Source organism: Rutidosis leptorrhynchoides, chromosome 8 (assembly GCF_046630445.1).
Source record: "Rutidosis leptorrhynchoides isolate AG116_Rl617_1_P2 chromosome 8, CSIRO_AGI_Rlap_v1, whole genome shotgun sequence".
Taxonomy (NCBI): Eukaryota; Viridiplantae; Streptophyta; class Magnoliopsida; order Asterales; family Asteraceae; genus Rutidosis; species Rutidosis leptorrhynchoides.
In genome coordinates this window covers 48,997,058-49,069,146 of record NC_092340.1, presented here as the reverse complement: position 1 = coordinate 49,069,146, position 72,089 = coordinate 48,997,058, and the positions used below count along the sequence as shown (strand labels likewise).

At 34.0% G+C, this 72,089-nt stretch overlaps 5 protein-coding genes across 5 annotated transcripts; 3 read left to right on the top strand and 2 right to left on the bottom strand.

Annotated features, from left to right (window-relative positions):
* The first annotated feature begins 32,291 nt into the window (after positions 1-32,291).
* On the top strand, positions 32,292-40,619 carry LOC139863010 (uncharacterized). Its single transcript, XM_071851663.1, has 13 exons — positions 32,292-32,592; positions 33,035-33,151; positions 33,861-33,922; positions 34,746-34,845; positions 35,167-35,238; positions 35,817-35,876; positions 35,978-36,107; positions 36,191-36,378; positions 36,723-36,907; positions 37,457-37,584; positions 37,848-38,086; positions 38,726-38,969; positions 39,710-40,619. Exons 1-13 carry the CDS (start codon positions 32,323-32,325, stop codon positions 40,351-40,353), a joined length of 2,439 nt encoding a protein of 812 aa, XP_071707764.1. The 5' UTR covers positions 32,292-32,322; the 3' UTR covers positions 40,354-40,619.
* A 1,387-nt stretch (positions 40,620-42,006) lies between these two features.
* On the top strand, positions 42,007-45,516 carry LOC139863011 (diphosphomevalonate decarboxylase 1-like). The gene is made up of 10 exons (XM_071851664.1): positions 42,007-42,400; positions 42,757-42,955; positions 43,186-43,249; positions 43,592-43,655; positions 43,766-43,846; positions 44,003-44,089; positions 44,263-44,420; positions 44,505-44,553; positions 44,741-44,865; positions 45,107-45,516. Exons 1-10 carry the CDS (start codon positions 42,185-42,187, stop codon positions 45,327-45,329), a joined length of 1,266 nt encoding a protein of 421 aa, XP_071707765.1. The 5' UTR covers positions 42,007-42,184; the 3' UTR covers positions 45,330-45,516.
* Positions 45,517-45,634: 118 nt separating this feature from the next.
* Positions 45,635-48,703, bottom strand: LOC139861897 (probable sodium/metabolite cotransporter BASS4, chloroplastic). Its single transcript, XM_071850424.1, has 14 exons — positions 48,501-48,703; positions 48,328-48,412; positions 48,137-48,244; positions 47,992-48,059; positions 47,814-47,892; positions 47,676-47,734; positions 47,502-47,570; positions 47,235-47,348; positions 47,022-47,043; positions 46,835-46,902; positions 46,629-46,714; positions 46,350-46,479; positions 46,133-46,234; positions 45,635-46,054 (listed from the first exon to the last, which is right to left on the bottom strand). The coding sequence occupies exons 1-14, from the start codon at positions 48,672-48,674 to the stop codon at positions 45,980-45,982; spliced, it is 1,239 nt and encodes a 412-aa protein (XP_071706525.1). The 5' UTR covers positions 48,675-48,703; the 3' UTR covers positions 45,635-45,979.
* Positions 48,704-49,415: 712 nt separating this feature from the next.
* On the bottom strand, positions 49,416-54,543 carry LOC139861266 (uncharacterized). Its single transcript, XM_071849600.1, has 5 exons — positions 53,967-54,543; positions 51,269-51,971; positions 50,593-50,953; positions 50,068-50,462; positions 49,416-49,675 (listed from the first exon to the last, which is right to left on the bottom strand). Exons 1-4 carry the CDS (start codon positions 54,226-54,228, stop codon positions 50,412-50,414), a joined length of 1,377 nt encoding a protein of 458 aa, XP_071705701.1. The 5' UTR covers positions 54,229-54,543; the 3' UTR covers positions 49,416-49,675; positions 50,068-50,411.
* Positions 54,544-56,882: 2,339 nt separating this feature from the next.
* LOC139862949 (zinc finger A20 and AN1 domain-containing stress-associated protein 4-like) lies at positions 56,883-57,667 on the top strand. Its single transcript, XM_071851576.1, has one exon. It carries the CDS (start codon positions 57,030-57,032, stop codon positions 57,489-57,491), a length of 462 nt encoding a protein of 153 aa, XP_071707677.1. The 5' UTR covers positions 56,883-57,029; the 3' UTR covers positions 57,492-57,667.
* The last annotated feature ends 14,422 nt before the right edge of the window (positions 57,668-72,089 follow it).

The window sequence follows — 72,089 nt, the reverse complement described above, 5'->3', positions numbered from 1 at the left end:
TTCTCTATTTCTTATCTAATATCTCAAACGGAAAGAAAAATTATTTAAGCGGTTAAATTAATGGACGTTGACATTTTTCTGCTTCGTAGTAATAGTTGGATTTGTTAGTGGCTGAGTTGTGGCTTTTCCGATTTAAAGGTGCCTGGCTCCCTGCTACATCTTTTGGCTATTCGAAACGTGGACAAAAGCAGAAAAGTCTATTAATTGGACAACTTATATAAGTTTTTCTATTTTTATAACTAATAGGATAATTAGTGAACGCACCACATTGTAGCTAAAAATTTGTCCATCGCAATAAAATGGAAAATTTTGAAAACAGGGCCTTGGAAACTCTTTTTGAACTCCAAAATCAATTAAATCAATACCCTCAAACGAGTGTTGATAACAATTCATTCGGTCAATCTTGGATCGCGAACGACGAAACAATAACTGGTTGTGAAATCTGTGGAGATTATCACTCAACATGGGAATGTTACTATTACGTTCCTATGGAAAATTACGCACCCACGGAACCTGAATGGAACGATTACGAAGAACACAATTCAAATTGGGATTATTCCCAAGAATATATCCAAAGTCAACAACCAGAAGACGAGGAAAATTACGTGTCCGAAAATTCTTTAAACATTATAAAAATCAAACTCGAAGAACTCGATGCTCAAAATGAACAAATGAGAGAGTTTGTAAACCGGCAAGCTGAAACTCTATCAAATTACACACCTGTTGATCTGAGGAGACATGTTCAAAAAAATCCCATATCATCGAATTTTGATGAATTCGAGAGCTCCGAAATCACCAACTACCCCGATGATACTTTTTATTCAGTCTTACCAAATTCACAACATATCGACACATTAGCCTCTACAGACAAAATCATCGATCCATCAATGGATAAAGAAGAAGTAAGGGTGACAAATTGGTACTCTTGGGAAAACGATAACGTTGAAAATTTTACCCCCGAGACCAAAATGGTGAGACCAATAAGTACCGTTAATGAAGAAGAATCTACTCCAATCCCGAAATTCACCATTCCACAACCTTCCAACCCAATATTCTCAATAGACGAGTCATCTAGCGAAGATGAACTACGAGCTTTAATAGATAATGACACCTTGAATTTCACCCAATTGGGTAATAGAGGTGAAACCTTTGATCCCGAGAATGAACGGAAGGAAATGTTAGGAATTATCCACCCTATAGAAATATGTATGTCAATGTATATCGATCCATTTGACCAAGAACCAGAAAAGAGACATATCCATTTACTAAAAGCTACACTTAAAAAAGAATTAAGTAGTGACAATCGGGCGAGTCTAAACTTTAAACCCATTGATATATTATACACCACCCGAGATGTAAATAACTGGCTCACTACTCTAATTCGTGGAACTTATTCTACCGACTTCACATGTCGTCAGCTAAGAGTGGGGAAGTTTAACCCCACTTAACGTTAAATTAGGGGTTCGGGTTATTGCATAACTCGTTAATAAAAATGCACGATTAGGGTAAAAGACGCATTTTCATATATTAGCAAACAGTTCAGAAAAGCAACCGTTTTTGAAGAAAAAACATGTGTGATAAAACAAGAAGGAATGAACGATGAGGCGCGCCATCTATCATTCGATGAGCTTTGTAATTACAAAATGAGTATTTTTTATCACTTTTCTACACTAATCACCCTCATGAATTTATAATTATAGTCTGATTTCATGCAAATGAGGGCATTGCATGATCTCAAGTGTGGGGAAGGGTTATAAATTCTCTCGGGTTTATACTTGGCTTATTTGCCAAATTTTATGAAAATTTAAAAAAATTTTAAACTAAATGAATTTAAAATCATGTTTATATATATTTATGAACGGTGAAAACTAGGTGTTAATACCGAAATTATCATTACCTCGGAAAGGACATAAATTGAGAAACAACCCAAAACGCTTGAATTCATTTAAAATGAAATATAAGAGAATAAAAAGGCAAAGAACATAATAAATAAAAGCCAAGTGTGGGGAGAATATACCAAGTTATTCAATAAAAAATTATCTATCACATGTTTCCGTAAAGTTATTGCAGGTGCTTTTGTTTTGGACTAAATTAACTGTTTTACCCGATGAAAGAAAAGAAAAAATGGATCTATACGATGAATCAATTCCATCATTAAGAGGAAGTAAAGTCTCCCGAAAAAGACACGCGCTTTTTGATTTAGGTCATGAAGTTGTCGTCCAGACCAGCTGTAGGTTGACGAAAAATCTAGAAAAGTCATCACTAAAATCAGCAGGAAATCCACGGACCTCAGCATCAAACAGGGTCGCCAAGTGGTCAGATTTATCCTAACCATGAGAAGGATTTATCTCGTACAATGGGGAGGCACCGTGCAAATTAGCTTGATAAGACTAATGAATCAGATCCCCAGAAAAGGATAATCTCCTTAAAGATTAAAAATCAGCTTTTAAGACTGATAATACTCAATCCTAGAGATTGACCTTAAAGATTGAGAATTCAAACTCATGGAATTCGATGATATCTAAACTCGAGCATGAACGAGAAAATATTTTGATCAAAAATACAAACCGATTTGTTTTCTGAAAAACCATTTTCAATGCGTTCATTACCATTGAACGTAAAATCCTAAGAAATTCACCTGGAATTCATTAGATCACCTGAACCAAATCGGGTGTCAACCGTAAGAACGGTGGTTGCATAGCATGGTCGGAGACAGGACCTTTTGCCAAGACCGAAAAACTATAAGGTGATCTTTACTATTGCTCCTACAAAGGATAGTATTGCATCCGACACATTAAAGACCATAATCAAAAGCATGTCACGGGACATTGCCTTAACAGTTGCTTGTTCATCGCTTTCCTTTACAACCGGACGGTAGTTTACCGAAAGGTAATATACGGGACAAGTAAACTGGACGTGTTGCTTTCCTAATACAAGGTTAGCAAGTGGGTGACACAAAACCATAAGTTTTGAGCTAAAATTTTCAAATCTGAAACGCACCAACCCACAAAAATATTTTGCAAACACCGATGAAGGGTTATTCCGGAAAACCTGTCTAGGGTAAAATCTAGCATGAATTTTTAAAAGATCAAATGTTTTCATAAAGATCCAATTTCCTTAAGGATCTACATTTTCATAGTCATGTGGGACTGTAAACCACCTTTCAAATGTGCACTTTGCTTTGGAAACCGAAAGTAAATCGGCTATTTGATTGCAAGTGTCGTTGACCTAAACCCGAGGCAACTGTGGATGACACACCCACCTTTAACCATGGTTCTATCGTTACTATCATTGTTTATACCACCATATCAAAATCACTAATGTACAAAGTGTGATGAATAAAAAAGTAATTCATGTATGTTTTTATTTCAAGTTCTGTATTGCTTGAGGACAAGCAACGTTCAAGTGTGGGGATATTTGATAGTGCTCCAAATGAACATATATTTAGTATCAATATCCCTCCGATATGTAAAGATTTCAGTTGCAATTGTTCCATTTTCATGTAGTATTCATTTATATTAAATAAGTGCGAAGACAAAAGGCGAAAACAACGAATTGAAGACGCAAAGGTCCAAAAAGCTCAAAAGTACAAGATACAATTAAAAAGGTTCAATTTATTGATAAGGAACGTCTAAAAATGACAAGAGTACAAGTTACGAAACGCAAAGTACAAAATATCTCAGCATACGCAAGGACGTTCGAAAATCCGGAACCGGTACATGAACCAACTCTCAACGCTCGACGCAACGGAAAAAAAATTACGAGTCTACTATGTATATAAATATAATATAATATATAAATAATTATAAAAATTATTTATATATTATATATATTTAAATAAAAACCGTCGGCAGCCTTGGATCTTGAACTTGTGGGCTGGTTTTGGAACCTCCGCGACTTGCGGAGCTGGAAGGCCAAAATGGCCGCAACTCGCGGAGCAGTGAATTTCAGTTCTGGCTATAAAAGCTCTCGAGTTCTGCATGTAAAATATATAATAAAATTAATAATAATACTCCGTATAATATAAATAAATATATATATATATATAGTATAGATTAGTGTTATATTAGATTAGTTTGGGTTATGTAAAAGTTATTTTTATGGGTTTTTAAAGTCGGAGCTCTGTCCGTGTAACACTACGCGATAAATACTCAATGTAAGTTATGTTCTCCTTTTTAAATTAATGTCTCGTACTTAAGTTATTATTATGCTTATTTGAGCCAAAGTAATCATGATGTTGGACTAAATATTAAAGACGGGGTAATTGAGCTTTGTACCATAATTGGGGTTTGGATAAAAGAACGACACTTGTGGAAATTAGACTATGGGCTATTAATGGGCTTTATATTTGTTTAACTAAATGATAGTTTGTTAATTTTAATATAAAGATTTACAATTGGGCGTCCCTATAAATTACCATATACACTCGATCGGACACGATGGGCGGAGTATTTATATGTACGAATAATCGTTCATTTAACCGGACACGGGAATGGATTAATAGCCACTAGAATAATTAAAACAGGGGTGAAATTACATTCAAGGGTAATTGGTGTAATTGCTAACAAAGTAGTAAAACCTTGGTTTACACGCAGTTGATAACCTGGTGTATTCATTAAACAAAGTATTAAAACCTTGTTACAATTCGAATCCCCGATTAGTTGGAATATTTGACTTCGGGTATAAGGATAATTTGACGAGGACACTCGCACTTTAAATTTATGACCGATGGACTGTTATGGACAAAAACCAGACGGACATATTAAATAATCCAGGACAAAGGACAATTAACCCATGGGCAATAAACTAAAATCAACACGTCAAACATCATGATTACGGAAGTTTAAATAAGCATAATATATTTTATTTCATATTTCCTCGTACTTTTATTTATTGTCATTTTAATTATTGTTATTTATTTTATCGTTATTTAAATATCGTCATTTACTATACGCTTCGCTTAAAATATAAAATCGACAAACCGGTCATTAAACGGTAAACCCCCCTTTTATATATTATTATATATATATATTTATATATTTTGTACAAATATAGTTGTTTAAAAATATATTGTGCAATAAGCCCGCTCCCTGTGGAACGAACCGGACTTACTAAAAACTATACTACTCTACGATTAGGTACACTGCCTATAGTGTTGTAGCAAGGTTTAGGTATATCCATTTTGTAAATAAATAATTAAAACTTGTGTAATTTGTAACGTATTTCGTAGTAAAATATAGTACTATCACGTACCCCCACGCTACATCATCAGTACTGTAACGACCCGGAAAATTTCGACTAATTTTACACCAAACTCTCGATACGATAGTGTAATTTCAACACGATAAGCAAAGTTTGTTAGGTTGAGTCTAAAAAATTTTGAACTGTTTCATATATTCAATTGACCTTCGACTATTCTCGACGATTCACGAACAACTAATGGTAAATAGATACATGTATATTTAAATATATATATATATATATATATATATATATATATATATATATATATATATATATATATATATATATATATATGTATGTAAATATTTCTTGTAAAAATATATAATTATATTAAAATATATAATATATTTATTTTAGTAATTAAAACTTGTTATTTAAAACTGTTTGCATATAGAAAGAGAATACATTAAAAATAACTGATTTCGAGCCTAATTAGTAAACGTCAGTGACACGCGGTTGACATTTTTGTTAGTTTTAATATAGATGTAATACATGTTCAAGAATGATTAAGATAAAAGTTTGACTGTAAATTAATTACGATGATTTTAGATTTGTTAAGAATATTTTTACATTTTTAAGTTTAAATATTAGTACTCCGTATAGATAAATTGGAACAGAAAATAAATAATTATCTAATCTTTTTGATCAGGTTTTAAACATTTAATGAGTGAAATAATTAAATATAGTTAATCTAAAAATATGGGATTTTTCTGAACATTTTTATCCGTCACTGATTAACAACGGAGCACGATATATTACCCAAAAGATTGTCGGCAGATGAGTGCCAAATTATGGCTGCTTTTCCTGTTACTTTTTTTTCCCATTCATTCACATGTTCTCTTATTATTATTAAATTATTATTATTAATTATTATATTATTATTAGTTATTATTAGGATTATATTATAGATATATGTATGATATATATTGTGACTTCCATCATCGAACAATCAGTTGGAAATCAAGTTTCTCTTTTGGTTCATGAAAACACTTTACCACCTTCACCACTATACAAATACTAATAAGCCTGTTTTAATAAAGTATTATAATTTATATATTACTATATCTATCTATATATATACAGAGATATGGGATTTATAAACAACCCACCTGCAACCATAACCTATCCTCTCTCCTTCGTGACTACCCAACCATCCACTGCAACCGCCGCCTCCGACCACCCTAAAATCACCATCACAACCCAATATCGCCACACTATCCATTTATTACCTTCTAACGCCACCACCACTTATTTTATGATGTTGCTGCAGCTACAACCATCGCAAACCACCACCAAATCATCACCGCAGGCTGCCGTTACTGTTATTTATATTGTTGTTTCTTTTGCTATTGTTCTCGTCAATAAAACCACCCTAACCGTCACTCTAAAACCACCATAACCCCACCAAATGTGACCTGCTATTCACTGCTGCTAAATCACTTAAGTTACAACTCTTTTTTGTACAAAATCGTCATAAACAAACCACCTCCTGTTTATATCCGAAAATAAGACACCTGCAAATATACATATTTTTTTTCTATTCGATGTTACTTGCTCGTTCCTGGTTTCAACCCATAATAAACCCAAAACGTCACCATCAAACCACCCTTCAAACTTTTTTTACGCTGCTACTGCTATATCCTATTTTGTTACTGTTACGGTGGCAAGGAGGTAAAGAAAATAATGTTGCACCGTAAATTACAAATTAGTTGATGATGTTATGAGGAAGATGTTAAACAGGATCATATATATTAAATATAATAGACGTACGTATTAAAACAGAAATGATGAGTGGTGCAGTTGGTTGGGACGTGCGTTATTAACAAACAGGTCTCGGGTTCGATTCTGACTTGCAGCTTTATTTTTTTTATTACCCAATAACATGCTAAATGGACTCTTGTACTTATTAAAAGGGCTACAGAAGTTAGTGGATTGTTGTGGCCCAACATGCTTTGTACCAGGCCATAAATTTGGGCTTCTAATTGGTATTGTTGGGCCAACCGATGTTAGCAAGATATATTTAATGGGACTTAGTATAAATCTCAAAAGATAAAGTGGAGGAATGGTTAAGGGGTAGTCTTGGGTAGCGAGAGGTCACGTGTTCAATTCTGGGCTTGGGCAATTTATTTATTTTTAAGCTTTATAAGGTTCGTGAATCCGAGGTCAACCCTACACTTGTTAAGTGACGTCATATGTATTTTTACTACAAAATACAATAGGTGAGTTTCATTTGCTCCCTTTTTAATTGCTTTTGCAGTATATATTTTTGGGCTGAGAATACATGCGCTGCTTTTATAAATGTTTACAAAATAGACACAAGTACTTAAAAATATATTCTACATTGAGTTGTACCACTGGCATATTTCCCTGTAGCTTGGTAACTACTATTTACATGGGTATTGTAAACGCGAATCCTGTTGATAGATCTATCGGGCCTGACAACCCCAACCGGACTGGACGACCAGTATTCAACGGTTGCACAATACTTCGTTTTGTTACTACACTTGGTACAGTGTAGGGAGATTTCATAATAAAGGGAATATGCGACGTTGATTAAATGTTAAGTATGGTTACCAAGTGCTCAACCACTTAGAATGCTTTACATACACTTGCGAGTGTATTATGTTTATGATTATGAAATCTTGTGGAGTATTAATATATTGAAATGATTGTTATGATAAACCTATGAACTCACCAACCTTTTGGTTGACACTTTAAAGCATGTTTATTCTCAGGTACGAATTAAGTCTTCCGCTGTGCATTTGCTCATTTTAAGGACATTACTTGGAGTCGATCATCGCAATGGGACCAAATGTTGATGACTTTGTCCTGGAGGATAAGGACGGGTTTTGACAGTTGGTATCAGAGCGTTGGTCCTAGCGAACCAGGCTTTGCATTAGTGTGTTTAACAGATAGTTGTTAGGATATATTAGCAAGTCTGGACTTCGACCTTAGCTGCATATTATAAGTATTATTTATCATTCCTAGTGGAAAATTACTTGCTTATTATTCCTAAGTCTAGAAACGACTTCCTGCACTTATAGTATAGATAGTGTATAGACAAAATTCATATCTTAGCCTATCTGCTAATTCATATCTTAGCGTATCTGTTACTGTAGACTTTATCTGACACGTTTCCTTAAATTCTCTCCGTAATCTACGAGATCTTCTGTACTATACATAGATATTCTATGTAATTAGAATATCATCCGATATTCGAAATTCATTTCATACCAAAAACTCTTTATCTAACCGAGCAAAATGGAACTCACCATTAGTTCAAGCCTCTCGGATTCTGATATGGAGTCCCACTCAAGCTCCGAAAGCAGTATGACTGGAATGGACCAACCAATTCATCTGATGGGTCCGTAGTCGACTGAATCATTGGAGGCAAGAAGAAGGTGATCCTTTCCACCAACCGAATTCACCTCTTGGCGAAGAACCTGAAGCACTTACCGGCGAACCAGTCCGAAACATCATTTTCACCCTCATTTCCTGAATATCTCATCATGATTATATTCTATCTAAAATTCTAAACCTTATTCATCCACTCGTTCTGACCGACAATCATCCCGGAATAATAGAAGAAGTCAACGAACTTCGTGCTCGAGTAATCAATTTGGAGAATATGGTGCAAAATTTACCAGCCTCAGCAACATCACCGGCACCAACAGTACCACCAGTATCAACAGCTGCACCATCAATAACACAAGCCTCAATATCTCATTTTGTACCTCTAGCATAATCATCGTTCTACGTATCGTTCTATCTACTTTATCTTCGTTCTACATATCGTTCTACATCAATTATCTCCCCTCAACATGGCGATTATGTAATTTTTAAAGTTCTAGAGATTATGTAATATTAACGATAAATCAAAAGAGTTTAATATCTTATTGACTCATTAAATCCATGATTACATCTGAAGAAAATATATATGTATGTATATTTTCATAAAGATTGTAATTAAAAATTTGTTTGTACAAACTGTTAATGGTGAAAATATTTTAACGGGTAGGTAATACCCAAGGAATATTTAGATTTCACATTAATAAGTTGCACTGTACATTCTTCGACTCTGATTTAACAGTCAGTCACTATTCTACTTATATCCATAGATATACGTATCCGTTCATCACAGAATCCATTTTCGTTCAATTTCATATTTGAATTTTGACCTATCAGAATCCAACAAGTGGCATAATGAATAAAACATCGGACAAAGTAAAATTTGTTAGAAACAAACGAACTAACTAATTGAAATATTGTTAAGAATCCACGCTAACTGTTCCTAGCTAACTGTTCCTAGCTAACTGGTTACATTTTATTTATCGCAATTTAATTATCGCAATTTACATTCTCGCAATTTACATTCTCGCAATTTTATTTATCGTCATTTAATTTCTGTATTTATTTTACGCACTTTAAATAACGGGACACGTATACAAGGTTTCGACATATCATATTGACCCATCTATATATTTATCTTGGAACAACCATAGACACTCTATATGCAAATGACGGAGTTAGCTATACAGGGTTGAGGTTGATTCCAAAATATATATATAGTTTGAGTTGTGATCAATACTGAGACAAGTACACGGGTCACGATACGTATTAATTAATTCGAATATTATATATTAAATTATATATGAATATATTGGACTATTGGACAATTGGACTATTGGACTGCTAACTTTGGACAATTAAAATGAATTAAAATATTGATTTTAACATATGAAACTAAACAATTCTTCAAGTTTGCCACTTGATTTTCATCTTAAACCTCATTCGTATCTTGACGATTACAATTTGCGTTCAAACTTTTCATGATTCATGAAAACATCTCAATCGAGAAGAAGAACCAACCGCACTTCATCTATGGAAGAAAAGATCTATGCATATAGTTACGCACCTGAAAAACTCTTGGAACCTGAGTAAAGGTTTAACACGTATTTGTGCTAGCTCCTTTGGCGATATTACTACCGAAAATCACTTTGCAATCCCTTTCCAAAGTAGCTAATTTTGTCACAGCTCCAGCAAGTCAACTCTGACTTTTCATCCGAAACAACCTTATTATAACCTTGATATATATGTGTACTCCTTATCGTTACCGGAGAACCTTTTATATTCCACCATATTACCATCAGCGTTTAATCATCTAAAAACACAATTCTCTTGAAAACACCTCGGATTGATAATCGACGATTCAGATATGGCTGCATTAAATGCAGAGGAAACAGTAAAATTGAAGGTGGCATAAATGGCCAAGAGTTTGATGATAAAAGAATGGAGTGTTGGGAACGCTCGATAGAAAATTTGGTACCGAAAAATGGATTGAGCTAACCATGAAGGAGACCAAGAACAAATACAAGGACCAAACCATATATTCAAAAAAAAAATCCAGGTAATTCTGGATCCATCAAAATCTTTAGAGAATATCTTGTTCCGAAGTCATGTTAAAATCTTGCGGAAAATCTTTCTTCATCAACCTTCGAACTTAGAAATTCCAAAATATCATCATAAATATCTTCGATATTTCTGAGGATATTTTCATAAATATTCTTATCTGAAATTATCTACCTCTTCGTGTTTTCTGTATTCAATTACATTGGAAACTTCTGTAAAATCTAAGTATGAATTATGAATGAATTGTGGAGAAGTGTTGGGAATTGAAGCATGAGTTAGTATAATATAATGACGTCAGGCCAACGTGATTATATTACAGTAAGTCATGCTAAATTTCTAAGATAACGTGATGATGATCACAAATCTTATCCTCATCATGTGCCATGTTACATAACTCTTTCATTCTACTTAATCTCTAATCATATCACGAAAATATTTCCTTGATATTTCTGTTCTTCCGTAATTCCAAAAGTTTGCTAATAAATAGTGCTATTTCATTTTCTTCTGATTAGAAGATTTCCTTAAATTCCTTGAATTCCGGGAATCCACCATGACTACGTCAAAAATTAAGACGAAACTTTTCACTCTTTTGTGATAGCTTCACTCGTACGCTTCACATGATCGAATCGTTTTATCTATATTAATCAATAATGATAAAACCCTATTTTGTCAACTCTTATTCGTCATGAAAACTTTTTTAATTGTTAACCATGACGACCTCACTCAAATTTCGGGACGAAATTTCTTTAACGGGTAGGTACTGTAACGACCCGGAAAATTTCGACAAATTTTACACCAAACTCTCGATACGATAGTGTAATTTCAACACGATAAGTAAAGTTTGTTAGGTTGAGTCTCAAAAATTTTGAACTGTTTCATATATTCAATTGACCTTCGACTGTTCTCGACGATTCACGAACAATTAATGGTAAATAGATACATGTATATTTATATATATATATATATATATATATATATATATATATATATATATATATATATATATATATATATATGTATATATATATATGTGATGACCCGAAAATTTTTGACTTATTTAAACCAATTCTCTATACGATTTATTATTTTAACACGCTAAACAAAGTCTGTTAGATTGAGTCTCAAAATTTTAGAACTGTTTCATATATACAATTACCTTTGATTACTCTCGACGATTCATGAACAATTATATGTATGTATATATATATGTACAAGTAAAAAAGACTTTCCTACAGTAAAACCCTATTTGCTACAGTAAAAATTACTTTGCTACAGTAAAACACAATTTGCTACAGTAAAACACTATTTGCTACAGTGAAACCGTATTTTGCTACATTGCTACAGTGAAAACGAGTTTGCTACAGTGATTTGCTACAGTGAAACACTATTTGCTACAGTGACACTATTTGCTACAGTTAAACACTATTTGCTACAGTAAATACTATTTGCTACAGTAAACACTATTTGCTACAGTAAACACTATTTGATGTCGACGAACTAGCAAACAAAAACAGAAAAGGCGGCCATGCGATCGCATGGCAAAAACACTGAAAACTCATGCGATCGCATGAGCTACAGTAAATCGAAAAGTACTATAAAAGGTCAGTTTTGCTCGACGAATTTTTCATAATAATTTCTTTACATAAATTTTATATTTATAATTATAATTATAATTTTAATTTTAAGTTTAATAATAACAAAGTATATTCGAGGGTATTTTTAATTCGGGTTTCAAACCGTTTTAAAATAAGGAAATTTTGGGTATTGTTCGGGGTATTGTTCTTGAATCCAAGACCAACCATACAGTCGTCTACCATCATTACGTCTACGCAATTTGCCTACAATATTGAATCGCAATATTGAACTGTGAGTTATAGTCTCCCTTTTTAAATACTTTAAATATTTTTGGGCTGAGAATACATGCAATTTATTTTAAACGCAATAAGACACAAGTACATACAAAATTCTACACTGAGTTAAACCGAAAATCCCTTAGCTTTGGTAACTAGTAGCTGCCAGTACATAGGATATGGACTGGTGGACGCGAATAATTGTATATGGATCCATAGGGCTTGACATCCCCGTCCGAGCTAGAGCGCTAGCCTTTTAACGGACGTATGTTATTTGAGTTTAAGACACGTTGGTTTACGTGTATTAAAACGAATGGGGTAATTATCACTATAGCGTTAAGTTTAGTTACCAGGGTGCTCTGTTACGTAGAATCTATTGATAAACTTTTGATGAAATCTTGTGGTCTATCTTTATACATGTTTATGACTCGAGCAATTAAACCTATAACTCACCAACATTCGTGTTGACTTTTTAGCATGTTTTATTCTCAGGTCCTTAGAATGCTTCTGCTGTGATGTGCTTGTTGCCTGCATGGAGTCTCTCATGCTTTGTACAAAGTTTATTGCATTCAAAATAAAACTGCGTTGTGTAATAAATAATTGGACTGTGATGTCAACCTGTAAATTAAAGACTTATGTATTCTGGGGTTTTGCTTATACCTAAGCACTCGCCCACATGTTTATAACTTTCTATGTTTAGAAAGTCACTTATTTTAATGAATGCAATATTTTATCAAAACGTATCATATAGAGGTCAAAACCTCACTGTGGAATCAATGATTAACGTGCCGCGTCAATAGCGATTTTGACGGGTCGTTACAGTTGGTATCCGAGCTTGAGGTCATAGGGAACCAGAAATTACATTAGTGTGTTTAACTGGTAATTGTTAGGATGCATTAGTGAGTCTGGACTATGACCATATTTGTTTTTACTGATTTTTGCTTATCATTTGGTCAAAAACATTATATGTAATATATTTATATGCTAACATAATTGTTGTTTCAATTATGTGATATATGACTTCCTCTAATCCTATCATTTTGTACGACTCGGAATCGGACACTGAATCTATTCTATCCACAACTGAAAAGGGCGTTCCAATACCTATTAAAGAAGAAATTGTGTTAGCCGGGGAATCTCAACTCCCGGTAAACCCAGAGGAGGTTCCAGCTCCACCCAGCTTTAGTTTTCCGGAACCACAGTATCGTTGGCATGGACCCAAGATCCCTGGAGTAAAAGAGGATCGTCCATTTCTAAACAAATATGGACATTGGTCCAGATATACCGCCGACGGGCGGGTTGTGCCGATTACGCCTGGCAGATTTCGGTTCATGACCACCGGTACATATTCTTGCAGTTCGTCATCATATTCTCCTGCACATGACTCAGGTAGTTCGTCATCAGACGAGATCAGTAAGGAAGAGGATTTCGCTAATGAAATAAAAGAGATCACTAAGGAGAAATTCCAACTTGCTATAGATAATAAAAACAACCACAATAATAAAATGTCCTTAATTATTAAAAAAGAACAGGACCATTCGATCCGTAACCACCCTTATTGTATTAAACCCACTGAGGCAACGGGTACCTCAAAACCCCAACTAAAAATAAAATACACTGCCAGAATGTCTGTCGGACCATGTGCACACAAACAATTGGCAGAGAGAACCAAATGGGAAGAAGTTTCTGATAGTTCTGAATAAATGACCTCGCAACCATAAATCTTCCATGCGCTATTTTATTGCTTATGTGTGCTACTCTATCTTGTTATGTAAAATAAGCATATGTAAAATATCAGTATTGTATGGTATTGTATTATTTTGGTTTATTAATAATAAATGCATGGAATGATTATTTGTATTATTACTACTTCTTATTATTATTATTACATAATAATGTAGTAACTCACTATAATTTTTCATAGTGGAATATTATTAGGATTTTAGTAGTTAATTCCTTGTACTAGCTATTATGTATGAACTTAACGTGTAGGTAATACCCTAGAAATAATTATAAAATGCTAATAAGAAGAAAAGGCTTTTATAATAATCGGTTCATATTATTAATATGCTACGATTAACTATTGACAACTCATTTTACCTATAATATTCTATATGATTAAATTATATCTGTTGTGTTTATTGAAGAAACATGTCTCAAATGTCGGATGCTGAGTTTGAGCAACTAGTCGAGAAACGTGTGAATGAAAGAATTGCTGCAGCCGAGGCAGCAAAAGCAACAGCCGAAGCAGCAGCCGTAAACACAAACTCACGAAACGGATGCTCATACAAAACTTTTCAAGGATGCAAACCACAGACGTTTAGTGGAACCGAGGGACCAGTCGGTTTAACCCGATGGTTTGAAAAGATGAAGTCCGTTTTCAAAATCAGTAATTGTGCGAACGGAGACAAGTCAAAGTATGCTTCGTGTACGTTGCAAGACGGTGCACTTACTTGGTGGAACAATTATGCTAAAGCAGAAGGAATAGATACGGCATATGATATCTCTTGGGAAGAACTGAAAAAGATGCTAATCGAGGAGTACTGTCCTCGAAACGAGATCAGAAAAATGGAATCTGAGTTACGTAATCTGAAGGTTATTGGCGCGAATCTCAATAACTATGAAAAGCGTTTCATGGAACTAGCCTTGTTGTGTCCCGAATTGGTGCCAAACGAGAAACGAAAGATAGAAATGTATATTGACGGTTTATCGATCAATATCAAAGGAAATGTTACATCGTCCAAACCAAATACGATGCAGGAAGCCATGACAATGGCACACCAACTCATGGACCAGATCACAGAGAGTTCGATTAAGGCACCAATTACCGAAGTCAAGACAACTGAAGGAAAGAGGAAATGGGAAGACTATAAGGGCAAAAGTACTCACCTGAAGAAACAAGAAACTTTTAAAGGTAAACAAGATGGGGCAACTGCAAGTCCAAACTATAAGGGACCTCATCCGTTCTACAAAAGGTGTTACACACATCATGCAGGCTATTGCCAAGTGGTCTGTGATAAGTGCAACAAGAAAGGACATGTGGCGAAAGATTGTTATGCCACCGTTTCTGAAGTAAAGACAAAATTGACCGATGTCAATAAATGTTATGGATGCGGGAAATCTGGTCACTTTATAAATCAATGCCCTGATAAGGAGAAGAACAAAGAACCCGCACGTGGGAGGGCATTTAATGTTAGTGCCAGTAAAGCACGTGAAGATCCTAATCTTGTCACGGGTACGTTTACCGTTAATAATCAACTAGCTTCTATTATGTTTGATACGGGTGCTGATAGAAGTTATATGTGTAAAGACTTTAGTTTTAAACTAAAATGTGCATCATTACCTCTAGACGATAAATATACTATTGAATTAGCTAATGGTAAACTGATAAAAGCCGATAAAATTTGCCATGGTTGCGAAATGAATCTCGCTGGTGAAACCTTCAAAATCGATTTGATACCCGTAGAACTAGGAAGTTTTGACGTAATCGTTGGCATGGACTGGATGTCCAAAACAAGAGCGGAAGTTGTTTGCGCTGAGAAAGCAATCCGCATCCCTCGTAAGGATGAAACGTCATTAATGATTTATGGGGAGAAGAGCAACTCAAAGCTGAACTTTATCAGCTGTATGAAGGCCCAGAAACTTATAAGAAAAGGTTGTTATGCTATTCTGGCACACGTAAAGAAGATCTATACTGAAGAAAGAAGCATTAATGACATGCCGGTTGTAAGAGAATATCCCGGAGTATTTCCAGAAGAATTACCGGGGCTACCTCCACACAGATGTGTAGAATTCCAGATTGATCTCATACCAGGAGCTGCACCTGTAGCCCGATCTCCATATAGACTTGCACCTTCAGAAATGCAAGAATTACAAGACCAGTTGCAAGAATTATCGGACCGTGGATTTATTCGTCCTAGTTTTTCACCTTGGGGTGCTCCTATTCTGTTCGTCAAGAAGAAGGATGGATCTATGAGAATGTGCATAGATTACCGAGAATTAAATAAATTAACGATCAAGAATCGGTACCCATTACCGAGGATTGATGATTTGTTTGATCAATTGCAAGGATCAAGTGTTTATTCTAAGATTGATCTACGCTCTGGATATCATCAGCTGAGAGTGAAGGAAGAAGATGTTCCTAAAACAGCGTTCAGAACCCGTTACGGTCACTATGAATTTTTAGTCATGCCTTTTGGATTGACTAATGCTCCAGCAGTATTCATGGATCTAATGAATCGCATCTGTAGACCGTATTTAGACAAATTTGTCATTGTTTTTATCGACGACATATTGATTTACTCGAAGAACAAGGAGGAACATGAGCAACACTTAAGACTGGTACTAGAGATACTCAAGAAAGAAGAATTGTACGCAAAATTTTCGAAGTGTGATTTCTGGTTACAAGAAGTACAATTTTTGGGCCATGTTGTCAGTAAACATGGAATTAAAGTTGACCCCGCCAAGATCGAAGCCATTAGTAAATGGGAAACACCGAAGACTCCAACACAAATCCGCCAATTCTTAGGTCTTGCTGGTTACTACCGAAGATTCATTCAAGATTTCTCTAGAATCGCCAAACCCTTAACTTCATTGACTCAAAAGGGAAAGAAGTATGATTGGTCCACGGAACAGGAATCCTCATTCCAGTTGTTAAAGAAGAAGTTAACGTCTGCACCCATTTTGTCATTACCAGAAGGAAATGATGATTTCGTGATCTATTGTGACGCTTCGCGCCAAGGTTTAGGATGTGTATTAATGCAACGCACAAAAGTTATCGCATATGCCTCACGACAACTAAAAATTCATGAAAAGAACTATACGACGCACGATTTGGAACTTGGAGCAGTAGTTTTTGCACTCAAAATATGGAGACACTATCTATATGGCACCAAGTGTACAGTATACACCGACCATAAGAGTCTTCAGCATATTTTTGATCAAAAACAACTCAATATGAGGCAACGTCGCTGGGTAGAGTTGTTAAACGATTACGATTGTGAAATCCGTTACCACCCCGGAAAAGCTAATGTTGTAGCTGATGCCCTAAGTCGAAAAGAAAGAGTAAAACCTCTTAGGGTCCGAGCTTTGAATATTACAATTCGTACTGATCTCACAAAGCAAATTCAAGCAGCACAGTTAGAAACTTTAAAAGAAGAAAACGAAAAAGGTGAAATGAGAAAAGGGTTAGAAAAACAACTTGAAGTAAAAGCCGATGGAACCCTGTATTTTACTGGTAGGATATGGGTACCAAGACATGGTAACCTAGTACTAGATGAAGCACACAAAACGAGGTACTCAATTCACCCAGGAAATGGGAAAATGTACCACGATCTCAAGAAGTTCTATTGGTGGCCTAATATGAAGACAGAAATTGCTACTTATGTAAGCAAATGTTTGACGTGTGCAAAGGTTAAAGCTGAGCACCAAAAGCCGTCAGGATTACTGCAACAACCAGAAATTCCGCAGTGGAAATGGGAAAGAATAACCATGGATTTCATTACGAAATTTCCAAGGACTGCAAGTAGTCATGATACTATTTGGGTGATAGTTGATCATCTAACTAAATCAGCTCACTTTCTACCAATAAAGGAGACAGACAGTATGGATAAATTAGCACGCCTATATTTGAAGGAAGTAGTTTCCAGGCATGGTGTACCCATCTCTATCATATCGGATCGCGACACCCGATTCACATCACGTTTCTGGCAGTCATTACAAAAAGCATTGGGAACTCGATTAGATATGAGCACCGCTTATCACCCACAGACAGATGGTCAAAGTGAAAGAACAATACAAACATTGGAAGACATGTTACGGGCATGCGTGATTGACTTTGGAACCAGTTGGGATCGACACTTACCGTTGGCAGAATTTTCATACAATAACAGCTATCATACGAGCATCAACGCAGCGCCATTTGAAGTACTTTACGGTAGAAAGTGCAGATCTCCTATCTGTTGGAGTGAAGTAGGAGAAAGACAACTTACTGGACCAGAAATTATTCATGAAACCACCGAAAAGATCATTCAAATACAACAGCGATTGAAAACGGCCATGAGTCGCCAAAAGAGTTATGCTGATGTAAGAAGAAAACCGCTAGAATTTCAAGTGGGCGATAAAGTCATGTTGAAAGTGTCACCCTGGAAAGGCGTTGTACGATTCGGTAAACGAGGAAAGCTAAGTCCTAGGTACGTAGGACCCTTTGAAATCACCGAAAGAATTGGAACAGTTGCTTATCGATTAAAGCTACCGCAAGAACTTAGTAGTGTTCACAACACATTTCACGTGTCAAATTTGAAGAAATGTTTAGCTGAAGAGGATGTCGTAATTCCTCTTGACGAAATACAAATCAATGATAAACTCCATTTTATCGAAGAACCTGTTGAAATCATGGACCGTGAGGTCAAACAATTAAAACAAAGTAAAATACCGATAGTTAGGGTTCGTTGGAACGCAAGACGAGGACCCGAGTTTACTTGGGAACGTGAAGATCAGATGAAGCAAAAGTATCCACATTTGTTCACTGATATCGCTCATGAAACAGGTACTACTCAAAATTTCGGGACGAAATTTTCTTTAAGGGGGAGGTACTGTGATGACCCGAAAATTTTTGACTTATTTAAACCAATTCTCTATACGATTTATTATTTTAACACGCTAAACAAAGTCTGTTAGATTGAGTCTCAAAATTTTAGAACTGTTTCATATATACAATTACCTTTGATTACTCTCGACGATTCATGAACAATTATATGTATGTATATATATATGTACAAGTAAAAAAGACTTTCCTACAGTAAAACCCTATTTGCTACAGTAAAAATTACTTTGCTACAGTAAAACACAATTTGCTACAGTAAAACACTATTTGCTACAGTGAAACCGTATTTTGCTACAGTGCTACAGTGAAAACGAGTTTGCTACAGTGATTTGCTACAGTGAAACACTATTTGCTACAGTAACACTATTTGCTACAGTAAACACTATTTGATGTCGACGAACTAGCAAACAAAAACAGAAAAGGCGGCCATGCGATCGCATGGCAAAAACACTGAAAACTCATGCGATCGTATGAGCTACAGTAAATCGAAAAGTACTATAAAAGGTCAGTTTTGCTCGACGAATTTTTCATAATAATTTCTTTACATAAATTTTATATTTATAATTATAATTATAATTTTAATTTTAAGTTTAATAATAACAAAGTATATTCGAGGGTATTTTTAATTCGGGTTTCAAACCGTTTTAAAATAAGGAAATTTTGGGTATTGTTCGGGGTATTGTTCTTGAATCCAAGACCAACCATACAGTCGTCTACCATCATTACGTCTACGCAATTTGCCTACAATATTGAATCGCAATATTGAACTGTGAGTTATAGTCTCCCTTTTTAAATACTTTAAATATTTTTGGGCTGAGAATACATGCAATTTATTTTAAACGCAATAAGACACAAGTACATACAAAATTCTACACTGAGTTAAACCGAAAATCCCTTAGCTTTGGTAACTAGTAGCTGCCAGTACATAGGATATGGACTGGTGGGCGCGAATAATTGTATATGGATCCATAGGGCTTGACATCCCCGTCCGAGCTAGAGCGCTAGCCTTTTAACGGACGTATGTTATTTGAGTTTAAGACACGTTGGTTTACGTGTATTAAAACGAATGGGGTAATTATCACTATAGCGTTAAGTTTAGTGACCAGGGTGCTCTGTTACGTAGAATCTATTGATAAACTTTTGATGAAATCTTGTGGTCTATCTTTATACATGTTTATGACTCGAGCAATTAAACCTATAACTCACCAACATTCGTGTTGACTTTTTAGCATGTTTTATTCTCAGGTCCTTAGAATGCTTCCGCTGTGATGTGCTTGTTGCCTGCATGGAGTCTCTCATGCTTTGTACAAAGTTTATTGCATTCAAAATAAAACTGCGTTGTGTAATAAATAATTGGACTGTGATGTCAACCTGTAAATTAAAGACTTATGTATTCTGGGGTTTTGCTTATACCTAAGCACTCGCCCACATGTTTATAACTTTCTATGTTTAGAAAGTCACTTATTTTAATGAATGCAATATTTTATCAAAACGTATCATATAGAGGTCAAAACCTCACTGTGGAATCAATGATTAACGTGCCGCGTCAATAGCGATTTTGACGGGTCGTTACAATATATATATATATATATATATATATATATATATGTATGTAAATATTTCTTGTAAAAATATATAATTATATTAAAATATATAATATATTTATTTTAGTAATTAAAACTTGCTATTTAAAACTGTTTGCATATAGAAAGAGAATACATTAAAAATAACTGATTTCGAGCCTAATTAGTAAACGTCAGTGACACGCGGTTGACATTTTTGTTAGTTTTAATATAGATGTAATACATGTTCAAGAATGATTAAGATAAAAGTTTGACTGTAAATTAATTACGATGATTTTAGATTTGTTAAGAATATTTTTACATTTTTAAGTTTAAATATTAGTACTCCGTATAGATAAATTGGAACAGAAAATAAATAATTATCTAATCTTTTTGATCAGGTTTTAAACATTTAATGAGTGAAATAATTAAATATAGTTAATCTAAAAATATGGGATTTTTCTGAACATTTTTATCCGTCACTGATTAACAACGGAGCACGATATATTACCCAAAAGATTGTCGGCAGATGAGTGCCAAATTATGGCTGCTTTTCCTGTTACTTTTTTTTCCCATTCATTCACATGTTCTCTTATTATTATTAAATTATTATTATTAATTATTATATTATTATTAGTTATTATTAGGATTATATTATAGATATATGTATGATATATATTGTGACTTCCATCATCGAACAATCAGTTGGAAATCAAGTTTCTCTTTTGGTTCATGAAAACACTTTACCACCTTCACCACTATACAAATACTAATAAGCCTGTTTTAATAAAGTATTATAATTTATATATTACTATATCTATCTATATATATACAGAGATATGGGATTTATAAACAACCCACCTGCAACCATAACCTATCCTCTCTCCTTCGTGACTACCCAACCATCCACTGCAACCGCCGCCTCCGACCACCCTAAAATCACCATCACAACCCAATATCGCCACACTATCCATTTATTACCTTCTAACGCCACCACCACTTATTTTATGATGTTGCTGCAGCTACAACCATCGCAAACCACCACCAAATCATCACCGCAGGCTGCCGTTACTGTTATTTATATTGTTGTTTCTTTTGCTATTGTTCTCGTCAATAAAACCACCCTAACCGTCACTCTAAAACCACCATAACCCCACCAAATGTGACCTGCTATTCACTGCTGCTAAATCACTTAAGTTACAACTCTTTTTTGTACAAAATCGTCATAAACAAACCACCTCCTGTTTATATCCGAAAATAAGACACCTGCAAATATACATATTTTTTTTCTATTCGATGTTACTTGCTCGTTCCTGGTTTCAACCCATAATAAACCCAAAACGTCACCATCAAACCACCCTTCAAACTTTTTTTACGCTGCTACTGCTATATCCTATTTTGTTACTGTTACGGTGGCAAGGAGGTAAAGAAAATAATGTTGCACCGTAAATTACAAATTAGTTGATGATGTTATGAGGAAGATGTTAAACAGGATCATATATATTAAATATAATAGACGTACGTATTAAAACAGAAATGATGAGTGGTGCAGTTGGTTGGGACGTGCGTTATTAACAAACAGGTCTCGGGTTCGATTCTGACTTGCAGCTTTATTTTTTTTATTACCCAATAACATGCTAAATGGACTCTTGTACTTATTAAAAGGGCTACAGAAGTTAGTGGATTGTTGTGGCCCAACATGCTTTGTACCAGGCCATAAATTTGGGCTTCTAATTGGTATTGTTGGGCCAACCGATGTTAGCAAGATATATTTAATGGGACTTAGTATAAATCTCAAAAGATAAAGTGGAGGAATGGTTAAGGGGTAGTCTTGGGTAGCGAGAGGTCACGTGTTCAATTCTGGGCTTGGGCAATTTATTTATTTTTAAGCTTTATAAGGTTCGTGAATCCGAAGCCTACCCTACACTTGTTAAGTGACGTCATATGTATTTTTACTACAAAATACATTAGGTGAGTTTCATTTGCTCCCTTTTTAATTGCTTTTGCAGTATATATTTTTGGGCTGAGAATACATGCGCTGCTTTTATAAATGTTTACAAAATCGACACAAGTACTTAAAAATATATTCTACGTTGAGTTGTACCACTGGCATATTTCCCTGTAGCTTGGTAACTACTATTTACATGGGTATTGTAAACGCGAATCCTGTTGATAGATCTATCGGGCCTGACAACCCCAACCGGACTGGACGACCAGTATTCAACGGTTGCACAGTACTTCGTTTTGTTACTACACTTGGTACAGTGTAGGGAGATTTCATAATAAAGGGAATATGCGACGTTGATTAAATGTTAAGTATGGTTACCAAGTGCTCAACCACTTAGAATGCTTTACATACACTTCCGAGTGTATTATGTTTATGATTATGAAATCTTGTGGACTATTAATATATTGAAATGATTGTTATGATAAACCTATGAACTCACCAACCTTTTGGTTGACACTTTAAAGCATGTTTATTCTCAGGTACGAATTAAGTCTTCCGCTGTGCATTTGCTCATTTTAAGGACATTACTTGGAGTCGATCATCGCAATGGGACCAAATGTTGATGACTTTGTCCAGGAGGATAAGGACGGGTTTTGACAATTATCTATTTATTTTCTTTTTCTCTTCTTCCTCTTCTGATAATTCAAGTCTAGCACATATGCGTTCTATTTAAAATTCCAAGTGATGAATCAAAATTGATTTATGTGTTGGATCTTCGGTCGAATTAAACTGGTGAAGAAGGAGGGAATATAGAACAGTTATACAACTGGTTATATATAAATATGTTTCAGATATTCCAGAAAAACAGAAACGCTTGAACGGTTTGAGGGGTTGTAGGATTTACATGAGGTCTCGGGTTCGAACCCGGTTTGTGACGTTTTATTTTTTTGAAGAGGTCTTGAGGTAGCCCTTATCTATTTATTTGTTAATACTTATTAATATTAATTATTATTATTGTTAATATTAATACGATTATTATTGTTTTGATTATTATTATTATTAGTACCATACCTACAATTATTATTATTACCATAGTTATAAGAAATATAATTATTATTATCATTAACATTAGTATTTTTAAGCATCATTAAGATTATTATAAATGTACCCTTTAAATATTATTATTATTAGGATTATGAATATTATTATTATTACTATTAAGAAAATAATAAAACTTATTAGTATTTTTGTTAATATTAATATTAGTATCATTTTAAAAATTTTAGTATTATTATTATTATTAAGTAGTATGAATATCAATTATTATTATTACTATCAATGTTATTTTTCTTATTATAATTTGTATTATAAAATTTATTATCATCACTATCAATATTATTATTAACATAATTATTAACTTTAATATTTTTGTTAGTAACATTAGGTATTATCATTATTATCATTTTTGCCATTACAAATAATATTATGACATTATTATAATTACTATATTTTAACAAATAAACGATATATATATATATATATATATATATATATATATATATATATATATATATATATATATATATATATATATATATATATATATATATATATATATATATATATATATATATATATATACTTAGCACATATAACCTAATAAAAATTAATATTTTCATATACAAAATGAATAAATGAAACATATAAATATTATCCATATAAAAAGGATATAATTAATAAATTTTTATATACATATATGTTCGATTACAACTATGTATATTAATAAATATACAAATGATATAGGTTCGTGAATCCGAGGCCAACCCTGCATTGTTCAATATAGTCATATGTATTTTTACTACAAAATACATTAGGTGAGTTCATTTGATCCCTTTTTACTCTTTATATTTTTGGAACTGAGAATACATGCGCTATTTTTACAACTGCTTTATTAAATGATTTTGAAATATATTTTGAACTGCGAATACATGAAATGCTTTTATAAATGTTTGACGAGATAGACACAAGCAAAATATTCCTCGAATGAATTATTATGCAAGCAGAAGTTCTGCGGATTATTGTTGAATTATGTGGACATGATAATTGCCACCGTTGAATTATGTGGACATGATAATTGCCACCATTAAATTATGTGGACATGATAATTGCCACCAAGTGATATGAATGTTATGTATTGAGAGAATGATTTTTTTTACACAGGTTATGTGTATATTATTTTTGTGCACGAGATATGTGTACGGTTACTAAGAATTATGAAAGATGATTTCGTACACGAGAAAGGTGTACTGTATTTAAAAGATATCGCATGTACATTACAGGTGGGTATAGGATTCGGGCCCATTTTGTAGTGACCCGAACTTTTCCATGTTTATATATATTAATTAAGATTGATATTTACATGATTAAATGTTTCCAACATGTTAAGCAATCAAACTTGTTAAGACTTGATTAATTGAAATATGTTTCATATAGACAATTGACCACCCAAGTTGACCGGTGATTCACGAACGTTAAAACTTGTAAAAACTATATGATGACACATATATGGATATATATATAGTTAACATGATACTATGATAAGTAAACATATCATTAAGTATATTAACAATGAACTACATATGTAAAAACAAGACTACTAACTTAATGATTTTTAAACGAGACATATATGTAACGATTATCGTTGTAAAGACATTTAATGTATATATATATATCATATTAAGAGATATTCATACATGATAATATCATGATAATATAATAATTTAAAATCTCATTTGATATTATAAACATTGGGTTAACAACATTTAACAAGATCGTTAACCTAAAGGTTTCAAAACAACACTTACATGTAACGACTAACGATGACTTAACGACTCAGTTAAAATGTATATACATGTATTGTTTTAATATGTATTTATAAACTTTTGAAAGACTTCAATACACTTATCAAAATACTTCTACTTAACAAAAATGCTTACAATTACATCCTCGTTCAGTTTCATCAACAATTCTACTCGTATGCACCCGTATTCGTACTTGTACAATACACAGCTTTTAGATGTATGTACTATTGGTATATACACTCCAATGATCAGCTCTTAGCAGCCCATGTGAGTCACCTAACACATGTGGGAACCATCATTTGGCAACTAGCATGAAATATCTCATAAAATTACAAAAATATGAGTAATCATTCATGACTTATTTACATGAAAACAAAATTACATATCCTTTATATCTAATCCATACACCAACGACCAAAAACACCTACAAACACTTTCATTCTTCAATTTTCTTCATCTAATTGATCTCTCTCAAGTTCTATCTTCAAGTTCTAAGTGTTCTTCATAAATTCTACAAGTTCTAGTTACATAAAATCAAGAATACTTTCAAGTTTGCTAGCTCACTTCCAATCTTGTAAGGTGATCATACAACCTCAAGAAATATTTGTTTCTTACAATAGGTTATCATTCTAATACAAGGTAATAATCATATTCAAACTTTGGTTCAATTTCTATAACTATAACAATCTTATTTCAAGTGATGATCTTACTTGAACTTGTTTTCGTGTCATGATTCTGCTTCAAGAACTTCGAGCCATCCAAGGATCCGTTGAAGCTAGATCCATTTTTCTCTTTTCCAGTAGGTTTATCCAAGGAACTTAAGGTAGTAATAATGTTCATAACATCATTCGATTCATACATATAAAGCTATCTTATTCGAAGGTTTAAACTTGTAATCACTAGAACATAGTTTAGTTAATTCTAAACTTGTTCGCAAACAAAAGTTAATCCTTATAACTTGACTTTTAAAATAAACTAAACACATGTTCTATATCTATATGATATGCTAACTTAATTATTTAAAACCTGGAAACACGAAAAATACCGTAAAACCGGATTTACGCCGTCGTAGTAACACCGCGGGCTGTTTTGGGTTAGTTAATTAAAAACTATGATTAACTTTGATTTAAAAGTTATTATTCTGAGAAAATTATTTTTATTATGAACATGAAACTATATCCAAAAATTATGGTTAAACTCAAAGTGGAAGTATGTTTTCTAAAATGGTCATCTAGACGTCGTTCTTTCGACTGAAATGACTACCTTTACAAAAACGACTTGTAACTTATTTTTACGACTATAAACCTATACTTTTTCTATTTAGATTCATAAAATAGAGTTCAATATGAAACCATAGCAATTTGATTCACTCAAAACGGATTTAAAATGAAGAAGTTATGGGTAAAACAAGATTGGATAATTTTTCTCATTTTAGCTACGTGAAAATTGGTAACAAATCTATTCCAACCATAACTTAATCAACTTGTATTACATATTATGTAATCTTGAGATACCATAGACACGTATACAATGTTTCGACCTATCATGTCGACACATCTATATATATTTCGGAACAACCATAGACACTCTATATGTGAATGTTGGAGTTAGCTATACAGGGTTGAGGTTGATTCCAAAATATATATAGTTTGAGTTGTGATCAATACTGAGATACGTATACACTGGGTCGTGGATTGATTCAAGATAATATTTATCGATTTATTTCTGTACATCTAACTGTGGACAACTAGTTGTAGGTTACTAACGAGGACAGCTGACTTAATAAACTTAAAACATCAAAATATATTAAAAGTGTTGTAAATATATTTTGAACATACTTTGATATATATGTATATATTGTTATAGGTTCGTGAATCAACCAGTGGCCAAGTCTTACTTCCCGACGAAGTAAAAATCTGTGAAAGTGAGTTATAGTCCCACTTTTAAAATCTAATATTTTTGGGATGAGAATACATGCAGGTTTTATAAATGATTTACAAAATAGACACAAGTACGTGAAACTACATTCTATGGTTGAATTATCGAAATCGAATATGCCCCTTTTTATTAAGTCTGGTAATCTAAGAATTAGGGAACAGACACCCTAATTGACGCGAATCCTAAAGATAGATCTATTGGGCTTAACAAACCCCATCCAAAGTACCGGATGCTTTAGTACTTCGAAATTTATATCATATCCGAAGGGTGTCCCGGAATGATGGGGATATTCTTATATATGCATCTTGTTAATGTCGGTTACCAGGTGTTCACCATATGAATGATTTTTATCTCTGTGTATGGGATGTGTATTGAAATATGAAATCTTGTGGTCTATTATTATGATTTGATATATATAGGTTAAACCTATAACTCACCAACATTTTTGTTGACGTTTTAAGCATGTTTATTCTCAGGTGATTATTAAGAGCTTCCGCTGTCGCATACTTAAATAAGGACGAGATTTGGAGTCCATGCTTGTATGATATTGTGTAAAAACTGCATTCAAGAAACTTATTTTGTTGTAACATATTTGTATTGTAAACCATTATGTAATGGTCGTGTGTAAACATGATATTTTAGATTATCATTATTTGATAATCTACGTAAAGCTTTTTAAACCTTTATTGATGAAATAAAGGTTATGGTTTGTTTTAAAAATGAATGCAGTCTTTGAAAAACGTCTCATATAGAGGTCAAAACCTCGCAACGAAATCAATTAATATGGAACGTTTTTAATCAATAAGAACGGGACATTTCACATTTGTACCATGCAGAATTTAAATCTTGTGGTCTATCAAAGTGATGAATTTTATTGTTTTATGTTAAACCTATGAACTCACCAACCTTTTGGTTGACACTTGAAAGCATGTTTATTCTCAGGTATGAAAGAAACATTCTGCTGTGCATTTGCTCATTTTAAAGATATTATTTGGAGTCGATCATCGCGATGGGACCAGATGTTGGTGACTTCGTCCAGATGGATTAGGACGGGTCCTTTCATCGTACGTTGCCACTCGACTTATGCCCCAGTTCCGGTTTCTCGAACGCATTTTTGTATGCTTAGAAAACTATCACTTTACATTTTGTGACTCGTACCTTTGTCAAAATATAGTCTTAAATTATCTATAAACTATACCACTCATAGTATATCTTAATCTTTCGATTGTTTTGGTCATTTACTTCTATAAATCATTGTCTCGTTATTTATTAATATAATAGTATTTATCAAACATTTCATAACCAAGTTAATATCTATTCTCAATATTTATAAACACGTTTTAAAATACATATCGCAATTTATTCATATATCTAATTCTAACAGTTAATACTCCTTATTATTGTATGTGTCCAAATTACGTTATTTAAACAAACACTTTACCATTAATTCCGAATACCGTTAAACATGAACGATTTCCCAAATCAACGTGGACCTCACAACAGAGACTCGTAATAATATTATAATTCTTAAGGGATTGAATAAATATCTTTTAATTCAATCATTTGGCATAATTTTTTAACTCCGTAGTTGAATATATCAATCAGATAATCAAACGAATAAGTTTAATGCACAGTATCGTTTACTTAACACTTTGTTACGTTTTCAAGTTATAGTATATGTATCTATATACATATAATTGTTCGCGAATCGTTGAGAACAATCAAAGGGTAAATGAATAGTTCAAGAATTTTAGGATTCAACTTCATAGACTTTGCTTATCGTGTCGGAAACGTTAAAGATTAAGTTTAAATTTGGTCAGAAATTTTCGGGTTATCACAAAAGGGATACCCCGATGAACTTTTATTAAAAATTAATAAAAGAAAGAATGACAATACAAAACATCTGCTTTTAGGGAGTCTAAAAGCCCAGAAAAACAAGAAGCCACAACCAGCAAAACAAAACAAAACCTTGCAACAAGGAACCCCACACTAGACTAGCTTCCAGGCGATCCGAAAGAGATTTATCTGATGAGACTCTATGAAGCGAACAAACATAAGCTTTAAACGAACAGTAGCATAAATGGCTTCAAAGAGACTTTTCGGAGACCGAAATTTCTTCTTAAATAACCTGTTATTTCTTTCCTACCATATAAAGTAAACAGTAGCAGCGAACAATAAACTTGCAACAAGGAACCCCACACTTTTCTGAGCTGGAGACAAGGATAAAGAACTAGACACAACAGACCACTCGAAGCTGTTTAAAGAAGGCGCATAAAATTGCACTTTCTGCCATACCATTCGAGAAAAGCTACAATCGAAGAATAAATGGCTGTGAGAATCGGAGCAAACCTTGCACAACGAGCAAACCAGAATTTGGCCTTGATGAACCTCCCAATTCTGAATCTTGTCTTGGGTTTTTAACTTTTGGCCCATAAGAAGCCATAGAACAAACGCATGACGAGGGATACAATTGGAGAACCAAACACTATTAAACCATGTAACCGTCGATTTTGAAGGGCGAATAGCTTCATAAGCATTGTGAACAGAGAACACCGACTCATACACATCATTCCCCTTCCATTGAAGTTGATCACTAGAATCTGTTAGAATAGGGATTAGAATATTGGCTAACACAGGATATTTAACCAACCAAAACTCAGGCCATGCCCAGCTATTAGTTGAGATCAAATCTTTAACCTTAGCATCATAACCAAAACCAGCAGCATTATTGTCCCGCCAAGAAACAAAATCGACAAGAGGACCAGCACTACACCAAACATCAAACCAAGCCATAGCAGTAGTACCATCACCAATTTTATAAACCATGAATTTATGAACAATATCACGACACCTCAAAAGTTTCCTCCAACTCCAACTTGCATCCGGCTTTATTGGAATATCCCAAAACGATTTATTTCTAAGATAATGAGCATGGATCCACTTTACCCATAAAGACTCTTTATTGGTAACAATACTCCATATGTATGTCGACATAAGAGCAGCATTCCAATATTTAAGACGTTTTATTCCAAGACCTCCTTCATCTTTCGGCAAACATAAATCATCCCATTTAACTTTAGCTTTACCTTTCTTCAAATCTCCTTGACACCAAAGAAACCTGCGTAATAATTTTTCGATATCCTTGATAATCGCATCCGGGAGAATGAAAACGGAGGCCCAATATACGTGCATAGAAGTCAATACTGAAATAATAAGTTGCACTCTACCTGCAAAGGAGAGAAACTCATTCTTCCAGTCTTCGATCTTATGTTTAACCCTCTCGACAAGGACCTTACAGTCACGATATAAAAGACGAGACGAAACCAAAGGAACGCCTAAGTAACAAACAGGAAGCTTTCCTTCTTCAAAGGGCAAAAGTTCAAGAATCAAAGTCTTTAAATTACTTGATACATTAGAAAAGAAAGCAGTACTTTTTGGAAGGCTTGGAGTTAGACCCGAACAACTTTTAAATTCCTCAAGAGCATCTCGGACAGCCTTAACTGACCCTGTATTTGCGTAAGAAAACAAAAACAAGTCGTCAGCAAAACATAAATTAATGATATTTAGATGCTCGCACTTTGGGTGGTAGCGAAAATCAGTCTCGAGAGCAGCTTTCCGCTTCAACATTAAAGATAAAACTTCCATAACAAGTGTAAATAGATACGGCGACATTGGATCGCCTTGCCGAAGACCCTTCTTTCCAGGGAAGTAACCATGCACATTCCCATTAATATTAATGGAATAAGAGGCGGTAGTAACACACTTCATGATCCAATTAATCATTTTAGTGGGGTAGCCGAAACCCACTAGACACGCCTTCAAAGAATCCCAATTAACTGTATCGTACGCCGTTTGAATATCAACCTTGAAAGCACATCTCAGAACACCTCTATTGAGGTGATAATTCTTCATGATTTCCAGGGTAAGCATTATGTTATCTGATATACGACGATTAGGAACAAACGCGGATTGGTTTTCGCTAACAATCTCATTCAAACTTTCTTTAATCCTGTTCGAAATCACCTTACTGATGCACTTATAAATAACATTACAACAAGAAATGGGGCGAAACTCAGTCACCTTAGTGGGAGTCTGGACCTTCGGTAATAGAGAAATAAGAGTGTGATTAATCTCTTTTAAAAGTTTCCCATTAGAAAAGAAGTCTTTTACCGCTTGAACCACATCATCACCAACAATATCCCACGTTTTTTTGAAGAACGCGGCAGAATACCCATCTGGACCCGGCGATTTTAAATCGTTAATATCAAATATTGCCTTCTTGATTTCCTCTGATGTCACTTGCGTGACCATAGCAGCAACTCTATGTGGGCTCACTTTTTTAACAAACAAAGAGTGGGGATTAATAATAGGAGTGCAGATGTCATGCTTACCAAGGAAGTTTTGATAGTGCTCAGTTATAACTCTGCAAGCATCACTGCCTTCTACAAACAAGCCTTCTTGATTTTCTATGCATGAATTCTGCTTCTATGAGTTCGACCTTTCACCACTTTATGGAAATACCCCGAATTACTATCACCCACCCGGAGCCACTCTATTTTCGATTTTTGCTTTAGAAAACATTCTTTTTAGGTATGTTACTATAAAAAAAATCTTATTATAAATAGAGAAGATCATCATCTGTGATGTTTACTTCATATTTAGTAATGTGCTATCTAAGAACAAAAATAATTAGTAATTTGCTACCAATAAATTCCTTTGTTCGCCAAAAAAAAAAAAAAAAAAATGAAGGTCCAATCTGTAATACAAGGTTCATGAGGGGCTCTAACCGTAAAACTCACTCTCCAACTTTCCATTTCAATTTTGTTAAACCCTAATACCTTCTACCCTGTTTCCCCCTTCCTCTAAACCTCAGAAACTCGCAGACCTGTCCTGGTCTCGCACAATAATGGCAGCATTTGACTACGTTCAGAACCTAAACGACGTCGCCTTAAAACCTAGACTCCTTCGTTCACTCATCAAAGAACACATTCCAGATGAAAATCAGCAATTGCGGAATTCATTAGTGCTTTCACATGTTGTTTCTGCCATTAAAACTCATGAATTGGTAACTGAATCCGTTTCTCAATCTGATGATAATAAAAAGTTGATTGCTAAATGGAAGTCATCGGTTGATTTGTGGATTGATCGTGTGCTCATGTTAATCTCTAGTAAAATGGTAAATCTCACCTCAATTTGCAGTATTATTTATTTATTTATTTATTTTTGTTGTTGTTAATTTAGGACTAAATTCATGATGTTAGCTACAATTTTATATAGACGACACATAAAATGAGACGCAATACAAAATGAGTTCATGTAATTAAGTTCAATAGGAGGTTAGCTTAAAAAATTAGTAAGCGCTAATGCTTATTTTTAGGGATAATATATTATTAATAAGCTGATAATCACTTTTTAGAAGGGTGTTTGAATTTGCTTATCTTTCACGGATATAGATAGTAACTTGAATAAGCAATCCCATACAGCTGATAATCAATTTTTATATGTACATAACTACAGCTATATTTAAAAATTAAAATAAGAATAGCATGTTTGTTTTATGTGCTTTATAGTATAGTTTGGAAGACTTATCTGAATATAAATTAAAATATGTGGTGTAGCCAGATAAACGTTGGGCTGGAGTATGTTTATTAGGGGTTACGTGTGAAGGATGCAGTTCCGAACGGTTTCTCGCGTCACATGATGCTTGGTTTCAGAAGTTGCTTCCGCATCTTCAGGTATTTAGATATTATTCTGCTTTTATAGTTTGGTTTTTTATTCGTATTTATTGGTGTTTGTATATATATATAGATGGATATTAAACTATGATTAGGTGCGATGATTCTTAAGTAATACTGGGTTTTGACCACATAGTTATATTTGCTGTAAGAACGATAAATAAAGGGAGTTATACAACCTGATTATCTGTATACAATTTAATCATTTTGTAGGTCCTAGTTGTCTGGTCTGGTCACATTTGAAATAACTACTTGGACCAATCGTTGTAATAAAACGGGTGTATCTGTTAACTATCAGCCCCGAACAGTAAGGGCAATAACAGAGTGATTTATAAGTACCCTTTTTAACCTTTTAATATTGTCACAAATTTATGAAAACTATTAATGAAATGTTTGTAATAACCCTGTTTTAAAAAGATTCTGATATTATTTATGATCATGTTACTGTTAGTCAATTTAAGAATTTCATTACACACGCCTTTCTGGAAGCAAAGAACAAATAATAACATCATATTATTTATAGTATGGCACCCTTTTAATATTTTCTTGTTTGAATGTGTCAATATCCAAGAATTTTTCTTTTACTTGGTTATGTGAACTTCAGCCTTATGATTGTAAACCAATGAAATTATTACAAGTAGATTTGTTGTAAGAATTAATTATTTTATTCGTTGTTCTGACACATATGTAAATCTTGCATCTAAATCAGCCTGCAGAGTCCCACTTTGTGAAAGTAGCTTGTTGTGTCTCATTATCAGATCTTGTTACAAGGTACTATATCAGATATCTCTCTACCAAACCACAAGCATATTACAATAGCTTTAATGTTTTCTTGACAGAATTGTCACTAATTTATAGTTATTTCGATTGATGATAAGAAGTTTTACTTGCCATTAACATGAAATGTGTGAAAAGGGACTTATAACTTAACGTTCAGACACAAATACAAATTTGCTAATTACCCACGCATAAATTTACACACTTTTAAAAAGTGTGTACTTTTTTGTCAAATTTCCCACACTTGTAAATGTGTGTAGATGTATTATATTTATAAGTGTAGAATATCGTTATAGTTTCACACATAAAAGTGTAGGGAAAAAAGTTCGCACTAATTTGGTCCGGGTTTACTCCAGGGCAGTAGTTGGGGGCGGGTTATGCAACCACGGGAGATGAACGCGTGAGTGGTTTAGTCCCCCTGGGTGATCCCAAACTGATGTCCAAAAAAAAAAAAAACAAAAAAATTAACATTCAACATTTATAAATGTAGCAAACTTATACATATTTATAAGTGTGAGGAATTTGACAAAAAACTCACACTTTCCTACAACTGTGTAAAAATATTTGTGAACAATTGATAAATTTGTTGTAGTGATTATTGTAAATGATTTAAGTTGCCTAGCAATAATGTAAATGATGTAAATTGCCTAGTTGGCATAGGTTTGTGCAAATTAACCTCCATACTTTTCTGAAATGTTTACAGACACTTGTCTACAAATATAGTTAACATTTTATGAAGAGAATAATGTTAGGGTTTTTGAATATACACAAGTTATTCATATCTTACTTTGATCTGATATATTTCTATGTGAACTAGGTTGGGTGAGTTTCCAAATATGAAGAGAGTTGGGGCTTCGCTTGCTGCAAAACTTGTTCAACCAGTGTTAAAATTGATAAATGAGGATAACTCAGATATGGTGCGACTTCCATCCCATTAAGATTCCAGTTCCTTCATATATCAATTCCTAAAAATTCCAATAGACGTCCTTTTACTTTAAAGTTATAATTAGATTTCAACAGTTTACAGATTCACTTAAACTCTATTTCATCCTCACCCGAGCTGTGGCTTATTGGTAGCTTGTTGCATGATGTGACTATTATGAGTAGCATTTAAATCTTGTGAATAATTATGTAAAATATTACTTGTATATTCTTTATCACTTGTATAAGAAATTTTTCATCTTCAAAAGGTGATGTCTATATTGACTTGTTATTATGAATTTTGTTTCTTTCTGCAGGAAGCAGCTATTAGCTTGTTACACATTATAATGAATGTGTATCCATCATCTTTCCAGAAGGTGTACGATTCTGTAAGTTAGTATGTGATCCTTTCGATGTGAGTTAAATGATCTTGTTTCTTTTTAGAATATGAACACTCTTCTATGTTGAAACATCTCTAGGACAACATGCTATTGAAAAATATGAAGTTCTCTGGTATTATCAGTAGAATAGATTTTCTATTTTTTCTTATCAACTTATTCAACTTGCAGAGCCACCATTAGAAGAAGAAATAATTATCATTTCTGCTGCAATCTCTTAATAGTCATTTACTTGATCATGAACATGATCTAATATGTGTTGTTCGATCTAAAAGGAGGTTGTAAAGATGGTAACAACAGCTACGTAAAGTTATAGGATGATGTACTCTTAAAGTCAGTAAACTAAATGTGATAACATATCAAAGAATACAGTGACTTGTCAGTTGACATTATTGCTTGTTTGATATCTTTATTATTGTGCTGTTTTTGTTTTAACCTTCATCATGTTAACTTTTTTGAAAATGGTGTTTGTAGTAAATGTCCTTTTTCTTCTAAAAGAATTTAAATTAGTATATATATACTATTCAAGTAAATGATGGTATTTGGTTGATTTTGGAAAACTATGGCAGACTGAAGCTGCTATTGTTACAAAGATTATGTCTGGGAACTGCAGTTCTAGCATGTTGAAGGTGAGACTATATTTTGTTATATAACAGTCAACAGATTACTAGTGATAAAATTCTCAATTTTTTTTTTTTTTTTTTTTTTTTTTTTTTTTTTTTTTGATCAGAAACTTGCTCATTGTTTATCGTCACTTCCCAAATCAAGTGCGGATAAAGAAAGTTGGTCTTTGATGGTTCAGAAGGTCTTAATAGCTATTAATGTTCTTCTAAACGATTCATTCCAAGGTTTGGAAGATGGTAAGTTAATGTAGAACTATTTTGGTGTTGTATCATGCATTCATATGTAAACTGTACTTACGATTTTTATGTATACATAACAGAAACTAAAACCGGTGAAACCATGCGGGCATTAGTCCCTCCAGGAACGGACCCACCCACCCCTCTTGGAGGCCTAACCGTATTCGACATTTCTAACAAGGCAACAAGGCCTGAACGAGTCTCTATGCGTAGTATTTCAGCACTTATGCTATGCTGTTCTACGATGCTTACAACGTCTTATCCTACCAAGGTAGCTTCACATTTATTATGCTATATTGTTATGATAACATTTAGAGGTAGCAAAATGGGCGACGGGTGGTTCGGGTCAAAGTTTATAAGGATTGATACATAATGGGTAAATTTTGGTGCGGATTGAAACAGATTGGCGTGACCCGATACATTTTTTGTCCCTAACTAATTAAAATTCTACAAATACACTTTGGGCAATTCTACCCATTTGACCCATCAGAGACAATACATAACCTGGGTTGATCCATTCATTTGTAAATGGGTTGAAATTGCCACCTCTAACGTTCACCTATATTTAAGCTCAAGGAGTGAAATTATTTGACATCTTATTCGTTATGATCAAAGGTTAAGGTTACTGTTGGGCCGTTATTAATGCTGGTTGAAAGAGTGCTAATGGTGGATGGATCGTTACCACAAACGTTGTACCCGACTATCACTGCAATGCAACAGGAAGATGTATGCTTAGAACTTCCAGTTCTGCATTCTTATAGTTTAGATATCCTATCTGGTATGATCAAGGGAGCACACAGGTGACATATATTTCTTAATCTTTTATTTGTTTGCAGGTGCCGAAGCCTATATTATAGTAATCTTGTAAAAAGTAATAAGACAAGATACGAGAGTCAAATAGTTTAACGGCCGACCTTGAATAATAAGGAAATTGGCTCATATGTTTTTTTTCTTTCAAAAAAGGTGGTATCTTGTCTGAGCTATATAAAGAAACGTTTTTTTAAGTGATTACACTCGTAAGTTAGCCTAATCATTTTCGTCCAACCAAAATTTAATAATATCATGTTCTCACAAATGGGGTTATAAACACAAAACAATTGATTAGCTTCTTGTAAGGAATATTAACCGTGTATTATTCAACTGAGCCTCAGGCTGTTAATTCGCCTCCATTCGTTAGTCCATTGATGAGCTCCGATTGATAAACACATTCATCTTCTGTTTATATTTTAAAAGTTTTTTACTTTAGCCAACATTTTTACTATTTTAATCGCTCTGGCAGTTTATATAGTATGCTTCACATTTTCTCTTTTTGGTTGTGTTGGTTCATATGATTTTTTTTTCTTTTGCAGTCAATTGTTGCCACATGGTGCACATATTATACGAATTGTAACAGAGTATTTCACCAACTGCCAATATCCCGATCTTAGGATAAAACTCTACACCATCGTTAAGTTGATGATGTTATCCATGGGAGTCGGTACGTTTTGCATTTCTAATTTATTTTCTTATCTACTAAATTACTGCATTATTTGAGTGACTACTTTCTTCACTCACAACAACAACAACAACAACATTACCCAATTCCACTCAGTATACTTAAATTTTGTATACTTAAATTTTGTTTGACTTTTGCACTACCTATATATCTGTGTCATTTACATATTATTTTGATTAGTGTTTTAAATGTATTTAACTCGGAATTGAAACAATGATTGGTATTGTGGTTGTACGATTGAGCAGGGCTGACTATGCACATTGCTGAAGATGTGGTAAAGAATGCTTCCATGGATCTGGATTCAGTAGGGGATCGTGGTGGCCCACCAAGTTCTGATTTAGAAACTACTCAAAAGAAAAGGAAGCATGGAATGTCAATTACATCTCATGAAAATCAGCCTCAAACCGAGTTATCGGGCAAAAACGTTACACAAATTCCCGTGAAGATTGCTGCACTGGAAGTCTTGGAAACACTTCTAACAGTGGTACGGTTAGAAAAGAAATTAAATTCAAGTTAATTTCAAGTGTTCTCGGTAAATGTAGTGAAATGGGCGGTTGGGTACCACATCAAAAACACCTTTTTATTATGTATGGGTCAGCTAGGTCAGGTCGGATTTATATGAAAATTTTTGTTCTGTTTCTATGTATTATTCAGTAAAATTTTGTATTCTTGAATGTGATTAGAATTTAGAAGACTATATATTATTAAGATAATAACTAAATAATTCGAAAAATGATTCAGATGGTGGTGTGCAGTTGTGCATTGATGAAACTCCGGGTGCGCTTGATGCATTCCTCTTTGTTATAGATTTGTAGAGTTCATCCATTTGACTTGTTAGGTTTAAACATAACCCAGATTAAGTGGATTGAAAATGCCACCTCTAATTATTAGTGTAGTTCTTGATTCTATAGTAATTATTGTCACTAAGCCTTAAAATCTATGCTCTTGTAAGTTTTATTAGAGTGAGTGATTTACATATGTCTATGCATAGATTGTTTGTATTTGTTATAGTTTTTGACTATATGTGCTTAAATTTTTTAGTTTTAAGATTTGCTACATTGTATATGTATTCTGTATTCAATTTCTTCAAAGTTTTAGGTTTCTGACAGTGCTCGTTTTGCAGGGTGGTGCGTTGGGATCTGATTCATGGCGATCAAATGTAGACTTACAAATTATAACTGTAGCAAAAGATGCTTGTAAAGGTGGATGGCCAAAACCAACAAACGAAATTAACGATTCTCACAATATTAGCTCGACTTGGGCTGAATTTCAGCTTGCTTCTTTACGTGCTCTTTTGGCTTCCGTACTTTCCCCTGGTCGTTTTCGCCCTCCATTTCTGCCCCATTCTCTCAAGCTTTTTCATAAAGGTATTAGTGTTGATATATTTTGTGTTGTTTGGTATGTTGTTATTTTTAGCATGTTATGATTTTTGCCAACCTAACTTTATCCACTATAGAAAGTGATGGGGAATAACCATTTTCAAACCACTATGTTCAACTAGAGAAGAGAATATGGGTGGGTCTGGATGATTGGGCTAATGGTTACGATAGGTAGTTTTTTGTGCAGGTCAAAACAGGTCGGGCTAGGCTAGGTCAACCCGAAATTTCTAAATTTGAAAACATTTATCTTATCAGTTATGATTACATAAACTAATTATATTCTAAAAGTTTTGGTACTTTTTTTAGGATAAAAAGCATTTGGAGATTTTATGCTTTAAAAGTATACAGTGGATGACTTTTGACCCGTTTGGTCCATTTGTCCAGTCCCGTTTTGCCACTCTATTTTAAATTATTCTATTAGAGATAAAACATAGCTCCGATCGTCCCATTATAAGTACATGGGTTGAAGATGTCACCTATTTTCTTTTTCTTTTCGTTTCAAGTATTATCGCTCCTCATTTATGGACGTAAGTTGGTAGGTTACAAGCGTAATACCTCTGAAAAACATACAATTTCAACAGGGTTTGTTTTTTTACACTCGCATATGTGGTATCAATGTCAGCCCTTGTTCACTATATTAACTTTACGTTGATGATTTTAAACTACTGTCTCTATAATTATATAATATTAATTAATTATATAATTCATCTCTATACTGTCAAATGCAGGTGCGCAAGAAAAGGGAACAAAAGTTGCTGAGTTCTGTGCACATGCTTTACTATGTTTGGAAGTTTTAATACATCCCCGGGCCATTCCATTGATAGATTCTGCATCTTCGGTTGGTTACCCTATAAACGGTGTAAAAAACAGGTTTATGGATAATGACACGTACAACAGTGTTCCAAAACACAGCTTATTTCCAGGTAATACATCCGGAAACGGACCAAGCGAAACTGAATTTGAAAAGGATGAGCTGTACGAAAAATGGGCCGAAGAAGATGATATAAACGAACTGCCTGTAACTGAGAAAGAACATAATACAACTGCTATGGGTGTAACGACACTATCGTCAGAAAAGGTCGTTAGCAATGAAAGCCCAGTTGGGGCGAAAGCATCTAATGAAGATAAAGGGAAGGGAATAAGGGTAGAGACGCAACCGGCTAAAGAAGTCGAAGTTATCAGTCAAACAGTTGACTTCCATGCACCTGAAAATATGGAAACCGGTGATCAAGATACAAAAGGTAAAAGACTCGTATTGGATTGGAGTGGTTTGCTGGATTCGGAGTTGGGTTTTGGTGATAATGATGATCCAATGGACGAGATTCCTGATATCGTTGATGTGGAACCAGATTCTGACGAGGATGAGGATTAGGATTAGTGTTAGTGTTTGGATTTTGATCTGAACAATTAAATGATAGAAACTTTATTGAAGACTGATACTAAATTATGCTGTGAGGAAATGAATGAATTTTTGTGTATTTAAGAGAAAATGCGATTTTACAATTTTACCTCCCCATACTTTGGCGGGTATAATAGGATTTTTTTAATGATAGTCTTGTCTTTATGACTGTCGTTAAGATGCAAAAAAAACTTGTACTTTTTAATACTCGCTGTGTAAGTCAAACATCAACCGTTTTGTACAACACATTAATGCTCCTTAATGAAGAATGTCCTTTATTAATTAACGTTGTTATATTGGAGGGATTAATTAAGATACTGGTGGGATGAATTAAAGTCGTTGGAATTCCATCTTACATCATACATTATGATTTAAAATATTCTTTTGTATTTGAAATGTCAAATATGCACAGCAATGTGCCACATTTTCAATCCACAAAAGATATCTTTAAGTTCAAATAAGGGGACTTCCTGTTATAATTCTACTGTATTACAATAATAAACTAGTAAACTAGTATATTTTAAAATGACCAAAACAATAATTCAATAGCACACATATCTTTTCTTTATATTTTTAAATACACCATCTCCCACTCCATCTAAATCAAAAGCATCTTCCCTTCTTATTTATTTATTTGTTTACTTATTTTTATTTTTAGATTTATTTATATGCAAAAAGAAAATTATAATCATGTCACGAATTTTAAGTTTAGGATGAGTTTATAACTAAAAACTTCAACCATTGATTTGGATGATGATGATGTCAAGGTCTATTTTAACCATGATGTGTAGTTCAATCATTATAAATTTTAACCATTGATTTAATAATTCAAATAAAAACTACTTCACGAAGTCGTCGCGGGTGAAACTAGTAAATTTATTAATTCCATACATAGACACACAAGTTTTATCTATTAAAAGGTTAATTATAAAATCTCTCGGGTTTAAGATTCAATTAATCTCATGAAAAAGATAATTCCGATCTCAAAATGAATTTTCTTTTTTGGATTGGCGAGGAAAATCCCTTATGAACGAGCACGTTGGCTCAACCTCGGGTAATCAAGCGCCACGAGCGCGAAATTTGGTACCGGGTGAATTGCACATTACGCGCACCCTCTAGTCACACTCCCTTTCTGAACGATTTTCTTACTATGCATTATCCTTATACGTCAATTAAGAACGTCCGTGAACAGTAAATGGCGGAAATGTACGATTTTTTCGAGTTCATATATAGCAGAAGGTGTAAAATTATACACTACTGGTCGGATGGTTTTGCGAATGCTTTTGTTGATAATCATTACGGAGTATTACAATTTCCACAATACTAAATGTGGTCTTTTGACCCTTTTAAGAAATATATATTTACAAGTTTTGTATAAATTGACCACAAATCCACAATAGTTATGGAGCTAACCAGCAAATCAAAATAGATGAAGGGTATTTATATGTAAAGTAGTTTCGTGTTAAAATTGTGAAAAACAAAACTATTGTGCCGATAAGTTGAAAACTGAAATTACGGTGTCCAAACTAAAAAAAGAAAAAAAAAAAAGCAAATTCATGAACTAACAAAAAATTGGTCGTGAATGTCTACGCAAGCGTCAACACTATGAAGCTGGTACACTTATGCTGGTACTCATTCTAGTCAACAATTTAATGCTTCAAGTTGTCTTATAAATAACTTATACAAATACAATCACACTCACTTCATACATAAACCTGTAAAACGATTACATCACCAACCAAATCCTAATTCCCCTCCAAAACACGGATCTTAGATTCGTGAAATCAAACTGATTACAAAAATAATGGTAGGTCAATCGGAGAAATGGTTGTTGATGGTGACGGCGAGAACGCCGACGAACATTGCGGTGATTAAGTATTGGGGAAAACGAGATGAAACATTGATATTACCGATTAATGATAGTATTAGTGTTACTCTTGATCCTAATCATCTATGTACTACCACTACTGTTTCTGTTAGCCCTAGTTTTGATCACGATCGCATGTGGCTTAACGGAAAGGTATATATATATTGAATCTATATCTATATATTGATATATTTTTGAATTTATATCTGTATCTATATCTATATATTGATATATATGTATATCTATATATTGACATATTTTTGAATTTATATCTGTATCTATATCTATATATTGATATATGTATATCTATATATTGATATATTTGTGAACTTATATCTGTATCTATATCTATATATTGATATATCTATATCTCTATATAAAGTTAAATTGATATATTTGTGAATTTATTTTTATTTGTATATGGAGATGTTTGTTGATTACTGTATGCTGATATTATTATGCTTAAGTATTTGATTTGTGGTTGTGTTGTTATTTGATGGTTGATGTAGGAGATATCACTACAAGGAGGTAGATTTCAAAGCTGTTTGAGGGAAATTCGTGCTCGTGCGCAAGACGTTGAGGACGAGAAGAAAGGGATTAGAATTAAGAAAGAAGATTGGAAGAAACTTCATTTGCATATCGCTTCGTATAACAATTTTCCGACGGCTGCGGGTCTGGCTTCATCGGCTGCTGGTCTTGCTTGTCTAGGTATAACTTTTGTACCTTATAATGTGGATTTCTTCAAGAACTTTGTGATTATGATTATATTTATTATGTGTTTTGATCGTGCTAATTTTAAATAATTTGAAATCGAGAATCTTGTTTTTCGGATGTAGATCTCAAAGTCTATAACTTAATTGATGTTTCGTAGATCAGAAATAGTTTCTGTTAATTTCTATAGTTTGTGATCTTTGGCTGAGAGTTTATTGTTGATGCAGTTTTTTCCCTTGCCAAATTGATGAATCTGAAAGAAGATAACAGTCAGCTGTCTGCTATTGCCAGGTGCCTTTTTACTTTTATCATGTTTGTTCGTTTCTACTTTTGTGAGAGCTATTTGATAAATTGTTAACCTGGCTAGCATCCATGTAATGTAATGTAATGTAATGTGATGCATCAACACATAGAATCGAACACATACATAGTGGCCCTTCTAGTTCATAGCTGGATTTCAAGGTCCTTTTCTATAGGGAAGCATAGTAATGTAGTTCAGAGACTTCACTTGATATCAATTATGTTTTTTGTGCCTATTTGGACTTCAGTTACAAGAGCATGTATGACGAATTTATAATTTATACATTTATGTATAAATTACAACCACCTCTTTAATATTTTAATCATCTGCAGGCAAGGTTCAGGCAGTGCTTGTCGCAGTTTATATGGTGGATTTGTTAAGTGGATCATGGGAAAAGTATGTTTTTGATTTTTTGATACTTGCATTTGTTAGTTTTTGGTAACAAGTGTCACATAATTGAATCAAAATATCAAATATTCTTTCTAAGCTATATAACTTGATTGTAGGAAGAGAATGGTAGTGACAGCATTGCTGTTCAACTTGCAGATGAGAAACATTGGGATGAACTTGTAATTATCATTGCTGTGGTATGCTCTTGTCGCTCTCTTAATTTCAGCAGTAAATGTTTCACCAATTAAATGTTAAAATTTCTTGTATGAGGGGTGCTAAATATAGTACATTTTTGCACGGAGTACCAGTTAAGATAGTTGTTTATTATTAATAGTTGCATACGTTGTTTACAGGTAAGTGCCGGACAAAAGGAAACGAGTAGCACCTCAGGAATGCGTGATACTGTTGAAACTAGTGCACTTATTCAACACAGAGCCAAGGTACAAAAAACTATCTTTCATAAAGTCTGATGATTGATTGTTTGCTCCATTTTTTTGTGGTTGACATAATGTTTTGCTATTCTTATGGTTTATTCATTTGTTTGACTTTATATTACTATTTGATGTCTCTAACAAATGTAGTCATTTTAAAATTCTCCTTTCGATTGTGATAGGAGGTTGTGCCGAAGCGTGTTGTCCAAATGGAAGAAGCCATCCAAAACCGTGATTTCCCTTCTTTTGCACGTTTAGCGTGTACAGACAGCAATCAGTTCCATGCCGTTTGCCTTGACACGTACCCTCCTATATTCTACATGAATGATACATCTCATAGGCAAGTTTCTGTCTCCATATAATAGTTTCATTCATGCATTAGCACTACGAGAATAATAAACTTTAATTTGTGATGTTATTGCAGGATAATCAGCTGTGTCGAGAAATGGAATCGTGCAGAAGGAACCCCTCAGGTACTTATTCTATTCCATATTTGTTAAAGAATCGAATATACCCATCCAAATGATTGTATACGTATGAATCTACACCTACTTATATTTGTATTTAATATTAATGTGTGTGTGTGTGTGTGGGCACCCACACATTTATCATTATGTTTCGAACATGTGGAGTGAGGACTGACTTTAAGACCATGTGCAGGTGGCTTATACCTTTGATGCTGGTCCGAATGCGGTTATGATTGCACGTAACAGAAAAACTGCTGCCCTTCTGCTCCAGAGGCTTCTTTATAACTTCCCTCCGCAGTCTGATACTGATTTTGATAGGTATGCTATTGAAAAGTGTTTGACTATTGATATAATATTTTTGGAAATCCTCTTAATAGTGAAAAAAATAGTATAATCTTGTGGACCAATTTTGTATTATCACACGTTTAATGAGTTCGTACAAGCATATTATTATTTTGGATCTAAAGTTCACCAAATATAGAGTTCTATTGCAAAATGGTGAAGCTTTATCTAGCACAAAAATGTATAATAAGTGTTATTTTTCCTTTTGACTCGATAGCTATGTAATTGGGGATAAGTCAATACTAGAAGATGCCGGAATTAAGGATATGAAGGACGTGGAAGCTTTGGCTCCTCCCGCAGAAATTAAAGACAACATTTCGGGTCAGAAATCGAAGGGCGATGTTAGTTACTTCATCTGCACAAGACCTGGTGGTGGTCCTGTTGTTCTGTCTGATGAAACCCATGCTCTACTTGACCCACTAACGGGCTTGCCTAAGTGAGAATGAATACCTGTTTGGTTCTTTGTATTTTATCCGTTTTCTTATGTTTTCCTGAGAGATTTAAGAGCTGTAAGTTGAAATTTGTCGGGGTACCTTAATGGAGCCGAGTAAGAATACAGCATAGCTTATATATCAAATTATGTAACCAAAACATGTTACAACGGAATAAAGTTTTAATTCTCGACTATTTCTTTCAGCTTGTTAGTTGATGGTCATTTTTAGTTACATAAAGAAGCCTTAGCCAAGTTTGAGCTAGTTGAGCTTTATATAGAAATGTCCATATTTTTTAACAGGGACAAAAATAATTAGCAAAATAGGCCTGATAAGTACATTATTAAGAAAACAAGATTTTCATTTACAAAATTTGTATCTTTTCCTCCCTTTTGCAGAGTTGATCACAAATACTAAATAGTATAGGTTAACACGAAGTTAACACTGTCCTTATTGTCCTCTGTGATCTTCCCTTTTACACTCTAAACAATATTTGTTCATAATTTGAAAATTTTAGCTATTACATATTACACATATAGTTACAATAAGGCATTGTTTCGGTTCTCAGAAGGCCATGAAGAATATGTAATGACACTTGAGATGCCATGAAGAACATGCCAACTTTTGGCATCTTCCACATCTCGCCTTTTTTGTGAATCTCATGCCACTTTGTTATTGCTAAGCGATTGTTCCTTTTTATTCCAGTAGTTTATGAGAAAAGAGTCTGTGATTATCTAAACAATAATGATTTTTCGTTAGTAAAGAAATTACCTATAAAAAATTGTCACATATATGCCGTATTTGGGTTAAACCTGTATCAAATGTGCTGCGACGCAAGGAATAATCAGTAAACCCGATTCACCAAACGTAGTACCTAGTTGATCCACAACTGCAACCAGCACCGGCAAAGCTTTCTACAAAAATGTTTAGTCTCAATGGATTTGTAGATGACCTTTTTTCACCACATTCATCGTTTAATGTACATAGAGTTAATAACAGTATTTTAGTTATGCGTCTATAATTTTTTACCTGACTTGCGACAATTAAGAGAGCAGTTGAATTTTCCTTCTTTGCAAATATGGATTCGTGACCACCAGATACAGCACACAGACACTGTATTGATATGGCGTTAAAACCTAAGAGTACCAGGTGAAGAAGCCTGCAGTTTATAATTTCTTCATTTTCGTTAATGTTATTATTAGATCCGTCAATAGTTATATAAATATTTCAAAAAATGGATAATAATTTGCGCCCACTCTGAGTAAAAGAGAAAATATACAAAAGTTTAGGGGATACACAAAAACATACATTCCCATCATGAAAACTACAAGAAAGGCTGTAGGCTTAACCATTAGAAGCAGAGACCTTGATCTGCTCACTTGTATCCAAGGGACCTGAAACAGAATATAATTATAATTTGAAAATAAAAGATGAATTTTAAATTCATAAAAACACATAGCAGCAATTTGACAAGTATAATAGACGAAAGTTTAGTAAGTGAAGTTTTAACTTACCCAACTGAGTAATACTACACTCAGAATCGATAAGAGCTTACGATTATTATCAGCAAAATCTGCCAAGCCTGCAATAGGACAAGATCTGCACTTATTTAAGGTGAAGTATACAAATGTTCACTTTCTTAAGGTTCAGATATCCGATAATCCGAAGCACATATTGATGATGAAGAAGAAGGAAATTCACCTTTAAAGAATTCCCGAAAAGCCTGTCAAATAAAAGCAACAATTACTTTTCAAATTTGAACACTTAAGAAACACCATCTAACATTTGTAATCCCACTCTGTTATGTATTTACAAAAGTGTAACATCCCTACGTTTAGAACGCGTGATATTTTACAAAGGAGTAAATATGTGATAATAGATAGACCTGAACAAAGTAACAACAAAAGGTGTTACCTTCCCCAAAATCAAAGGTATTAGAAGTGTAAAAATTAGTCTTTTGAGCAATTTTCCAGTTGGAACAGATGCCCCCAGTCCACAAGCTATTAGTTTTGATATTGAAAATGGTACCTACAAAAATGCGGTCACAAGTTACAATGCCCCAAACGTCGATACGGATATGTACATATGAGTACATGAAAACCCAAAAGTTTATTTTCACTTATGTTGAAAAAAAAGTGATGTATGGGGAAAGTAAAATAAGTTCATAGCTTTAAAACTTACAATCAAAATTGCCAACAAACTAGACGCAACAGTCATTGCAAGAGCCAAGGCCGAATTTCCTCCAGCAAGCTGCATCACATCATATAATGGCTCGGTTCACAGTTAACTTTAGTAAGCACCATCATGATGCAAAACAAAATAGCTGTATAAAACTTTTTAAAATAACGAACTAACCCTGGTTAAAGCAACTCCACTTGATAATGTTGTAGGCATACAACTAAAAAGAGCTAGCCCTTTAAAAACAAAAAACTTCAGATACACAAAGATATATACTAGAAACAAAAAGTATACTTTTACGTCTAAAAACCATACCTATAACAAATTCTTGAGGTTGAAGGTGAAGTTGCAGGATAATTCTCGAAAGGTTAGGCGTAAACAATAAAATTGAAGCCTGCATTTACAATAGTGTAAGAGTATCATAATTTTTAACTTGTAATTATTTATTTAATTATTAATTATTAGTTCCTATTCAAATGATTTGTGTTCATACGAGCCCAAAGAGTCCAACTGGCCAAGCATCAACAGCCTCACCAATATCTTCACTACGAAGTGTTAATCCTGTATATCAAATAAGCAGAGAGAATAAGCCGATTAAAAGTAAATATCGCATAAGCGAATACTCATTAGCTTCTTGCCTGATATGATAAATATCCCAAATGTGCTAACTTTAGATAATTGATATTCATGTGCAACACAACCAGGACCAGGATTCACAAGTCCCAATGCTACTCCTCCTATAAGCGCTACATAACATCAAATATAATACGTCATATTATATTTATATATTTCTATATTATTTAATAAATAAGATAACGTATTACATTACCTAATGGAAGGAAATTGTTAGCAGCAAAAGTAAAGATACCACCAGATTTTGAAGGAGGTTTATCTTGACCGCCATTTCCTTGAATCTGAAACAATTCGATTTAGTTAAAACTAACCTAATTTGATTTAGTTAAACAGTTGTGAGATTAAGAAGTATGTGAGACACAAACTAACCTGATCAGAATTGATGTTGTTACTAACAGTAATTAAACGAGGCTTTCGAGATATTAACAAACTATTGATAGCATTGAACGATTGATTGCCGGATTTTAAGTAGCGAGATCGGAGATGAGTGTTTCCGGTGATCGGAGAAATGAAATTTGTCAAGGTGTGGATTGTTCCCGCCATCTGTTACTGTTGGGAAGGCAAGCGCACAGCCTTACATTTGCTCCTTTGGTGGAACTGGCAGTTATACTGAACTAGAGTATATTTACATATTAACCCCTGATAAACTTACACTTTTACCCCTTTAACTATGACTCTGTATCATCCTTTTCCTCAAAATTTGAAGTGACGATATTGATATCCTGCAAATTCCCAAACTTGACGTTTTTTAGCAATGGCAGCAGCAGCCACGGCAGATTCGTTTACTATTTACTTTGCACGATCTACGATTTTTTATTTGATAAATGCAGTCGTTTATATATTAGCTTATTATTCTCGTTGTAGTACCAATTTGTACCATTTATTTTTGTTCATCTCCGTAGCTTTGTTCTTGCCCCTGGGACCAAGCTCCATTGATGTGAATTTGAAGATTTTTAGATAAATGTCTTGAATTGAATTCAACCTATGATTGAAATGTATTGTTTTTTTTAGTGAAACTTTGTAATAACCTCTAGATAACTTTTATGTAAATCTTTTTCCGTTGTAGAATTAAAAACTTTCTATATAATCCGTATGATCCTCGTATGAATTTAGGCGTATAATAAGACAGAAGGAACGAAGTACGAAAATTAGGTTAGGTTACTCGATTATTTATGTGAACCTTGAACCAGCAGTAGCCAGTGAGAGCTCATGTATGTATGTGAGCCGTGAAAAGGTGGTGTTTGTGGTAGTTGCTGTAACACGTGAATACGCAAATTTTCTTTCGAATGCATGTAACGCATAACTTAGTTTAAACAAGTTTAAACAGAAAACATAATAAGTGACATGCTCAGGATATAAGTTTCAAACATAAGATTTTTACATGTGAATCCACTATAGTCATTGTGTGCCATTTTCTTCTTCTATTTCCTCAATAAGAGAGTGATGTTTAGAGCCGCCTCTACTTTTCATTAATCGGTCAGCCAAAAGAGAACAAACCCACGCTCCCCCTTTTCATTTGAGTTGTTCTTTTGGTGCTTGTGGAGCTGTAATAACAATACAAAACTAGGGAATGTTTACTATGCCATGTCAAGTAGAACTATCATAGTGATGGTGTATATCAGTTATAGGCAAATACTCGTAAAAAGTAAGTCAAGTAAACAAGCATCCATTATACGCATTGGACCTATTTGAGTATCCTTTACAATGACGTGTCACTATGTTAATTAAAATGTACATAAAACCTGATAGATCATGTTATTCAAGAATTTATTAATTCATTAATGCATGTTGTGTTATCATACCCAACATACCAATACCAATATACTAAAAAAAAGTTGGATCACAAAAAAAATGACGTAATAATGACATTTACGATCACAAATAAAAATGACGTAGATGAATAATTAAACAGAGAGAGAAAAGATTAAGAAATTACCTTCGCTTGGAAGAGAGGAGTAAATTTGCAGCTCCGATAGTCGTTCTTTCTTCTATCATTCTTCGTCATCATCAATGGCAAAGCAGAGGCTCTCAAAGAGCTGCTTAACAAACTGGTATTAAACTGGGACCAATGAGCTTCGGTAAATAATTATGAAGCTCTCAATACAGAGACTGGTGAAACGGACCAAAAACATATTCACGGTACTAATACGTCCATCCCAGCCAATCTCTGAGGGTTATGCCTGCACCTCTGCCAGCTCAGATACGGTGTAGCGATAGAGACCACAACCCAAATAAATACATTCGATAGCTCTGGCAGGGTGCAGGCATTGCCCATGCCCCTCAGCGGGGCCGGGCTAATCCAAAACTTGCATCAGATTGCTGCTGCTGAGACTGCAATAACATAACCAACAGATATTATATGGCAATCAACTTATTATCGATGCATTTACTAATAAAATACAGAACAGTATGCTGCACCTTATAAAAATACCATATGGATTGTTATATGTGGATGTTGTACCTGTGTGTAGTGTTGATGAATTTGGTCACGGGGATGGATAAACGCCATCCCGGGCCGCTGACATGGATACTGCATATATAGTGTGGTCGCAGGATGTGGACTAGCGTGGCTCGGACTATATGGAGTCATGATAGTTTCTGGAGGCCTATAGCCTATTCCTGCAGGAGAAGATAGTGGGACCCATGGGCCAGGTAAATGTTGAGGGAGTCCACGAGGTTGGTGTTCAGTAGAAATAGAAGACCTGTGACCAGCACCGAGCTGAGGGAATTCGGTATTGTAGTTCACTATTGGTGCGTACAGTGGCTGTATGGCATATGAACCTCCATTAAACCCAAAGCCTGGATCAAATCTTTGTGCATATCTGAAATAAAACAGTATTATTGCACATAAATCTAATTACACTCCAAATAGTATGTTCCATACACGCAATGAAAAACACCATGATGTGGCCAAGCTACATCATGTTTTGTTAACTAATCCATCAAGTACAGTTTTATCGATTAAGGAAGATTCAAACGTAAAAAAAACAAATACTAATGATTAAACATGTTACAATCCTATACTTTGAATGTATGACAAGCAAAATAAACATTATATGACTTGAAACTGAGAGAAAATGAGGGAACACAAAAACACAATTAAGAAGCAATTAGAAGGAAGAAGAGACAATGCTGACCTGTCATAATTCCTGTCATAATCAGGATCTTTTCGCTCAACTTCACGATCACGAAAGATAGCCACTCTACTATTACTCCTTGATCTAACAATTGGCTCCTTCTCTGTCTTAATTCTACCCGATCTACTGCTTCCTGCAGAGGAATCAACTGAAGCCCTGCCAGTACTCATATCAGGAACAAAAACTTCTTCTATTTTTGAAGTTGCTAACGGACTATGTTGCTTAAAAACTTCCTGCATACTTGGCTCGGTCTCTTGTTTCCCGACACTAGAGCCAGCGGTAGAGCTGAATATTCTCGCACGTGCTCGGTTATATTCTTCTTTTCTCTCCTCTACACTTTTTAAACTATTGTTCTTTAGGGAATTTGAGTTTGATCCACCACCCATCTGCGATCGCTTATTGGGCCTCTGTTTAATTGCAACCTTAACAGCACTGCTGGCAAGGTCCTCGGTTGGTATATTAACCGGGATGTCTGCTAACCGAATCAAAGGAAGCCGGGATTCAGAAGTTTTACGGACAATGATTCGTGATCCAGAACCATCGGGGAGGGTATTGTCCAATAAAACCATTGACTGCAGTGAATAATGCTGGGCCACACGATGTGCTGCTAATCGCAGATATGACGTAGGTAACTGTTGAAACTCCATCTGTTGTTGTGAAGAATCTTTGATGAACTTCTCCACATCCTGCTCAATCCGTAGTACTGAAAATAACAAAAAAAAAAAAAAAATACACAACTCTTTTAGAAAGTTGAAGTAAATAAGATGAGATATATTCAAAAATGAGATAGTGCTTTACAAAACTAAAAACACTAAATTAACAAAAAATTGTTCCATGTTTCAAAATACAATCCCTCCTGAAGATGCCGCTGAGATCAAAAAATTGATCCGTAAAATAGTTATACCTAAGCACATCATAGTTGCATCTATTTAACATATATTGTGGGATCTTACAGCAGCTCAGACTAAACAGCATCATTATCTGGTTGGTAAATATTAAAAAGAAAACAAATAATGTAGAAAGAGCAACTGGTTTCCTATGTTAAAAATCTTATATACAGTAAAAATGAGAATCAGCACATCCTTCTTGATTCATAAGATGCATAACACTACCGGATACTTTAGATTACAACCACCCGTCTTATGTAGGCCAAAATTACTAGCCATCACTTGTGGCCACCACAGATGGTATGAGGTATTTAGACAATCCTTTAATTAACCCATAGCAAAGTGCTTTAACCCTAGCAAACATGTTGCCAATAAAACCAACGAAAGAAAACAACCATGGACGCCACAAACAAACCATTGATAGTTTGATACTGTTTTCAGGGTAACGTATGAACACCGGGACAGATAGGTTTAAATACCAATAGACACTCAGAATCACTTAAGAATCTGGAACTACACAAAGTAACCATCACAATATAGCCTAGTGGTTAACATCCTCATATCCTCACTCACAAGAGGTCCTAGTTCAAACCTCGCTAACATAACATTTTGAGGTGGCCAGGAAAAGTGCCGGAAACGGTCAAGGATAACCCGGTTAGGCCGCATACATCCGAGTAAAAATACTCTCCCTCCCAGGCTAGCCTAAACAAGGAAAACGTTCTCCATTTTTTTGGAACTACACTAATTGGGTTCATTTTTTTATTATTTTTTTTTTAAGGCAGGGTTCCAAAGTGTAGTCAATGTGGATTGAACTTGGGTCTCCACTGAAGATTCCCAAGTCCCCACCACTAGGAAAACTTTCTCCATTTTTTTTGGAACTACACTAACTGGGTTCTAATGCATTGATAGCTTCATCATATCCTTTTCTCAGTTATGATAATAGAAGCTGTAACTAACATATATCATAAAAGATTTATCAAGCAGTTTATACTAGCTCATTTTAAAAGATAGAAAACTTAAAATAAATGCTAGCCTAACTTCCTATATAGCTCACACTTGACATTTCATTTGTTACAACAAGCCAAACACATAGACAAACTTAGAATTAAAGTTTGAAAATTCAACAAAGCATGTGCATTATTCAAAAATTTAGTAAAGCATTGTGCTTACATAATTTGAGTCGTCTTAGTCATACTTTAACAATAAGAAAACAACAAGAACTCGTATAACTTTACCAAAGGGCCGTCGGCCTACCAGTATCGAGGTGGCCTTCCAACTATGAAGTCGTTGGTAGAGTTATGCGGCTAGAACAATTGTATTTATTCGTGGATAAATGTATATACACGTGGTAAGATATGTGTGGGTATTCACATTTCAAAAGAGAAAAAATAAAATAAAAAGAGCTCGCGTCACTTCAAGTAACTTTTAGCTTAGCTTGACATCATCATTCAGTGAACACTTAGGTAGCGCATTATGATGTGACATGCATGAAAACAAACTGCTCAAAACCATCAACCATGATCAGCGAGCATGACTTAATCTGTTTCTAAATGCATACCAAAATTCAAGTCAGGTAAAACAAGCTAAATGTTCCATCCTAGCCCTCCACAAACACACATACAATTATGAAACGAACATTGGCAGTTATCCTAATCATCAAGCTAACTTAAATCAAACCCTAACACAGCCATAAAGTGTCATTTTTTTCGCTATTGTCCTTAGTTACAATCTATCTATCTAATTATAATTATAAAAAAAAAAAAAAAACAACAACAAGTATAAACAATAAACCTAAATAAAGATACACGCACCTGAAAGGCGCTCCCTAGGGTTTTGCAAAGCTTCACGAAGAAACTGATCAACAGAATCAACCAAATTATCCAACACATCGCCAGATGAAGACCTAACCGGAGCTAATGAATCAGCACTGGCAGTATTAGCATCTCTCGAATCAGAGTTAGCGTTGTTGTCTCGCTTAGAAGAAAGCATCAACCTACTCATAGTAACGTCTAGGTCAGCAACTTCCCATGAATCCGGCGGAGCAGTTGCGATATCGTCAACTGATCCCGCCATGGCGGCGGTGCAGGTGGCGACAGTAGTGGTTGTAGCGGAGCGATTGGTGGTTGTAGAATTGACAGTAGATGAAGTAATTATCAACAAATTGAAGATGATGATTGTAGTGATCTCAGGCGGGTGTTGGAGAACGGAGAAGAAACCCTAGTTTTGATTGATTTCATGGAAAGATGAATCGGAAGGCAGGGAGAAGGAAGAAGAATATGATATCATGTGATGAGAGATAGGGTTTGACGAGGGGAAGCGTGACTCTATCGGTCGCACGTGGCGTCTATTTCATTTTATTATAGCATAGTCGAAATTGTATCGATCGAAAACTCGATTGAGCTGACTGAAAAATTAATTTTAAGGAAGAAAGTAGAGAGTAGTTTATTCTCTTTTCTTTCAAAGTTTTGATGAGATAAAATATAGTGTGGACTAAAAAAAAAAAAATTACTAGTGTCTTGGTAAGACTTTGGAACGGAGACATTGAAACCGACAGTGAAGGGGTATCGTTGATGGTCAGTTTCGATATTGATTGGGAAGTGACGCCGAAACTTATAGACGAGTGCCCTCATAGCACCATGAGTCCTAGTCGTGATGGTCAATTTACAAGGGTGAGTACGGTTCTACAAAAACCGAGGAACCGAACCGAAAATGAGGAATCGAACGGATCCCCAACCGAACCGAGCTATTGCAGTCGAGTCCTCAGTCCACATGTTTTCTCTTTGGTTCGGACCGAACCCGAAAATAACATTAAAAATAACTAAACCCAACCGAAAATATATAGTTCGGTCCTCGGTCCGACTTTTCTATAAATTGGGACTCGGGACAGACTGAATCGAGCTAGTTTGGTCTGATTCAGTACCGATTTAGTACCATGCACATCCCTAATACTCGGTATTTTCCTAATGAATGGGGGTTAACTGGACTAACACCGAATAGCTGACATTATTGAGAAAATAGAGGAGTGATTCGGTGTCAATATTTAGTGTCTTGATTAGATACAATTAATTTTGTATTATTATTTGTTTCCTTTTAATTATTATTTATTTATTCATTTATAGTTAATTTATATATGTTTGTTCTGATTTCCGTCTATACAATTTGGATCAATAGGATTAAAAAGACTTTCGAGAATCAAGACAAAAACGGGCCACTCTCTCTCAATGAAATTCAAGTTCGTAGCTTTGAGTGGATAAATAAAAGTTTGAAGAAATTTCGTTTAGATGGACACCGATGACTAATTAATACAAGTAAAATTGGTTAATGTAATAGTCCTTTGGAATTGTTCGTGCTACTGTAATATAGTCCTCATTTCATAGTCGTGGCTAGGCACGCTCCTATTATTTATATATCTAATAGACAAAACACTGTAGCACTATTCACCAATAGTAATCAGGGGTATTTTCGTCATTTTACTTTTTTTTATTTTTTAATTAACATATTAGACAAAATTTGTCTTATATGGATGAATAATACTATTAACATTTTCGCTTTTCACGAAACTAACCCCCTAACTTTCATTAAAATACAAATCAAACCCCACACTTTATACATATATTCTAAATTGTAAATCATTATTTATCCCATTACTAAAACCCAAAAAACTGAATAATAACACCCACCACGCTTTACCGACTTGTACGCTGCGCTCAAACAGTTGGACCCACAGGGGCCACTCCTGTGCTACAGTATTTTTTTTTGTCTCCAACGATAAAAGAAGCAACTTTCACAAAAGGAACAACCTTTCAATGTTAGATGTCGAAAAAAAATTCTTTTTTACAAAATAGATCAAAACTTTTTTTTAACTCGCATTCAAAAAGGAGTCAAAACGGAGCCCCCGGCACGAAGCGAGGGCTCCACACCTAGTTGTATACATTTGCATGTTATATAAATGGTAATGACTTTTCAACAAAAAGTTAATATAAATTTTTAAAAAATTATATTCTCAATTTTTCATAAATTAAATTAATATAAATAATTTAATGCTTCAAATTATTTGTTTGTTTATTATAACTGACTATTCCTATTCCTATATTCTTGCAAACAAACAGTTCTAAATTGTTAGGGAGGTGATTCTTACACACTTCTTATTGATTCATGTACACTTAATTATCTATTATATCCTTAATTATGTTTAAAATAATAATATAAGTTTAATTCTCTAGATTAATCTAGAGACATTACTATAAATTTGTAAGATAAAAGTGTACATGGATTAAAAAGTAGTGTCTGAGTATCACCTCCTAAATTGTTACTCCCTCCGTCCCATTACAAGTGTCCACTTACTTTTTGCACACAGTTTTAGAAAATCCCACTAACTTCATTCTCCACCAATCAGAAATTTTCTCTCTTCAGAATAACCTCTTTTTATTGGTTGAAATACAAAGTGGACACTTGTAATGAGACATTACAAAATGAAAATGTAGATACTTGTGATGGGAAGATGGAGTATTATTTATTTGTTTACACAACAACAACAACTAATTGACAATCATAAAAGTCAAAGAATTCTCCAAATTTTGAGGCATTCATACCCTACGTTGCAAGCAATTTCTTAGAAAATTCCTATAACCACGTATCCCAATCCATCATCCACCATTTATTCCTTGTTTTCCCCCATTTTACAAGTTCCCATGAACACCTTACCTTACATTCACATTATTATTAATTTTATTAATTACATTTCCACATTCCCCCCCATCCCACAATTCAATCATCACAGTTCTCCTAATTCTCTCGACATTTCATTTTCTCATACATTTAATTAACCACGAGCGATTGATTTATAAATTTAAATCGATCGCTCATACATTATAATGGCCGAGGAACAAAACTGGGAAGAAACAAACAATCACACGCCTTGCGCGAATAATTGTGGTTTTTTTGGTAACCCAACAACGCATAACCTATGTTCCAAATGTTACAAAGACCATTCATTAAAACAACAATGTTTGTCAAACGTTAAAACGGTTGACAAAAGCATATCTCATTCGCCACATCAAGCGGGAACATGCTCTTATTCATCCATATCAACTGATACCGCGCCGGTTGATACATCGCAAGAGGTGACTGTAAAGCCGCAGCAGCGAAATAGGTGCGGGTCATGCAAAAGGCGTGTGGGGCTCACGGGGTTCACGTGCAGATGTGGAACAACTTTCTGTGGGACCCATAGGTACCCTGAAAAACATGGGTGTACTTTTGATTTCAAGACTATGGGTAAAGAGGCTATTGCTAAAGCTAATCCTGTGATCAAAGCTGCAAAATTGGAGAAGATTTGAAATGATCTGAACCGTTGATTATATGGTTTGCATACCTGGTGGAGATTGGGGGAACTGGCCTGTTTGATTGGAACTTCATATGTTGTGTTGTTTTCTTTTCATCTTTTTAAACTAAAAAAGAAATCGTGAAAATGAAATGATGTAAATGTCCGATAAATATATTTGATATATATTTAGCACCCTAATATTTAAATATTGTACATATATTAACTAAATAACAATAATGGGCTGGACAAAGGAAATTATACAGATTCTGTTATTGGACCTCGTCAACAATCCAATAAAATGAAGTTTTAATATTAAAGGACGTACTAATAATACCATTAGTATAATACTATACGATATACGATATATCCAACTATACTATGAATCCGACAGAAAATACATTACACAGAAACAATATTTGTGAATGGTTGTGTTTTTCTTTCGGTAGGAGATCAGCATTAGTAAAAAAAGTAAAAGAACAAAGTATGTCACACTTCCCTGTCTTACCAAAAAAGCAAACCAAGTGATAAAAGAAAGTTGCTAGCTTTTGAATCTCATATACGTACTTTGTATAAAAATTGACAAGGAAAACCACAATGTACGTGTCCTCCATGTTGTCTTGGAGTAGTATCAACGTGCATCGATTCGACCCGCTTGTTGTAACGTGTATGTTTCGGATGTTTTTTTTTTTTATCGGCTGTGAAAAGGAGGTGATCCTCACAATGGCGGAACTTGACCCCGACTCGGGAGGGGGCGAAACTAATCGAAGGGAGTTAAACACTAAAAAAAACCATATTTTTTCGTATTTTTTTTTTAGTGTAAAATCCCCCCCCCCCCCCCCCCCCCCCCCGAAATTGGGGGGGGGGGAGGGGTGGGCGCGGATAACCCCTTTGGTCCCTTAAATGTTCCGCCCCTGGATACTCACACACATAGGCGGATCCAATGTATTAGAGGGTGGGCCCGCGCCCGGTGGATTTCGAAATTTTAGTGCAAATTTTTTCAGTTTTTCGATTTTGTCCCGGGTGGAATTTTTTTTTTTGCCCCAAATCCTTCATATTTTGCCCCAAAACCTCTAAATTTTGCTAAAAAAAAACTTTATATTTTGCCCCAAAACCTCTATTTTGTCCAAAAAAAATCCTTACGTTTAAAAAAAAAATCGCCCCCGGTGAAAATTTTTCCTGGATCCGCCACTGCTCACACCATTTTTTAATCCATCTACACTTTTTTATTATAAATTCACAATTATACCCCTAAATTAATCTAGAGAGTTGAACTTATATTATTATTCTAAATATAATTAAGAATATAATAGTAAATTAGGTGTAGATGAAACAAAAAGTGGTGTGTGAAAATCACATTCCGTTGTGAAATGTAGACAAATCATATCATATCCCACTTTCTTATACTCCGTATTAATTTAATTAAAATCTTTTAACAAACCGAGAAAAATACAATTTTAAAGAGACTATAGTAAATAATTTCGCTCCAAATTACGTCGACGATTGATACAAATAATAATAAGAATAATTATATTAATAATAATAATTTAATTATTATAATAATTATTATTATAATAATAACAATAATAATAATAATAATAATAATAATAATAATAATAATAATAAATAAAAACTTTGTGTTGCAGCTCATGTGGTAGTGGTCTGTCTCTCTTACATATGTTAGAAGTTCGACTCCCGTGGGGTGCAACATTGCATACAAGATTGCCAATTAACCCTTGAATTTCACCCAAGTGTACCTTCCGCACATCGTGTTGCGGGGGCAGCGGGGGAGGGGGTTTACCGTCCATGCCCTAGGATTGGGCCGGGGTTCCTCCTCGACAGTAGTTAGGGGCGGTTTATGCAACTGCAGGAGATGAACGTGTGAGGTGGTTTAGTCACTCATGGCTGATCCCGAACTGTTGTTAAAAAAAATAACAATAAATAAATATTAATAATAATATAATTAAGAATTTAATCCGCAAGCAATACTTTGTAGTAGTAATAATAATAAAGAAAAGAAATAGGCTTTAAAAATGTAAGACTCGAACCCTGGTTAAAGAGAAGAACAAAGCACCTAACTACCAATTTACGACCCGAAAATTTCCGACCAAATTTAAACTTAATCTTTATATGATTTCGACACGATAAGCAAAATCTGTTCGACTGAGTCTCAAAAATTTTGAACTGTTTGATATATTCAATTGATCTTCGACCATTCCCGGCGATTCACGAACCACTATTTGTAAATAGATACATATATATTTAAATATATGAATATATAATAATAAGTTGAATTATAATTTAAAATATTAGATGATTTAATATTTAGAATTATTATGTAAAAATAAAATAAAATATGATATCATAATAATTATTATTCAAAAAGTATATATATACATAGAAAATATATTTTGTGATTTCGAAGTTATTTAGTAAACGACGGTAACGCTCAATTGTCATTCGATTGATAAGAAACGAGTTAAAAAGGAACTTATGGGATTTTAAAATAAACGGTGATCCGAAAATGAGTTATATAAATTATAAGCTTATTAAAAATATATTTAGGAACTATTTGTTGAATTTTTAAATCGTTTTATATTTTACTTGGGGTTAGGAGTGAATAATTAATGTATTTTTTATTTAATAATTAATGACCGAATTTTATACCATAATGACTAGAACAAATAAAGACAATTAATCTAAAAATTTAGGATTTCTCTGAATTATTTTATTCACCACTGATTAACAACGGAGCACGAATTTCAGCCCGTGAATGAAATAGTAGACGACGGCTAACATTATCACACGTTTATATTTTAAATATTATTATAATTATTATTAAATTATTATATTTAAATCAAATGTCGACTGAATACACAAAAGCCTGATGGCTTCACTGTACCGTTTGAGTTCTTTTCCTATCCACTAGCTTTGTATTTAAAAATATATATATATATATATTCACACTTGTGACTTGAGTTTGATACTTGCAAAAACAATCATTTACCCATCTATTTTTTCTATTTTTCATCGTGAGTTCCACCATCACCGGCCACCACACTCGTACGTCGACCACCATCCTCACACCACCGCTATCACCTCCAGCAACCACCATCACTTTTCACCTAGAACCACAACAAACTACCACTATCACCTTATATATATATATATTTTTTTTTTGTGTTGCTTCATTCTTTCCTGCAAAACACCACATGCTCGTGACACCTTGGTTCGCTACTAGTTACTTTGTTTCTGTTTCTGTCGAGGAGAGCCACCAAAAACAGCTGCACAACTACAACCATTGTGGACAATCGTAACCCACCACCTTCACTGTTTGTACATGTTCTAAACCAAAACCGAACCATCACCATCACCACTATAGCATCACCTCCTTGATCACCACTTCACGATATCACTTGAAACCAAACCCACATAAATTACTGCTGTTTGTACAACTAAAAAACATCACTACCCACTTGAACATTTTTTTTCCCTTTCTTTGCTACTGTTACAGCAGCTCCTGTCGATGCTACTGTTACGCCCCTCTATTTCTATTTCTGTTATAACAACGAGTTGATGATGATGTATAAAGAAGATGAGGAGCTATAATGATGAAGTAAATTAGGATTTTATGTGCGTTATGTAAACGAAGGAGACGATGAATAGTGATGGGTGTTGTTAATGATGAACGAAATCAATGAAATGATGGATGATTAGGAGGATGATGATGATGATGATTATGATTGTGATGTTAGATGATACTTGGTGATGATGTATTATGATGAAGAAGAATGATGAGCATGATGAACGAATATGATGCTCGATGATAATGATCCGAAAATGATACTGGCAATTACTATGATGATGATAGTGATGACATGAAGATGAATTAAGTGCATGCATTTTTTTATTTGTTTTCTGTTATTCGATTACATCCTGGCAAACGAAACTATACAGCCCATGAAATCCAAAATTCTAAACGGGCTAAGTAATTAATGTTGGGCTGATGTTGGGCCGAAATGAAACTGGGCCAGGAAATAATATTAAGGGAAGCAAATAATACGGGCTAAATATTTTGGGTCTGAGATTATATTAGAAAAACAGTAGACGGATCCATGGTTATGGGCGTTAGTGGGTGGGCGAGAGGTCGCAAGTTCGAGCCCGGTCTGAGGCATTTTTTTTTTTTTTTGGAACTCACTCTTCAAAGGTTGTAAACTTATTATTATTATTATTATTATTATTATTATTATTATTATTATTATTATTATTATTATTATTATTATTATTATTATTATTATTATTATTATTATTATTAGGATTATTATTATTTTGAAAATAATACAAATTATTATTATTATTATTATTATTATTATTATTATTATTATTATTATTATTATTATTATTATTATTATTATTATTATTATTATTAGTATTAGTATCATTTTATAATTAAAATTATTATTGTTATTATTATTATTATTATTATTATTATTATTATTATTATTATTATCATAAGTATTATTATTAATATTACTTATATTACTATTAGTGTTATCATTATCATTATTATTAGAATTATTATGATTATGAAAATAAAAGTTTTAATGATATTGTTAAAGTGACAATTATAAAGATAAGAATCATAAAAATGAATAAATGTTAATATGAAAACGATAAAATTATAATTAAGATTCAAATGGAGTATTATTATTATTATTATCCTTATTTTTATTATTATAATTATTATTTTTACAAACAAAAGATATTTATATGAAAATATATATTTATTAAATATATCATAAGTACACTAATATTAGATTTTAATATATTAACTAATATAATATTACTTATATTAATATAACATTTAGTAGAATATATATATTGTATAAGTATTATAACGAATTATAAGGATTAATATAATTATATATAAGGATATTAATCTATATATATATATTATAGAATATACATAAACTTAGTTGATTAATATTACAATGTGTTAATGTATATATATATACTTGATATAGGTTCGTGAATCCAAGGCCAACCTTGCATTGTTCAGTTCCGTCATATGCATATTTTTACTACAAAATATCGTATTGTGAGTTTCATTTGCTCCCTTTTTAAATGCTTTTTCAATATATATTTTTAGGACTGAGAATACATGCACGGCTTTTATAAATGTTTGACTAAATAGACACAAGTAATCGAAACTACATTTTATGGTTGAATGATCGAAATCGAATATGCCCCTTTTAGTTTGGTAATATAAGAATTAGGGAACAGACACCCTAATTGACGCGAATCCTAAAGATAGATCTATGGGCACTAACAAGCCCCAGTCAGAGAATTTGAACTGCTTTAGTACTTCGATTTTATCATGTCTGAAGGGAGTCCCGGAATGATGGGGATATTCTATATGCATCTTGTTAAGGTCGATTACCAGGTGTTCAATCCATATGAATGATTTTTGTCTCTATGTATGGGACGTATATTTATGAGAAATGAAAATGAAAATCTTGTGGTCTATTAAAATGATGGAAATGATCAATTATGATAAACTAATGAACTCACCAACCTTTTAGTTGACACTTTAAAGCATGTTTATTCTCAGGTATGAAAGAAATCTTTCGCTGTGCATTTGCTCATATTAGAGATATTACTTGGAGTCATTCATGACATATTTCAAAAGACGTTGCATTCGAGTCGTCGAGTTCATCAAGATTATTACTAAGTCAATTATATTTGGATATATTATGAAATGGTATGCATGCTGTCAACCTTCGATGTAATGAAAGTTTGTCTTTTAAAAACGAATGCAATGTTTGTAAAATGTATCATATAGAGGTCAAGTACCTCGCGATGTAACCAAATGTAATGTATTCGTCCAGATGGATTAGGACGGGTTACTACAGGTGGTATCAGAGCGGTGGTCTTAGCGAACCAGGTCTTGCATTAGTGTGTCTAACTGATAGTTGTTTAGATGCATTAGTGAGTTTGGACTTCGATCGTGTCTGCATGTCAAAAGTTTTGCTTATCATTTCGTGTCGAAAATTACCTACTTATCATCCTAGAAATGACCTGTTTATCATTCTTAGTCTAGACACATTTTACTGCATTGACTGCATTAATAGTATATAGACAAAATTCATATCTTAGCGTATCTAATAATTCATATCTTAGCGCATCTGTTACTGTAGACTTTGCCTGACATATTCCGTAAATACCTCCGTAATCTACGATATCTTTAGTACTATATATATAGATATTCTATGTAGTTAGAATATCATCCAATATTCGAAAATCATTTCATATCTAAAAATCCTTTATTCAATCGTACGAAATGGAATTCGCCATTAGTTCAAGTTCCTCGGATTCCGACAGCTATTCCGATATGGATTTCCACACGATCTCCAAAGGCAGTATAACCGGAATGGATCAACCAATCAGCCATCATCAATTCTGGATGAATTGAGGATGGGTTCGTAGTTGACTCAATCAATGGAGACGAGAAGAAGGCGATCCTTTCCTTCCACCAACCGAATTCACCTCTTGGCGAAGAACCTGAAACACTTACCGGCGAACCAATCTGGAACACCATTTTCACCCTCATCTCCAGAATAGCTCGCAATGATTACGTAATATCTATTATTCTAAACCTTATCCATCCGTTCGTTTTAACCGCCAATCATCCCGGAGTAATAGAAGAAGTCAACGAGCTTTGCGCCCGAGTTGTAGCCTTAGAAAATATGGTGCAAAATTTACCAGCTTCAGCAACATCACCGTCATCAACGGTACCATCAGTAACAGCACCAGTACCATCGACAAACCATGCCTCAACATCTTATTCTATACCTCGAGTATAATCATCGTTCTACGTATTATTCTACCTCAATTATCTTCGTTCGACATGACGATTATGTAATCTTTAAATTTTTAGAGATTATGTGTTCTAGTTCTAACGATAAATCAAATGAGATTAATATCATATTAACTCTTTAAATCCATGATTACATCTGAAGAAAATATATATGTATATATGTTTTCATAAAGATTGTAATTAAAAATTCTTTCGTACAAACTGTTAATGGTGAAAATATTTTAACGGGTAGGTAATACCCGAGGAATATTTAGATTTCACATTAATAAGTTACACTGTACATTATTCTAATCTGATTCAACAGTCATTTACTATTCTACTTACATCCACAGATATACTGAAATGTCCCGTTCTTATTGATTAAAAACGTTCCATATTAATTGATTTCGTTGCGAGGTTTTGACCTCTATATGAGACGTTTTTCAAAGACTGCATTCATTTTTAAAACAAACCATAACCTTTATTTCATAAATAAAGGTTTAAAAAGCTTTACGTAGATTATCAAATAATGATAATCTAAAATATCCTATTTACACACGACCATTACATAATGGTTTACAATACAAATATGTTACATCGAAATCAGTTTCTTGAATGCAGTTTTTACACAATATCATACAAACATGGACTCCAAATCTTGTCCTTATTTTAGTATGCAACAGCGGAAGCTCTTAGTATTCACCTGAGAATAAACATGCTTTAAACGTCAACAAAAATGTTGGTGAGTTATAGGTTTAACCTATATATATCAAATCGTAACAATAGACCACAAGATTTCATATTTCAATACACATCCCATACATAGAGATAAAAATCATTCATATGGTGAACACCTGGTAACCGACATTAACAAGATGCATATATAAGAATATCCCCATCATTCCGGGACACCCTTCGGATATGATATAAATTTCGAAGTACTAAAGCATCCGGTACTTTGGATGGGGTTTGTTAGGCCCAATAGATCTTTCTTTAGGATTCGCGTCAATTAGGGTGTCTGTTCCCTAATTCTTAGATTACCAGACTTAATAAAAAGGGGCATATTCGATTTCGATAATTCAACCACAGAATGTAGTTTCACGTACTTGTGTCTATTTTGTAAATCATTTATAAAACCTGCATGTATTCTCATCCCAAAAATATTAGATTTTAAAAGTGGGACTATAACTCACTTTCACAGATTTTTACTTCGTCGGGAAGTAAGACTTGGCCAATGTTGATTCACGAACCTATAACAATATATACATATATATCAAAGTATGTTCAAAATATATTTACAACACTTTTAATATATTTTGATGTTTTAAGTTTATTAAGTCAGCTGTCCTCGTTAGTAACCTACAACTAGTTGTCCACAGTTAGATGTACAGAAATAAATCGATAAATATTATCTTGAATCAATCCACGACCCAGTGTATACGTATCTCAGTATTGATCACAACTCAAACTATATATATTTAGGAATCAACCTCAACCCTGTATAGCTAACTCCAACATTCACATATAGAGTGTCTATGGTTGTTCCGAAATACATATAGATGTGTCGACATGATAGGTCGAAACATTATATACGTGTCTATGGTATCTCAAGATTACATAATATACAATACAAGTTGATTAAGTTATGGTTGGAATAGATTTGTTACCAATTTTCACGTAGCTAAAATGAGAAAAATTATCCAATCTTGTTTTACCCATAACTTCTTCATTTTAAATCCGTTTTGAGTGAATCAAATTGCTATGGTTTCATATTGAACTCTATTTTATGAATCTAAACAGAAAAAGTATAGGTTTATAGTCAAAAAAATAAGTTACAAGTCATTTTTTAAAGGTAGTCATTTCAGTCGAAAGAACGACGTCTAGATGACCATTTTAGAAAACATACTTCCACTTTGAGTTTAACCATAATTTTTGGATATAGTTTCTTGTTCATAATAAAAATCATTTTCTCAGAATAACAAATTTTAAATCAAAGTTTATCATAGTTTTTAATTAACTAACCCAAAACAGCCCGCGGTGTTACTACGACGGCGTAAATCCGGTTTTACGGTGTTTTTCGTGTTTCCAGGTTTTAAATCATTAAGTTAGCATATCATATAGATATAGAACATGTGTTTAGTTGATTTTAAAAGTCAAGTTAGAAGGATTAACTTTTATTTGCGAACAAGTTTAGAATTAACTAAACTATGTTCTAGTGATTACAAGTTTAAACCTTCGAATAAGATAGCTTTATATGTATGAATCGAATGATGTTATGAACATCATTACTACCTTAAGTTCCTTGGATAAACCTACTGGAAAAGAGAAAAATGGATCTAGCTTCAACGGATCCTTGGATGGCTCGAAGTTCTTGAAGCAGAATCGTGACACGAAAACAAGTTCAAGTAAGATCATCACTTGAAATAAGATTGTTATAGTTATAGAAATTGAACCAAAGTTTGAATATGATTATTACCTTGTATTAGAATGATAACCTACTGTAAGAAACAAAGATTTCTTGAGGTTAGATGATCACCTTACAAGATTGGAAGTGAGCTAGCAAACTTGAAACTATTCTTGATTTTATGTAACTAGAACTTGTAGAATTTATGAAGAACACTTAAAACTTGAAGATAGAACTTGAGAGAGATCAATTAGATGAAGAAAATTGAAGAATGAAAGTGTTTGTAGGTGTTTTTGATCGTTGGTGTATGGATTAGATATAAAGGATATGTAATTTTGTTTTCATGTAAATAAGTCATGAATGATTACTCATATTTTTGTAATTTTATGAGATATTTCATGCTAGTTGCCAAATGATGGTTCCCACATATGTTAGGTGACTCACATGGGCTACTAAGAGCTGATCATTGGAGTGTATATACCAATAGTACATACATCTAAAAGCTGTGTATTGTACGAGTACGAATACGGGTGCATACGAGTAGAATTGTTGATGAAACTGAACGAGGATGTAATTGTAAGCATTTTTGTTAAGTAGAAGTATTTTGATAAGTGTATTGAAGTCTTTCAAAAGTGTATAAATACATATTAAAACACTACATGTATATACATTTTAACTGAGTCGTTAAGTCATCGTTAGTCGTTACATGTAAGTGTTGTTTTGAAACCTTTAGGTTAACGATCTTGTTAAATGTTGTTAACCCAATGTTTATAATATCAAATGAGATTTTAAATTATTATATTATCATGATATTATCATGTATGAATATCTCTTAATATGATATATATACATTAAATGTCTTTACAACGATAATCGTTACATATATGTCTCGTTTAAAAATTATTAAGTTAGTAGTCTTGTTTTTACATATGTAGTTCATTGTTAATATACTTAATGATATGTTTACTTATCATAGTATCATGTTAACTATATATATATATATATCCATATATATGTCATCATATAGTTTTTACAAGTTTTAACGTTCGTGAATCACCGATCAACTTGGGTGGTCAATTGTCTATACGAAACATATTTCAATTAATCAAGTCTTAACAAGTTTGATTGCTTAACATGTTGGAAACATTTAATCATGTAAATATCAATCTCAATTAATATATATAAACATGTAAAAGTTCGGGTCACTACAGTACCTACCCGTTAAATAAATTTCGTCCCGAAATTTTAAGCTGTTGAAGGTGTTGACGAATCTTCTGGAAATAGATGCGGGTATTTCTTCTTCATCTAATCTTCACGCTCCCAGGTGAACTCGGGTCCTCTACGAGCATTCCATCGAACCTTAACAATTGGTATCTTGTTTTGCTTAAGTCTTTTAACCTCACGATCCATTATTTCGACGGGTTCTTCGATGAATTGGAGTTTTTCGTTGATTTGGATTTCATCTAACGGAATAGTGAGATCTTCTTTAGCAAAACATTTCTTCAAATTCGAGACGTGGAAAGTGTTATGTACAGCCGCGAGTTGTTGAGGTAACTCAAGTCGGTAAGCTACTGGTCCGACACGATCAATAATCTTGAATGGTCCAATATACCTTGGATTTAATTTCCCTCGTTTACCAAATCGAACAACGCCTTTCCAAGGTGCAACTTTAAGTATGACCATCTCTCCAATTTCAAATTCTATATCTTTTCTTTTAATGTCAGCGTAGCTCTTTTGTCGACTTTGGGCGGTTTTCAACCGTTGTTGAATTTGGATGATCTTCTCGGTAGTTTCTTGTATAATCTCCGGACCCGTAATCTGTCTATCCCCCACTTCACTCCAACAAATCGGAGACCTGCACTTTCTACCATAAAGTGCTTCAAACGGCACCATCTCAATGCTTGAATGGTAGCTGTTGTTGTAGGAAAATTCTGCTAACGGTAGATGTCGATCCCAACTGTTTCCGAAATCAATAACACATGTTCGTAGCATGTCTTCAAGCGTTTGTATCGTCCTTTCGCTCTGCCCATCAGTTTGTGGATGATATGCAGTACTCATGTCTAGACGAGTTCCTAATGCTTGCTGTAATGTCTGCCAGAATCTTGAAATAAATCTGCCATCCCTATCAGAGATAATAGAGATTGGTATTCCATGTCTAGAGATGACTTCCTTCAAATACAGTCATGCTAACTTCTCCATCTTGTCATCTTCTCTTATTGGCAGGAAGTGTGCTGATTTGGTGAGACGATCAACTATTACCCAAATAGTATCAAAACCACTTGCAGTCCTTGGCAATTTAGTGATGAAATCCATGGTAATGTTTTCCCATTTCCATTCTGGGATTTCGGGTTGTTGAAGTAGACCTGATGGTTTCTGATGCTCAGCTTTGACCTTAGAACACGTCAAACATTCTCCTACGTATTTAGCAACATCGGCTTTCATACCCAGCCACCAAAAATGTTTCTTGAGATCCTTGTACATCTTCCCCGTTCCAGGATGTATTAAGTATCTGGTTTTATGAGCTTCTCTAAGTACCATTTCTCTAATATCTCCAAATTTTGGTACCCAAATCCTTTCAGCCCTATACCGGGTTCCGTCTTCCCGAATATTAAGATGCTGCTCTGATCCTTTGGGTATTTCATCCTTTAAATTTCCCTCTTTTAAAACTCCTTGTTGTGCCTCCTTTATTTGAGTAGTAAGGTTATTATGAATCATTATATTCATAGATTTTACTCGAATGGGTTCTCTGTCCTTCCTGCTCAAGGCATCGGCTACCACATTTGCCTTCCCCGGGTGGTAACGAATCTCAAAGTCGTAATCATTCAACAATTCAATCCACCTACGCTGCCTCATATTCAGTTGTTTCTGATTAAATATGTGTTGAAGACTTTTGTGGTCAGTATATATAATACTTTTGACCCCATATAAGTAGTGCCTCTAAGTCTTTAATGCAAAAACAGCCGCGCCTAATTCCAAATCATGCGTCGTATAATTTTGCTCGTGAATCTTCAATTGTCTAGACGCATAAGCAATCACCTTCGTTCGTTGCATTAATACACAACCGAGACCTTGCTTTGATGCGTCACAATAAATCACAAAATCATCATTCCCTTCAGGCAATGACAATATAGGTGCCGTAGTTAGCTTTTTCTTCAATAACTGAAACGCTTTCTCTTGTTCATCCTTCCATTCAAATTTCTTCCCTTTATGCATTAATGCAGTCAAGGGTTTTGCTATTCTGGAAAAGTCTTGGATGAACCTTCTGTAGTAACCAGCTAGTCCTAAAAACTGGCGTATGTGTTTCGGAGTTTTCGGGGTTTCCCACTTTTCAACAGTTTCTATCTTTGCCGGATCCACCTTAATACCTTTTTTGTTCACTATGTGACCGAGGAATTGAACTTCTTCCAACCAAAATGCACACTTTGAAAATTTAGCGTACAATTCTTCCTTCCTCAATACTTCTAACACCTTTCTCAAATGTTCACCGTGTTCTTGGTCATTCTTTGAGTAAATAAGTATGTCATCAATGAAAACAATGACAAACTTGTCAAGGTATGGTCCACACACTCGGTTCATAAGGTCCATGAACACAGCTGGTGCATTAGCTAAACCAAATGGCATAACCATAAACTCGTAATGACCGTAACGTGTTCTGAAAGCAGTCTTTGGAATATCATCTTCTTTCACCCGCATTTGATGATACCCGGAACGTAAGTCAATCTTTGAATAAACAGACGAGCCTTGTAGTTGATCAAATAAGTCGTCGATTCTCGGTAGTGGGTAGCGGTTCTTGATGGTAAGTTTGTTCAACTCTAGGTAGTCGATACACAACCTGAATGTACCATCTTTCTTCTTGACAAACAAAACAGGAGCTCCACACGGTGATGTGCTTGGTCGAATGAAACCACGCTCTAAAAGTTCTTGTAATTGGCTTTGCAGTTCTTTCATCTTGCTAGGTGCGAGTCTGTAAGGAGCACGAGCTATTGGTGCAGCTCCTGGTACAAGATCTATTTGAAATTCAACGGATCGATGTGGGGGTAATCCCGGTAATTCTTTCAGAAATACATCGGGAAATTCTTTTGCGACGGGAACATCATTGATGCTCTTTTCTTCAGTTTGTACTTTCTCGACGTGTGCTAGAACAGCATAGCAACCTTTTCTTATTAGTTTTTGTGCCTTCAAATTACTAATAAGATGTAGCTTCGTGTTGCCCTTTTCTCCGTACACCATTAAGGGTTTTCCTTTTTCTCGTATAGTGCGAATTGCATTTTTGTAACAAACGATCTCTGCTTTCACTTCTTTCAACCAGTCCATACCGATTATCACATCAAAACTCCCTAACTCTACTGGTATCAAGTCAATCTTAAATGTTTCGCTAACCAGTTTAATTTCTCAATTCCGACATATATTATCTGCTGAAATTAATTTACCATTTGCTAATTAGAGTAAAAATTTACTATCCATAGGTGTCAATGGACAACTTAATTTAGCACAAAAATCTCTACTCATATAGCTTCTATCCGCACCCGAATCAAATAAAACGTAAGCAGATTTATTGTCAATAAGAAACGTACCTGTAACAAGCTCCGGGTCTTCCTGTGCCTCTGCCGCATTAATATTGAAAACTCTTCCGCAGCCGTGTCCATTCGTGTTCTCCTAGTTCGGGAAATTTCTAATAATGTGGCCCGGTTTTCCACATTTATAACAAACTACATTGGCATAACTTGCTCCGACACTACTTGCTCCGCCATTACTCGTTTCGACACCATTTGTTCCTTTCGTTCTATTAACCCCTGGTCCGTAGACCTCACACTTCGCCGCGCTATGACCATTTCTTTTACACTTATTGCAAAATTTGGTGCAGAACCCCGAGTGATACTTTTCACACCTTTGGCATAGCTGCTTCTGATTGTTGTTGTTGTTGTTGCGGTTATTATTGTTGTTGGGATGATTGTTGTAGTTGCTGTTGTTGTTGTTGTTGTTGTTGTTGTTGTTGTTGTTGTTGTTGTTGTTGTTGGGCCGTTTGTTGTAGTTGCGATTGATGTTGCAATTGTTGGGATAATTGTTGCGATTATTGTTGTAATTGCTGTTGTTGTTGTATTGGTGATTCTTATCACCGTTTTCCTCCCACTTTCTTTTGACTTGCTTCACATTGGCCTCTTTAGCAGTCTGTTCTTTAATTTTTTCTTCAATCTGGTTCACTAGTTTGTGAGCCATTCTACATGCCTGTTGTATGGAGGCGGGCTCGTGTGAACTTATATGTTCTTGGATTCTTTCCAGTAATCCTTTCACAAACGCGTCAATCTTCTCTTCCTCATCTTCGAATGCTCCCGGACACAATAGGCACAATTCTG

Coding starts and splice junctions, on each gene's coding strand:
- LOC139861897 (XM_071850424.1), bottom strand. CDS start 48,674: ATGGCGGGAACAATCCACACCTTGACAAATTTCATTTCTCCGATCACC. Junction 47,349..47,501: donor GTTTGTTGGCAATTTTGATT/GTAAGTTTTAAA, acceptor GCATTTTTGTAG/GTACCATTTTCAATATCAAA. Junction 47,044..47,234: donor TACCTTTGATTTTGGGGAAG/GTAACACCTTTT, acceptor TTTATTTGACAG/GCTTTTCGGGAATTCTTTAA.
- LOC139863011 (XM_071851664.1), top strand. CDS start 42,185: ATGGTAGGTCAATCGGAGAAATGGTTGTTGATGGTGACGGCGAGAACG. Junction 43,847..44,002: donor TTGTAATTATCATTGCTGTG/GTATGCTCTTGT, acceptor CGTTGTTTACAG/GTAAGTGCCGGACAAAAGGA. Junction 44,554..44,740: donor GTGCAGAAGGAACCCCTCAG/GTACTTATTCTA, acceptor GACCATGTGCAG/GTGGCTTATACCTTTGATGC.
- LOC139862949 (XM_071851576.1), top strand. CDS start 57,030: ATGGCCGAGGAACAAAACTGGGAAGAAACAAACAATCACACGCCTTGC.
- LOC139863010 (XM_071851663.1), top strand. CDS start 32,323: ATGGCAGCATTTGACTACGTTCAGAACCTAAACGACGTCGCCTTAAAA. Junction 35,877..35,977: donor GCAGTTCTAGCATGTTGAAG/GTGAGACTATAT, acceptor TTTTTTGATCAG/AAACTTGCTCATTGTTTATC. Junction 36,379..36,722: donor CAACGTCTTATCCTACCAAG/GTAGCTTCACAT, acceptor TTATGATCAAAG/GTTAAGGTTACTGTTGGGCC.
- LOC139861266 (XM_071849600.1), bottom strand. CDS start 54,228: ATGGCGGGATCAGTTGACGATATCGCAACTGCTCCGCCGGATTCATGG. Junction 51,972..53,966: donor CCCTAGGGAGCGCCTTTCAG/GTGCGTGTATCT, acceptor TGTTATTTTCAG/TACTACGGATTGAGCAGGAT. Junction 50,463..50,592: donor TTCATCAACACTACACACAG/GTACAACATCCA, acceptor ATGTTATTGCAG/TCTCAGCAGCAGCAATCTGA.